Raw genomic sequence first — 58,629 nt, forward strand, 5'->3', positions numbered from 1 at the left:
CGTATTTAACTTGTCACACATACCTACATTGGCCTTATTTTGCTGTGTGTTTCTTTTCAATAAGTACCGATCCTGTTGTAATGGGCTAAAAACTCAGAAATAAAAGAACAGTGATTCTGAGAACAGAAAATTTCATCACCTTTTGTCCTGCATATGCCTTTTCCAAGATGTGTGAACTAGTCTTTTGCAGTGTCTCAAAAACAGAGGAACAAGGTTCACTTGAGTAGTTGCAATGCTGTCTTAACTTTTATCCCTTTATGAAGTTAATGTAAGAATCTGGTTTTGGATTTTTATGCTTATAAAATTTAACTCTATTTATAAGCTATTTTACCTATTTAAGATACATTCATACTTTCTTTTTTTCAGGTGATGAAGTACCATGTTCCCTTTTAATTTGTTAAAAGCAACTTACAGAAAAGAAAAAAAAGGCAATTTTAGAAAAATGTGTGTTACCTTAACTTTAGATTCAGGGTGTGTGAGATTGAGTTAAATATGGGTTTCTTGAACTATTGCATGTAGCTGTAGTATCATATCAATGTATATACAGATAGTCATTATGAACCCCATGATTGATAAATATTCAAGATCTTTCCTGATTGTTTGTAAACATATTCAAGTGAACCTTAAGCATTTCTAAAACTCATAAAGCTTTTTATATAAAGCATATAAGACAAAACTTTTGATATTTTCTATATGGTTTCTCTTTTACTGCTGAGATTAATTGCTTTTAAAAAAGAAGTGTCTAGAAAACACATCTATTGCATTGCTAAGAATTGGGGATTTTTGAGGACTGGTGGCCTAAAATAGAGTGGTTGTATACAGTATACTGCAACTCATCTTCTATTTTTAGGGCAAGCTTTACTGAAGATTCATCTTATGAGTCCTTCAATTGATACAAATGTATTCACTTTGAAAAAGTTAAAGATTCTTTTACTTATGAGCCCCAGTAATTTCAATTACTTCTAGGTGGATTTTTGATATGTATGTTTACCCCTTATGTTCCTAGTGAGGTTGGAAAACTGTTCTTGAGAAGTTAATTTCACTCACTTGGCTTTTACCTTTCATGGCTAAGTTGGAATGATTTCAATTAGTACCTTTCTTTTGAGACATTTGTGAGTAAATACATACATATTATGAGATTATGATATTGAGATAGTTTTGGTTTCTGTTGAGAACAATAAAATCTCTGATCTCATTTCAGTGAGTCAGTTTTAGATACTGAACTTAAATTCACATGTTAAAAGTATACCCTTGAGTAGTTATCTTCATAAATCTGGGGTACCTGGATAACAGTTGATGAGTAGACTTTTACAAACAGAATGTGGGCAGTTGTGGTGCAATTAGTAATTCCAATAACCAGTACAGTCATGAAAGATGGACGCTGTTCTAACAGTGATCACAGGAGTACTTTGCACCAAAGGACACGTTTTATTTTTACAACAACTTCTTTGGCATCAGTCGTTCTCCAGTAAATGCAGAGTAGCAAAGTCAAAATACTGACTTTAAGTAATAGTTTTTATTGCTGTACTGATTGTCCCACAAGAACAGTAGTTCAATACCTTATTAATTCTGTTACACTTATGTAAGGGAATGTGTTTGACAGCTGTATTGACTGGAGTGCTTTACCTTGGGGACTATTAACTCTCTTATCAACATCAAACTCTTAAACAATTTTAAAGATCTTATTGCACCAGCAATGAAAGATTAAAAGATCAACTTTATACAAGTTTGTACCAAATGTTATTACAACATGCTGTGGAACTACGTGTGTACAGTGAAAAGCAGGCAGTATTATTTTTGAGCTTTATTTAGTCTAGGAATAGAGTTTAAAAAACATTAATTTGTGACTTCAGCCTTGCACTTAAATGGTAAATGGTTTTGTACTTGAATCCAATATTTGTTCAAATGTCTGTCTTGTACTGCTTCTCCCATATTCTCTCTTGGTCCATTTTAATTTAATGCAGAATTCTTGTTTGCTATTCTCCTGTTTCACAGTCCTTCGCATGAAAATGTATACATCTTATTTCAAAAGCGCTTTAACTGATTTCAAATTATGTCTGACCTTGCTGCTTTTTTGTACCATTTCTTTTGTAAATGTCAGTATTCAAATTGACCATTTACAATGTCATTGACACTATTAGCAACAAATTTGCTTAAGTTTCAGCTACCTTGCTTCTAAGTGACTGTTCTAAAATATTACTATGGGGATACACTTTAAATTTATTTCCACAAATGTGGTGTTAGATGTTTTCTAAACTAGTGATACCCTGTTTATAAATCTTATGAAAGATGTACTGCTATTGCATAGTATTGTACCTTAGTCTTGTTACTGTGTTAATTTTTCCTTTTTTTTTAGTACTGTCTTGGCTGCTTTTGAAATGTTTTGAAGTAGTAATAAACTTTTATTTTGTGATTATTTTTTCTTGATTTTTAATATTTGAGTCCTTTTTTGCTATATAGGAAGCACATTTAGAAGTGGTTCAATGCACTGGAACAGTAATTTTACAACCCGTCTTCTACAAAGGAGTCTTTAAGAAATCAAAAATTATTAATTAAAAACCCTTGTATCAATTAAAATAATTTTCTTTAGCTTATGCATCAGATTTTATTTTTAAAAAGCAGCAGAATAGGCTCTTCTGAGCATTACGGCATGCATTCTGCTGTTTGTATCAGTTGTGCAACACGATGTAAATTTAGGAGTTATTAACGTAGTTTGCTGTAGACAAGTCAACTAGAAATGCTGTAACACACTCCCCACAGTGTGGTACATTAAAATGTCTTAAGTGCAGTTGTGATATTCAGCCAACAAGTTATGTATTTATAACACTAAATATAGTAAAGCTTTTCAAGACAGCTATAGGAAATTAAAGTATTCTCTTCATGTTGTTAATGTCCAGCAAAGAGTAAAGCAACAAGAACTTTGCTTTATAAAAATAAATGGAGGTTTATCTATTCTGACAAAATGCCCTCTCTCCAAGCAAATAACTTAATGTTTGTTACCCTCTCTTACTTTCAAATACTTGTAAGTTACTAAGTCTAGAGTGGGGCAGTGTGGCAAACTAATAAAGTAGTTGTAACAGGTTATGACACAGGTTAGAGTTACTGTGTCTGTACGATCCTAAGAGAAGTTTTAAAGATTGTACAAAAGCAGCTAGCTTGACATCCTGCCTGAATTCTAGATCTGAAACCTGACTGGAGAAGCACCTGTCATAGAAAAGCTGGAGCTGCAATTGTTCTTGCTGGAGAAGAGGAAGCTTGGGGGGGGTATTAACCATGTGTACACATACCTGGTGGAAGGAAAGTGTATGTCACAAGTAGTTTAAGTTGCTTAACGAATCACTTTCAAAGGTATTAGCAAAAGCAGGTTTAATATAAATTTGCAAATCGTGACTTTAAAAAGTTTGATGGCAAGATTCACTCTATTACTTACTAGAGAAATGAAGCATACAAAGGAAAACTGAATTAGAATCAATCTGACATTATTCACAGGGATAGAGAATGCAGAAAGGTTAGGGAGACCTTGTGCTGAGTCATCAGGTTCAAAGAGGATGCCCTTTTGTAGAAGCATAGAAGATAAGGTTTGTTGCTAATTACTCAGTGAGCAAGAGCAGGACATGGATTGAGATGCAGACGTACAAAGGTAGGGCGGCACTTTTCCAGAAACATCCTTGTTCTGGCTTCTGGACATAAAGCACAACACAGTACAGAGCAGGCACAGAAATGGGGTTGAGGTATCCCCATGACTCTATGCAGTTCAGGTACACATGTGCCCCAGGACCTGGACTTCCCATCAGCTGGATTCTCCTCTTTTCCTTTTCCTTTCTCCCGCCTTCCTTATCTCTCTTCCTTTTCACCCTTCATCCAAACTCCACTGGTGAGTCTAGGAGATCAGCGACTAACATACCAACTTCTACGCTAAGTATGGAATTTTGAAGATCCTCTGACTTTTATCATCCTGTTCAACCACAAGCACTTGAATTTTGGATGCTTCCTTCTCCCTGCAGATGGGATGCCACAGCTTTCCAAACTGATGATAGAGCATGATTGAGTACAGTCTTAGTTCTGGACTTCATCAGTGATTTATCTGTAAAGGACTTGGCAACGCTCAATCATTGTCTAGTTTATTATTTATGAAGAGATTCAATAGGATTTACTCAACAATGTAACAATTATAGATCTGAGATGGGAATGCTTATACTGTACTTGCTACAGCGTGTTTAAATCAACTCACAGATATGTGTGTGCATGCGCATATGTACAAAGATGAAGATACCTACTAAAGTTCCCCTTAAGTTCAGTGAAATACTCATATTGAATGCCTTTGCATTTCTGAAGGAGTGAGGGTTGAGCCTTAAGCAATAAGGGGTGCTATCAGTTCATCATTAGCTTTTGGCATGGATCCTCTGAGTTTTGCAAACTCTTGAGTTGGTGAGCTGAGGAAAGTGCTCCAGAGGAGCCCCCTGTGACCCAGGAGGGTTAAAAGGGCCTCACATAGGATCATTGGTTATAGGAATGCAAGTTGATTGACTTAAGACATCAATTAATCATCATCCTGGTTGTAAATAACTACTGGAATTCTTCAAAAGTCCAGTAATAAGAATAGCATTCCCCTGGCTATGGTTCAGGTAAGTAATGTTCGAAAATGGGAGATCATCTCCTGTGCCCTCCCTTGCTTAGGCATCAGAAGTTCCTGTTTATGGAGTGTTTCTGGTAAGCTCAAGGGAGATTTAACTGTGCAGGAATCATTAATGAAGGCAAAAACCTAAGAGATCTGGAGAGAAGTCAGAAGCCATATATCACTGCAGGATATAAAGATGGATTAAGACTCAGTGGTGCCCAACTGGGGAAAAACTGGAATATAGGAAATTCTATTTAAGCAAAAACTAGTTTAAACTAGAAGTGGTCAAATGCTGGATCAGGTTGCTCAGAGAGGTGGTGGAATCTCCCCACCTGGATATACTCATATCTGCTGTAAGTGACTATTGTCTGTATAAACTGGAGGAAATTTATTAGGGTTTGACTGCAAATTTGTGCTAAAAACTTTGGCTGGAAGTGAAGTGCTAATTAAGAGGAAGAATATAAAGTGGTGAGTGTGGATATTTACAGTGATAAAATATTTCTGTTTACCACTAAATGCATTTGGAAGATTAACAATTCAGTTGCAACATTGCTCAAAGCTTCCAATTTAGAAGTAGCCTTTGATTTTTTTATTTCAAGAATGCAAGCTAAATATATATGGATCAGCTAAAGCTTGTGACCTTTAGCTTCTCTTCAGTATTTCTTAAAGCCACTAAAATTGTTACAAATAGTGGTAGTATCAAGACTGTCAGACCATTTTCAATGTTCACATCTTTAAGGCCTTTTAAATGCGTATGTTTTAACTTGTGAAATTGTTCTCTTGCTTGAAACTAAGGTGCTACACTCTCCTAGATTCATTCATTCAATTAACTCCATTCATTCCAGTCGTGGAAACAAGAGGAGAGAGGCATGTGGTAAGGGGGCAGTGGAGAGTAGCTGCACTTCTTGTTATCTTTCACGCTGCTCTGTGGTAGTGCATACCCTGCTCCTTTTCCAGGCAGTGCTGTGATCTGACAATGCTCAGCCATGACTGAACAGCGCCAGGCCTCGGCTCTTCTAGGGCTCATGAGAAACACTACCTGCTCCCAGAAACAGCTGATAACAGGCTCCTGTTTTCATAACGAACCTTGGAAACTGTTTCTCTTGGCTGACATCTGTGATCCAACAGGTTCAAATAAAGTGGCTGACGCAAACAATGGCCGGGATGAAACAGTGTTATGACTGAAGCCCACTCTCTCGGGCCCATAAACTGAGGTAAAAAGTAAGACCAGCTGAGCTCTCCTGAGGCAGCTAACCCTTGTTTGTTGTACACAAAGGACTGCTGAACAATGATACCCTCACTCCTCGAGGCCCAACCCTCCAGCTGCTGAGGGAGAAAAGCATCCGGAGTGAGCATTTCACTACCTTTGAGGGGAATGTTTCCCCTCAAAAGTACCTTGCACTAATTCTTTGTGTGCATGCATGTGCACATATGCTACAGAAAATCTAGGAGAAATTCTGCTTTCTTAGACTTTTAAGTATCTTAGGTGTCTAAGTTAGGCCTGTAAGGTAAAGACATAAGCTAAGTTAAATGTTGTCAAGTGTTGCTCTTGCTAAGTTAAGTTAGAAGTTAAGTCCTATTAAATGTTATTCCTCTGTTAAATTGTTAAGGCTAAGTTATGAGTTAAGTTATGAGTGAAGTTTAAGGTATAAATTAAGCATGGTTACGTTTGAGTGCTGCTGGGCTTTTAGGCTGTTTTCTTTTTTATCCTTGCCCTATCCTTTTGTAACACACACTTACACACACACACACACAGACACATGCCCCCCTTGATAGTTCTTGGTTCATTTCTGTTTTGATTTACTGGATTTTGTTTTTTGGTTTGTTGCATCACTTTTTCCTTAGTGTACCTTAACTGCCTCATAGAAGTAGAGCAAATCTTGCCAATGAACTTGGTTGTGCTGTTGCTTAATATTAAATCTGTTTCCTTCTGGTGCCCTTGCCAGTGATTTTTTAAGCAATCTCACTCATTCATAACACACACCCCCATTACTGCTCACATGTTCCCAAGCCCATGATTCTGCAGGGGCAAGTATCAAACTTGGTGCTTAGTTTCTAATGTCAGTCTGCAGTAAGATTCCAGCTGCAGTCTCTCAGGTCTTCTGCTTTCCCAGAAGTCAAATACAAATCAGCACGCTCTTCTGTATTTTTAGTTGTAATAGCAGGACATTGTCTGAGACAGTGGCTGTATTTCCCATATGGGAAATTTCCCCTATGGGAGTATGACCTGAATTAGGAGCAACATACCTAAGCAAGGAAACTGCTTTTGTAAAAACACCAAGGTTTAGATCAAATCCATATCACATCAGCAAATAAAAATTAAATCTCTTTATTTGGACAATGTTCAGCTGAGCAAACATAAACATAAAAATGTGATCAGTTGTTTCTGGCTGAAGTTCCTCATTGGCTTGTGGAGTCACTCTTCTGGAATGGCTGAAGGTTCCAAAGATTTTCTAAATTTGGGTAAAGTCCACTTATTTTGTAGGTGCCCACATCCAATGCTTGGTATCCAATTTAAACAAGTAGAATTGCATTAATACAGCCATCATTTTCTGGATTGTTAGTTACTTGGGCGTATTTCCCTAGAGAGAAAAGGGAATTACATGTGTAATTTTACATTTTGAAATCTAAAACTACCTTCTACAGAGCTGTAAACCTAAGTTCTCAAAGCATTATATTAAAGCTTTTTTAAATAAATGGATAATTTAGAGTTCTGAGAAGATTAAAAAAAAATCTTAGGTTTCCTACTGTTTAAGTGAACTCGTCTGTTAAATTAAGTCAGTCTGATCCTATGAAGATCACAGAATCACAGAATATGCTAAGTTGGAAGGGATCCATCAGGATCATTGAGTCCAACTTCTGGCCGTGCACAGGACACCCCCCAAAGAATTACATTTCAATAATAGCAATTTCATGTGCCTGAAAGCATTATTCAAATGCCTCCTGAAATCTCTCAGGCTTGGTGCTGTGATCACTTCCCTGGGGAGCCTGTTCCACTGCTCAGCCACAGCTAAGGTGAAGAAACTTTTCCCTGATACCAACATAAATGTCCCTTGACTCAGCTTTGTGCTGTTACCTCAAGTCCTGTCACTGGTCATGAGAGTGAAGAGATCAGGACCTGCCCCTCAACTTCCCCTTGTGAGGACGGTGAAGACCACAGTGACATCTCCCCTCAGTCTCCTCTGCTCCAGGCTGAACAAACCAAATGATCTCAGCCTCTCCTCAAACAGCTTCCCCTCCAGACCCTGCACCATCTTTGTGGCACTCCTTTGGACACTCTCCAATAGTTTTGTGTCTTATACTGTGGCACTCAGAACTGCCCCCAGCACTTGAGGTGAGGCCGTCCCAGTGCAGAGCAGAGCAGAGCAGGACAATCCCCTGCCTTGCCTGGCTGTTGATGCTGTCCCTGATGCCCCCAAGACACTGCTGGCCCTGCTGACTGCCAGGGCACTGCTGACCATGTTCAACTTGCCATCAACGAGGCCTCCAGGTTCCTTTCCAGGGCACTGCTTTGCAGCCTTACTGTTCCCCAGTCCATACATACAACCATGGCTGCCCCATCCCCGGTGCAGAACCTGCTAATGAGGCTCCTACATAGGTCCTGCAAATTTAATTCATTTGTCGTGGTTCACATGGTTACAGATTTGTGGCGTTGCTCAATATGACACACAAGCAAGCAAGCTTAGTCTTTGTTCTGAACTTTATCTAATTTGATTTTGCAAGTGTGAATGGAAAGCCTAAGATTAACACTTAAAGCTTGTATTTTTAGAGTTGCTATTAGTTGCTTCTGCTACAGCCCAAACCTAACTTTTAACAATGAATCAATTATGACTAGACAAGGTGGTCTTGACAATACACAATGCAATGAAGATGAAAAACTTTAAGAAGTAGTTCTGCAGTATAACTAGTTAAATTTACTTACCCCAGATAACTTTGCCCCCTTGTGTCACAAGGCCAAGTTCACTCACATTCACCTCAATGACAGTACCCTTAGTAATTACTCCCAGCTGTGTATACAAAGGAGATGACGGATTCTTTTTTACACCAAGGATAGGTAGGCAAAAAGTAGCTTTAAGTTCAGGGTGTGTCACATGTGCCTTCTTGAAACGTAAGCCCTGTTGCATAAAAAGCATTAGAATGAGTTAATATTTGCTTTAAACTCTCACAACTGATCTAGTTGAACACTTTGGGAATTATGTCCTCATCTTTATATGCTGAGAGAGACTAGGAAGAATGAAACAACCTAGAATACAGAATGCTATCTGCCTTGACAGACTTATTTTAAAATCTGTTAATGAAAAGATAAAGCTTTCCATGTATGTTTTCAGGATGTAAATTACTATGTAAACTACTATTGTTGTAGTAGCCCAACAATAATACTTGTTACCTTGGACAATTTCTATTCCACGAAGAAGTATGGCAAAGTATGAAATACCCATCTCCTACTTTTTATCTAGTGACCTGCACTTCATAGAGGTACTTTTGATAAAGATTTTCCCATGATAATTCAAAAGCTCGTAGCTTTAACTTACTGGCATCATCTGAGTTATAGGAATAAAAGCAGGAATTTCAACATACACTGGGACTGTAGAGGCATTTCCCCACCCCTGTGCTATTATATTTTGAGAAGGAAGGGAAAAGGAATGTTCTACATGAGTAATGATCAAGCTCATAATCATACAAGAAAATTTCTTTAACACAGATAATCAAAGCAGTAAATCAAAATAATTATTACTTAAATGTTCTTTAAGGCTCTAAAACATTACCATTGGTCGAATGAATCGCTCGTACTTAGGAGGCTTCCTAGTAAAGCCATCTCCAACAAAACAAACTTTTGTAACCATCCTCTTCCATGCCTTCTTCTTTCTCTTTCCTGTACGAATCACCTTTAAAACTTCTGTTTCTCCTTGTGCACGAACCTTCGGCACAGGAACCTCCCACTTTCCCTGGAAGGAGGGTAAAACAAAACAAAACAAAAAAGTCAATAATCTTACCTGTCACATATTTAAACGGAAGGGGAAAAACCAAAGAATAAAATCAAATTTCTGGAAAGCAAATGGGTAGACCATAGTTGTTATGCAACTCATAGCCACTTATTTTAATTAGCACTTGAAAGTTCCAAAAATCAAGATACTGCATATGCTCACATTGTCCTAAGTTACTCAAGGTTTCATGTTTTAAATAGTCTTTGCTTGAAGGCTGTAACCTTAGCATCAGCAATATAAAGTGGTCATTGTTACATGTAATTTTATGTATCTGAACTTTGATACATTTACTTACAGCTTTTTCTTTTCTTTTTTGTTTGATCATGTTAGAGAGGACCTTAGCCCGGGACTGGCCCTCTCTGTCCAGCAGGTATGCTGGTACAGCTCCTTTGGGTGTTTTTTCATCACTCTTCTGTTTTGTATTTCTCTTCTCATGCATTTTAATGCTGCAAAGAAAGAAAACCAATATTAACAGCACAAGAAAAAAGACTTATTTTTAGATATATAATTTTAACTTAGCCTGTGCCTGCACAAATTTTTCTTGAAGAGGTATTTGTAGAGTACTATGTATTTATATTTAAGGAATTAGTACTAAATAATTTTCAAGGTAAACTACTAATTTCACTTAATCCTGTCACTTTCTACCAGGACAGGAACACAAGAAAGACATGCACCTCATTAAGGAATTTCTGTGTGACCCAAAGCAAACAGCCAAGCACTTTGAGAGAAGGTAGCCTTCCTCTCTGCTGACAAAAAAACCCCATTCTATTCCTCTTCTGAGATTTGATGGCAATGCTTATGTATATGAGGAATGTGTGTTTGTAAGAGGAGCAAAGTTTTGTTAATTTTGAGGTTGTTTACTGGGGGGAAGAAAAGACCCATAAACTAGTAACGGGTTAATAAACCCATTATCTTTAAAAGTAGCAGAGGAAAACAGCTATCTACACTTTGAAACCAGCAAAAACTACATGGTGGATAGGTATGAAGTTCATTAGCAACTAATGAGACTCTTAATGATGCCTAGGCAACAAGATAATGCTTGAACTATGCAAAAAGCTGGAGCTACGCAGAAAGAAGTAGTTACTTTGTAAGAGGGTATGTGAATGATGCACATTTTAATAACCTACAAATTTAGCAGAACAAGCTAACTGCAAAAAGCTAACCACTGGCTACTAGAGCAGACAATCTTGCAGAGCATCTGCAGGAACCAGGGGTGAAAAGTTCAGGCCTGAGGAAGACTTACGAGCCTTCATCAGAAAAAACCACCAGGAGGATGATGACCACCTCGTGTGGAAACCATGCATGTGCTACAAGAGCTAACATAATCACGTAATTAAAAAATATGTTGCAACATTAAGGCTAGGAAAATATAACGTGCAATTAAGTAAGAAAAGTAAAAAAGCTAGTGCTGTGGAAAGAACGGACAAATGAGTTTGTGGTGCAGCTATCCCACTCACTCCCAGCATTGAATAAACAAATACCTGCTCTATAGGTCTTATGCTATGGAGTACTGTGTTCTTGCCCAGTTTTCAGGCATCATTAACAGCTTTGATTTCAAGTTCTTGATAACAGAAAATATTTACAGAAAAATTATTTTATTGTCTCTGCTTGACACTGCTGTTTATCCTTGAAGACAGCCTCACCTTCTGCTTAAATACTTTGTATGCTACTGTATATTTCCTATTAACCATTAAAAAATACTGCCTCTTGCTACACTAACACAGCAGCTGACATAAAAGCTCCAAAGAACTGCATTCACTTTTTTGTCACGATTACATTAGTCACGGTTACTGCTCATCAACACTTGTCTGAGGAAGTACTTCTAGCAGCAGAATTGTTAACATTCATTTAAAAGAGAGGGACTCTGAAATGTGTTTGCTGTGGCAAAGCCCCCTTCCTTCTACAGCCTGATCGCTATTTAAGACCATAACATGTGGCTCAAGCAACAGTGAGCTTTTTGCAACAATATCAACTCCTCATCTCATCTTTCAAGCGTCAAGATGACGGGATGGTATCAGAGAGGAGGCGGACACTCACGTCTTTTTCATCTGTATCTTCTCGGCATGCCGCTGCTTATGGTACAGCTTTGCCTTCAGCCCGATCATCTTCTTGGCCTTGCGGGACCGCTCGTGCGCCTCCCGGCCCTCCTTCTTCCTCCGCTTCTCGTGGTAGTCCAGCCGGTAGCCATAGCGCTTGCGGTGGAGCTCGATGTGCTCGTTCTGCGGCTGTGGGCACACAGGCAGCGCGGTCAGCGAGCACGGGCGCCCACGGGCCGGTGACGGCTCCTCCGCCACACGCGGGGAGGCGGCGGCCCGACCGGCGGTACGTTCACTGCGGGGCCCACCCGGCCTCCCGCAGCCTCCCCGTCCCTCCCCTGCACAGCCGTTTGCATCCCGCCGCCCCAACCCCGCGTCCCGCGCCCCCGGCTGCCGTATCCCACAGCCCCGGCTCCCACCATGTCGGCAGCCCCGCGGCCTCCTCCGCGGCGGAAAGGGCGGGCCTTTGGAAGTGGCCCGAATGGCAACTCTGCCCCGCGCCTCTTTGGTTCCTCCCGGCGGAGAGGCAGCGGTCCGCGCCCCCGAGGGCTCCGCGCCGGGCTTGACGAGGACAGGAAGAGGGGTAGAAACGGAGCGGGAGAGGCCCAAGAGGCGCTTTTGCTGCCTGGTCTGCCAGGTTGTGGAGGGAGAGCGGAACGCGGGAGGGAGGTGAGGTAGCGGGGGAAGGGAGAAGCACGTTGCCTTCCGGCGGCAGTGCTGACAGGGGCAGGTCCCGCGCGGTCCCGGCTGGGCCGAGGGGGAGGTCCGGGAGCAGAAGGTGACCCGGAGCCGGCGCACGGAACGCCCCGGGGGTTTGGAACGCGGCGAGGAAGGCGGTGTCGCTTTGCGGAAAGCCTCCGGGGATCGGCTTCTGTCGGGACTCGGCTGTGCTCGGCTTGGGGACTCGTCACGGGCAGCGTGAAGGCGGCGCGCCCTTCCCGCTCCCCCGGTCAGCGGACTGCTCCGGCACCGCCGGGAGACGTGTGCGGCTCGCAAGATGAGGGAATGGAGGTGAGCGTGTGCCCTGAGCCGCTTACTCTTCATTGTGAAACTACTACGAAGCAGGTAGCTTCACTGGACAGTGATGTCTCCTCAAATAACCAGCAGCCATCTAGGAATGCCTTTGACGCTGCTGCACTTGGACTATTTGTTGCAATGGTTTTTACCTATGCTTAAAAGGTTATAGTACTTAATATTTTCTATTGTGTCTGACCTAAATAGGTACTTTGCCCTGCCATCCTTCGTTCTTCAGGACTAGAAAACTATTTGCACTTTGCTCACCAGTAATCGGTGCTCTGGAGCTTATCTGAGAGTGAGTGTAAACTCTAATTTTCATTATTCTGCTTTAATGTTTCGTGGAGAAATATATTATGTTTGTGGGCATGCATTTATGCTGCATTGTTAAGGCTTAATAATATTATTACAGATCTGACACTGATTTAAATTGCAAAGCAATAACCTGAAAAATATTAACCTGATTTCCCATGAAAAAGAATGAAGTTTTGTGATTGAGTTATGTCAAAAGAACATGGTTAGCCTATTTCCTGTCATAAACATTTTGTACAATGTTTACTTACCTTGCCAGGGAACAGCTTTAGAGACGAGAGGCAGAATGTTGAGAATTATGGGGACATTTTCAGTGAATGCATTGAAGTCATCAAGTTTGTGCAATAAGGTAAGCTTTCCCCCAGTTTTGATACTTCCTCTGTGAGCAAGGGAAACACTTGTGTTATTCTGAGTAAGCTTTTTTTAATTGGGGTGTTGGTTTTTGTTTGGGTTTTTTTTGTTTTTAACGTTGGCCTCTGGACAATGCATACTTTCATGTTGGAATGGGACTTCAGAATTGGGAATTGAGTTTGTAAATTTTATGTACATTTTTGACCGCCTAACTCTTGTTATTGTTAAATTATTTACACAGGTAATTAGATGTATTTAAAAGGTTTTGGCTATTGAAAAAATATTTTGATGCTGCCATAAATTTTTACTGAATACTCCAAATATTATTTGGATCAACTTTGGTTTAAACCTCAATGTGAACATCAGCTTCAAGCATCTGCTTTTAAATAGTTGGTGTTTTGACCTTATATAAATATGTAGCAACAATATCTGTTCCTGTAGATTTTTTTTTTGTTTATTTTTCTGCAGCGGCCAAAAATGTGGCTGCAAAGTAGGTAGTGATAACAATAAACATTCTATATGATTCTTTTTTTTTTTTCCAAGTACATGTATTTCAGAAATACAAAAATGAGAGTCACAGGTGTGACACAGCAAAACTGCAGTCTGAGAAACTACAGTTCTCCACCAGGTATAAGTTTATAGTGTATTCTTTATAGTAAGGATTAATTTAAAAGTGAATGAAAATAAAACATTCTTTCTATTTCTGTACACTTTCTGTTTTATTGTATTCTTTTGGTCATTCTTTGTCAAATTCAATGCATGAAACATACATAGAGCACTTAGATGGCTCAAGGACTGAAGAGTTTTGTGTTGCTGCTCTTTTCTCAGTAGATTCACAGTATAAAGCCTTTAGAAAACAATAGTAAGCAAAGGTACGTGTTATAAGAAGTCAGGTCCAGTGAAGTGTGCTGGAACCCCTCATTAAGGGTTCCTGTAAGATGCTGCTTCAATGTGTCTCTGATGAGACAGATGGTCTGTAGGTGGTGAAGGAATGTTAGCTTAAATATTTTTGAATTCTGTGTGGCCTATCAAAGATGAACTATACTACTTTTTTCCTGAAACACAACTTCATAGCTTAAATAACTGAATTTGGGTTAGTTTCGTAAAAAATTACCTTGACAACTTATTTTCTAGCTAAGCTGTGTGAGAAAGAATGTATATTGCAAGAAAATAGCTTTTAAAACTTCCCAGTCCCATATTTTCTCAACACAGGTCAGCTTGCTTTTATCCCTGAGAATTATGCTGTACAGCTTTAAGTCTTAAAGAAGAAATAACTTTTCAAATTGATTATCCAATCACCAGTTCAGATGAATGTCCTTATTACAGTTGTCTTGAACTGAGGTATGCTTCTGCAGAGTAAGATGGTGATACGTTCCTATGTTGCCTTTTTTCTGTTCTTTCTGAATTACAGCTGTTTTCTCAAGCATTTCTCTTTTTTTTTTTTTTTGAGGTGGGGAGAGATTTATTTATCACTAAATTAATATCTTTGAAAATTTAAATCTGAGGTGGTAGAGATTACAGATTGTCATGACTTGTGGCTCTAAATCTTTTTTTTTAAATAAGGTTTTTATAATTCTTAAATATATTTCTGCATTGGGTTCTCTCTGAAAAGTTGTTTTATTTATTTTTCTTTTTTTTTTTTGTTTCCAGGAGATGTTAAGTCTCTGCATTCTGTCATTAATCCTCATATATCCAGGTATATCAAGCTAGTTTATTGTTGGGATGTAACTTCAGTCAGAGCAGTTGATGTGATAAAGAAATTGTAGGTTGTTGCCATGCCTGTCTGATGTGCATGTTTAATATAAAGTTAGTGCTTGCTTACCTTTACCCTTGTGACATTTCAATAGAGAATGCTTGCTGGTGGCACAGAGGTCTTGTGTTGTCCCTTGCTTGCACCATCATAACCAAACCCAGGCTGTTAGGGAAGCTCCAAATCCGTGGTATTGCTGGAAGGTGAAGAAGCGGGAAGGATGTCTTGGCAACTAAACTGCTGCGGTGGGCAGGGCTGTGTGCTTTGTTTTCATGGCACGTTTGATGAGGGCAAGGTAATTAGGGGCTAAGCTGCCAAAGAAGTGCCTTAGGGCTGAAGTTCCCTTGGAAGGGTAGTGTGTACCTGGGGGTGAGGTCAAGCCAGCACTAATGGTGAACGTGGGGGCTGATCACAAGCCTGTGCTGTGCAAAGCAAGCAAAGCAGTTCTGGAAGCTACTGGTGAGGTACTTCAGGAATGAAGACGCTGAACTGGATCAAGGATAGCTTCATAGGAACTTGGGTGTGCTGTATTTGGGGTATAAAGGGTGTGTGTTTATGCAGTAGGTTGTTTAGAGCATCAGGTGTCCGGGATTGGGATGGGCAAGAGAGGGGAGGGGCTGTTTCTGTTTGTTGGGAGGACAGATGGGTGAGCATGAGCCCAAGAAGGGGCCTTCCATGAAGTGGAGCTTGGAAATCTGTTGCAACACTGTTCAGTACTATTGATTTGAAGAAAATCATGTCAATACTGACATTTTTCAGTGTTTTCAGAAACATTGCTATTAATCTGGTGTGCTGTTCTTGGGGAATATTAACTATGCAAATAAGAATTATCACAGGCTTAAAAAAATTACTGCACTAACTGCAATGTTTTCGCTTTATGCAGAATCCGAAACATTGGCATTATGGCCCACATTGATGCAGGCAAAACTACAACAACAGAGAGAATGCTGTATTATTCTGGATATATAAGAACACTTGGAGGTTAGAAATGCTTTTTGTATTTCAGTAGGTTTAAGAGATTTAATAGTGTACAATTACATGCAGTACAGTTGCTGGTGGAATACCTCATGTAGGAGGTAGTTGTTCCAAAGTTGTGCTGCAGTTTAATTGAATTTTAATGCATGATCTTTATTGCACTAAGGCAGTTTTGCTTTCAGATATCATAGGTTGATATTTTTCTTTTACTTTCAGCATGTTATGTTTTGTTTAACATTTAATTGGAGAATGTCCTTATTTTGCTGGTTGCTAATTAGCCATTCTGGTAAAGTAGTTTGTTGAGTTCTCTTTTGACCTGTGAAGAGGGCAGAGTAAGAAAAAATAAAAATTTTTTTGAAAGCCATGACACAGAACAACTTCTTTGCTACAGCAAGTTTAATAGAATTCTTCAAGATTGAAATGGTCACAGCAGCCTCTGTGTTTCATTGTGATATTTTAAGTTTTATACCTTGTTCTCAACTGTATATGACTGATAGAAGATGTTCGGCTTGCGAAGCAATTGAACTTGGGATCCTGCTAATTTAAAAATGTGAACTGCTTCTCTTGTTATTAAAAAGTAAGCCAAGCCCAACCTCTTACTTGGTGGTTTGTTTGCTTATACTTTACTTTTGATTTAATTACCTTTTGATTACCAAATTTCAAAATGTCAGTCACATTCCATACAATGAGTGCAGCCAGGTTTTTTGAAGTTGTAGATTGTTCATGATTTTGGACTTTGTTTAGTTTTTGAGATGCTCATGGTGTTACTGGGATTAAGAACAGCAAAAAGCTTGTTGGAATTGCTTGTCTTTCACTTGTAGGACATTTATTCCTAGGAAATAACCTGGCATTGTAATGTTTTCAAAAAGGCTAATTTTCATAGCTTACACATATGTATGTAAAAGGGGCTATTTCCAACTCTCTCTTGACATCTGTATTCAAAGACAATTTCAGATTTTGAATTGATTACCTACCCAATCCTGGCTTCTGTTTGCAGATGTTGATGATGGAGACACGGTGACAGATTTTATGGCACAAGAGCGAGAACGTGGTATTACCATTCAGTCTGCTGCTGTTACATTTGATTGGAAAGACTACAGAATCAATCTGATTGACACCCCAGGTACTGTTCTTTAGTTGCACTCATATTATTAAGGGAGAGAGGGTGAAATGGAGTGTCTCAGATTATCTTTGTCTTAAATGCGGTGCAAAATTTAATTGGTTTAATTGCATCAATAAAAATGCCTACACTAAGCTCTGTTCAGCTTTGGATAATTATTGCTTGATGATTCCAAATCTAGCTTATATAAAGTGACCTCATGTTTCCACATTAAATTGTTCTCAGTTCTAGGATTGCATTATAATAATCTTGTTTATTTCAAAGACTGATAGGTTTATTTCCCTGCAAGTAAAGAAAAAGTTGTTTTGACTTTATTTGAAAGAAAAGAAAATTGTTTAAATGTGTAATGACCTATTGATGGTGCCTGTTTGAATTATGATGGTATAAAAGGAAGATGGTTTTTTAGGCCATGTGGACTTTACAGTGGAAGTTGAGCGTTGTTTGAGGGTCCTGGATGGAGCAGTAGCGGTATTTGATGCTTCAGCTGGTGTTGAGGTAAAATCAACTTAGATTTTTTTTGTGTGTGTGTGTGTGTGTGTGCAATCTGTCGTGGTAAAGGGCAGAGATTTTCTCAAACCCTTTGTGTTTGATTAATCTTTCAGTTCCCCAGGAAAGATGAAATCCTTGTGCCCAGTTCACTCTGTCAGTGTTCCATTATGGGGACCCAGGGACCCTTCACCAACAGTCCACTGGATCAGAGCGTGGTTCAACTACCTTGTTTAGGGTCATATGCAAACCGAAAGAGACCCTCCTAAGGGGTCCTTAATTGATCTGTTGGTGCCTCAGGAAAGATCCAGAGAGACATGCCAACACGTTAAGAGAGACCCTGGGCCTTCACAGTGCAGTATGTTACCTGCTGCTAGCAACTGTTACAGCCTTAAAGGACTCAGACTTAACAGTTTATGGAATAGCACTTCTCATTAATGTAATTGAAAACTATGACAGGTTAAGGTTTAAAGACTTTTGGTGATAGCATTTGTCTGCAAAGCAATATGCTAACCAGCTCTAATCCCTAACCAAAGCTAGCCTGAGGCAGTCATTCAGCATGGATAGAGTACAGTTCTTACCCAGTAGATGTCGCTGTGGGAGTGAAGGGAAGTTCAGCCTGTGGTCTGATCCCAGAACTTCCCAGGCGTCTAACTTCTCCCCGTTTTTGATTTACTTCAGTGCTATTTTTGTGTTTAGGTGGAGCTTCAGTGACTGTAGTCATGCATCATGTTCAGTGGGGGTGGTTGTACCTTCTAGCTGGGTAATATCAGTTTTACATCTAAGGTCGCCTTTAAGATGGAGGTATATGTCTGTGATCTTGCTATGGTTCCTGGTTCAACAGCAAGAAATCTTGTTTTTTCTCCCTTAGTTGACAGCTGCTATGTGGCTTACCAGCTACAAGGTACCACTGAGTTCCCCCTCTTGCAAGGATTTAAACAAAACCTAGACGCTGCAGTGTCTTCACTCTGCTCAGCACATATTGTGTGTGGGAAATTGGGCATGCTGACCACATCCTATTTGGAGAATAGCAACTGCATCTCACCCTGTAGTTAAAAATCCTGCTAGAGGTTGATTGTGCCTTCCCAGTTTTCTCTGATTTTACCTCCAGTCACTCAGTTATTTTCCCACAGTGTTTAATCACTTTAATCAGGCTGAAATAATGTACAGAGATTTTTCTCTGTATTCTCTCTCTCAGTGCTTTTATAAAAATTCAGCTTCAGGAAGCTGAGCATTTAATTTTAAATCCTGTAGTGCACTGGAATTTCCATGGTAATAAGCAGCAAGTTAGTGTGATTACCATTATAAGTTTGGGGTGGTTTTGTTGTTTTTTTGCTGTCTTTTACAAATGTTGATTGAGGTGAATGCTTCTGACTAGCTCGACAAATTGAATGAAACTAATATAGGTCAATTTCTCATTTTCACATAGAAAATAGATAATTTTCAGGCAGGTTTTCTCCTTTTCCAGTGGCCTTTTTAACAGAGTGCATAAAAGGTGGAGGCAAGCTAGAATTGGACTTTTTATAGCATGAGATGTTTCAGTAGTTCAATCCTGTAGAAAAGTTACATGTGAAATCCCTCTTGCATGGAACATATGTTTTTCCTGGGTGAGGGATGAGTGACTTCTTAATCACTGTAAGTCACATTATTTAACTTGCTGGAAACTTACTGGAAAATATTTAGGTGCTATTAAATATGAACCTGAACTGAGTAATAGCCTCCACCCTCAAAAACAAAACAACTAGATCTGTGTGTTTTTTCCTAAAACTCTGTAGCAAATTCTTGCATTATTCCATGTAGTGGTAAGAGGCTATTACTGAATCTGAACTGATTTTTCTATATACTTGCTTTAATTTTCAAATAAAAATACATACGATAAATGGCTCAGCAGTGCACACGTTGCTGTTAAAACCACAGTAGTTTTTACTGTTGTATGTGTAGCCACAGAAATGCTTGTCTGTGTGTGCCTAAGTAATTTGGCAATAAACCATAAAGTCACTACCTTACAGTTTTCCCCATATATGCCCCCCATAATGCTTAGTTTCTCTTCACATTTCCTTGCCACTATGCCTGCATGCCCTTAGTGCAGGAAAGGAAAAGACAACAGCTGAGAGACAAGATAAGACAAAGCTGCTTGTAGAGTTCATCTGTGATGCTAGATATGGGTTTGTCACAATAAACAGCACAGTTCCCTTCTGTACTCTGAACTCAGACCTTCTGTGGTGTTGGGGAGCAGCTCAGCTGTTGACACTAATCTTTCCATTTTGTGTCTTGCTTTAGGCACAAACTCTGACAGTCTGGAGACAAGCAGACAAACATCAGATACCACGAATTTGCTTTTTAAACAAGATGGACAAGAACAGGGCAAGGTATTCAGGCAGTTATTTTAACCATTGTTAAGAAGCTTATAAGAGAATGTCTAGCATTTTCCGTTAAGCAGAGAGCAACCCAATTATGTTAATACATATGTTAATAATATATACTTCTTTGGTTATGGAAATGCATATTTTTTGTATAATTCTAGGAGTAATTTTTGCAGTAAATAGGGAGTTGTGAGCCTATCATACTAATATAACGTTTTGTTTAACTTAGTATCTTTTCTTTTTCTGTAGTTTTACATATGCTGTTGAGAGCATCAAACAAAAGTTGAAGACAAAACCTTTACTGTTACAGGTAAGCTTAGAAATTAAATGCTTGTTTCATTTCTTTTGAATGGAACTGCTTTCTTAGTTTTTTTGCATCTGTCTAAAGTCTCTGCTTGATTTGCAGTTGCCTATTGGGGAAGCCAAGACTTTCAGAGGACTGGTTGATGTTGTGACTAAGGAGCAAATAATTTGGAAACCCACTTCTGATATGGATGATGGAAAAAATTTTGAGCGAAAGCTGCTGCTAGAGACTGATGATCCAAACCTGTTCCAAGAAGTCCAGGATGCAAGAAATACCTTAATAGAACAAGTAAAGTTCTAAAGTAAATACATAATATATTTAAAACCATTACTCAGAGCAGTAGGAAAAATAGGCTGAAAGGCCTGTGGAGGTGTCTGGTTAAATGATCTGCTTAAAGCATTAGGTTGACTTGTTCAGGCTTGTTCATTTGAGTTTTCAAGTCAAAGGATGATGATTCTGTGTAGGCAGCCTGTCCCAGTGCTTGACCATAATATCCTTATGTCCAGTGGGATTTTACTGTGGTGCAAGCTGAGACCGCCATGCTGGTGCTTTCCTTGTGTACCTCTGAGGAGAATCTGGTTCTGTTTTCCCTGAAGCAGAGCCACTACCACTAGTTCAAATAGCAAGAGACAGTATTTGCATCCTGCTTTAGCTTCTCCAAGCCAGACAAACCCATCTCTCTGGGTCTCCAGCCATGCTGCAGCCCCATTAGTGGTTTTCCAATGGAGTTCCTGCAATTTGTCAGTCTCTTTTGTGCTGGGGAAGCTAAAAGCAGACAGTGTTTATACTGTCTTAGATGCCAAAATATATTTGGTACATTCACATGAAGCATGACAGATGTGACTTGAAACCTGCAGAGTATCCATACTTTTCTGATGTGACAGCTAAAAGCTGAGTGGGATGTTGCAGCCTGTTCAAAATGCTGTGTCAGAAGCAGCTCAATCCAATAATAAACTGATCCTTTTTGTTGGAAGGGCTGCCTTCCAGCTTTGAATGACATAGTGCAAGTGCATAAACAGATGATGGTAGCTCTCAATTTCCTTTGAAATTGGAGAGATCTATTTTATAATGCTCTAAGTTCAGTAGAATACATACACAATCTGGTTTTCAAACTTAGTAGGTTTTAAAATGGCAGTGTTAATACCCAGCCTTTTTTCTTAAGAATATGTTGTCAGATAGAAAGGTTTGTAAGAACAGTGTTGGTTTTTTCCCCTTTGTTTTCTGGGCCCTTCCTGAAGGAGGAAGGGGTGGACCAGTATTATGATAATTGAGATAACCTTGTGTTTGTAAAATATTTTTCAAAATGCTTTCTGTGCTGTTAATATTCCTTATCAAAACCCTGTAAAATGTAGCATTTTGAATACTGGCCATTTTGCACATGTTACTTTCATTTAATTAAATGAACTATTTCCTTTATCTCTCATGTTTTAACTATTAACTTGATAAGACTTCTAATTGCTTATCAAGGGTTTATTTCAGAATTTGGCCAATTGGCCAATAAAGAGGGCAAAGTGCTTTCTTGTGCTTGGGTGTCCTGAGTCTGTGACAGTGCAGGGATTTATGTTAGATGTTTAAGGAGTTAAGTTATATGTCAACTAACAATGGAAAACAAATGTTTTCCCTGCTTCAGGGAAAACAGAACCAGATTCTCCTCAGAGGTACACAAGGAAAGCACCAGCATGGCGGTCACGGCTTTCTGGTACAATTTTGAAAACAGAGACATGCTCTTGGACCTACAAACCTACATGAAGAAGGCCAAAATGCCACGATGCTTATCTGTTTTTCCCAGCTCAGTATCTGTTGGCTTGTAAAGGTTGCTTGCTGCTTACTTCAGGCTTCCCTGTGTTTGCAGGACTGAAGTACATCAGTTAAACCCTTCGTGGCTGTTGCTGTATGGCTGAAGGTTTTTTCCCATTTCATGGAGAAGTACAAGCATTCTCTCTCCCATTGATTTGCTTGACAGCAGCTTTTTAAGTGGGTTTTCCCCCCCATCCTTTCTTGAAGCCTTAATTTCCCTAATTTTATATGATCTGAATTTATAATTGCTGATGTCTTTAAAGGCTTTGTTTCTGCTCTGTTTAGCTATATATTCTAAGTAAGTAAGATATGTAGCTTTTCTGTGAAACTGCTGTATGCCAAATAATAAGGAACTATTCTGTTGAAGGTTGCAGATCTGGATGATGAATTTGCTGAACTGGTTCTAGGAGAAAATAGTGAAAATTTTGACTTAATACCAGCTGACAAGGTATTTTTTACATTTACAAGTGTTTACTAGCTCTTATTGCAAGGGTTTGGGTTATTCTTCCTTTGACACATGCAAATTATTATTTTGCAGATTTTTCAGTAAAATGAGTAAAAATCAGTAAAATTCAGTAAAATTATTATTTTGCAGATTTTTCATCATCTTATGCAGTAAATTAACAGTAGTGGGAATTTAGAACAATATATTCAGAGTTAGTAGGAATTTTATAAAGATATGCTATGATTCTTACCCATGATAGGCATTGTTTTAAAAGTTGGGTACATTTATTCAGGAAGGTGGGGTTTTCTTTTTTTTTTTTTTTTTAAGTTAGACTGCTACAAAAGAGTTTAGGGAAAGCGGAATGGAACTTTCAGGTAGACTCAGTGCAGTTTGTGACTGAGCTGCTGATTCTCACTAACAAAAATAGCATCTCAGCTACTTTGAAATGGTTGGATCTTTAGACACTGCATGTTGAAAGCAGTGAGTTACAACATACTGAATTCAAAGGACTGTTATAACAAGAACAGCAGCAGATTTGTGTGAAATGTTTAGAAATCTTAAAACCAGTGCCTTCTGTCTGTTTTAGCATCTAAATGTTTGGGTTTATGTTTTGGAGCTTGCTAAAAGCAGTGAAAGGATTTTGGATGAGTGATGTTGTATTTACAAACATACTTCTTAGCTTTTTGGAGATTAGTTAGCAGTATCTAAGAGCTGGAGTGCAACTAAATTGTAGATCATGTATTAACAGAAAATAATTCTTTTGCAGTTGCAGTCTGCTATCCGCAGAATCACGCTAGCTCAGAAGGCTGTCCCTGTCCTCTGTGGCAGTGCGCTGAAGAACAAAGGGGTGCAGCCATTACTGGATGCTATTACTCTGTACTTGCCTGCACCTAATGAGCGTTCATATGAGTTTCTGTAAGTACAGGTAGAAAAAGAGATTCAGAAAAAATGAAGGAAAAATAAGCAGGAAAACACAAAAGGAGAAAATGAAACATATTAACAAAGCATTCATATTTTTAAAAAATATTTACCCTCTTTAGGTATAAAATAACAGTGGAGATGTGTGGACAGAAAAATACATTTGAGTACTGAACCTGCTTTGGTCAGTTCTGCTGGAACTGGATGCATTTATCTCCAACTGTCAGACTTGCACTTTGGAGTTCTTAAGTCTTTTTTTAATCTGAGGACATTTTCATTTTACAAAAATGTGACCTAGGAATCCTGTTTGGTATTGTCTGAATCACATAACATCTTACATAACATGTTCTCTTGGAGGTGGAACTGTTTAGATTGCTGTTTTTCAGTACAAATGACGGTTTTTGAAAATCTGCCTCCATTAATATTGCGGTAAGAAGCATATCACCTCTTAAATGAGTGAAAATTTAGGTAAATTGAGTATGAGTAGATTAATCCTACAAGTATGCTTTTTGTTGTGCTTTCTATTTTGCAGACAGTGGTACAAGGATGACCTGTGTGCCCTGGCATTCAAAGTTCTTCATGATAAATGTCGTGGACCACTAGTTTTTGTTCGTGTTTACTCAGGTTCATTGAAACCTCAGTCAGCTGTATATAATATTAACAAAAGTTGCACGTGAGTAAGATAGAGGTGTGGTTCAATGTAGTATTGGAATGCCTGTTAAAGTCCTGAGTAACAGAGAATTTAATTTTCAGGGAGAGAATGAGCCGGCTGCTCCTGCCTTTTGCTGATCAGCAAATTGAAATACCATCACTAATGCCTGGCAACATTGCTCTGACTGTTGGGTTAAAACAGGTAATGAAAAATGTGGATACTGTAAAGGAGCTTGTTTCACTAGTGTGCTTTCTATTTCTATGATACTGTATCTCTGATGTTCTTGATTATGTTGACATATGTAAACTTTCTTTATTTGAAGTACATTTAGACATACTTCCTCCTAAAATTAAATACCACGGTCTACAAATATCAGTAATTGACCTGGAAACTGGAGTGCTGATTGGACAGGACTGAAAGCTGAAGTATTTTGTTAGGGTTGGGCTCATATTAATACCATAACTCTTGAAATACACTGTAATGTCATGAAGAGACCTGTGGGGAAGGGGGAATGATGGTCCGAATCAGTTACCCAAAAGCAACAGTTTCAAGTTCTAATAAATGTGTTTTGTGCTTGCTTCTATTAGTTTAATAATTTCTTACTGTCTGTATAGGCTGCATGAATATAATTTACACAGATTTTCTAAAATGTAACCAGCTTTGGCATACACTTTGAGTTTGGGGTTGGTTTTTTTTCACGTCACTTCCTGTGTTGATCTGTAGAGTGCCACTGGAGATACCATAGTGTCATCAAAGGCTTCAGCTGTTGCTGCAGCACGCCGAGCTGGAAGGGATGCTGGGGAAAAGAAGAGGTCTGTGAGTGGTGTAGACAATCTTCTGCTGGCAGGTGTTGAGATCCCTGAGCCTGTTTTCTTCTGTACCATTGAACCACCTTCAATGGCCAGACAGCAAGGTACAATGCAGCCACCTAATTGGATGAGTGAGTTGAACAAACTTAACAGACAGTGATCCAGTACAGTTATTTCTGGTGGTTTTTTTTATATTGAGGGTATACTTCAGATCATGATTGTCCATATTCTTTGCTATTAACTGTGTCAAGCAGTAGTGGTACTACTACTTTTCTAGTTTTTGTGTCTAGAAAAGTGTTAGTTCTTCAGTTAGAAATAGAAGGGTGGAGGTGCTTACTCTGAGTTTTGCTGCCGTTACAGTGGTGGGTTGTACATAGTGTCCCAAGTACAAATAACCTTGAAATGTGGGGTTTTTTTCAGCTGGCACTCAGTTTTGCTCTATGAAGTCTTTATATACCAAGAATTCTCTGTGTCTAGTTAGGGTTCATCCTTGCATCATTACAGTCCTGTAATCTTACTGTCTTTCCCAACAGTACCTGTACCAGACAGCTTGGTAATATGACTCTTTTTGGAAATGCCCTTTAAATTCTGCATCTTTGTTCTAACAAAGCTGAGCTTGTTTAGGGGTGAAGAGGAGGATAAGTACCAGTGTACTGTGACAGAATAGAGTAAGGTAGAAAACAGATTTGGAGCAATAAGTCTGCAGGCTGAGCCACTGGCTTATAAGGTGTTATTGATTTTGTGGTGTTTGGATGTTTTAGTTTGCTTTTGTTTGTTTGCTTTTGTTTTTTTTTTTTTTCCCCAAAGACTGTAAGGTATGATGAATGCAGTCTTGGCTCTTGGTTCATCATTCTGCTGCTTTCCTCAGCAGTTAAGATAATGGGGAATCAGAAAAAAACTCCAAAACCCTGTAAAAAAAAAAGATGTACATTTTTGTTTGGACAATTTCATGTCAAACTCATCTTGAAGTAATTAAGTAAACCATGTAAAAGTTGACATTTTTCTTATCAGTTATTTACTGGCTTCATGAATAATTTGTAGGTTCCAGTCTGTCTTCATGGAAACACAAAATATCACTCTGAAAATAGTATGTATAATAATTAAATTCAAGCACTCTGTCGCACAGTTAATTGCAGGATAAAATCAGAAGTTGCAGGTTATTTGTAATTTGACCTGATTTTTTTGCCAAAATCTATGCTCCTCTAGGATTCTTTTGCTTGTTTTGAAGAAAGTGATATTTAGTCATTTACTCTGATCTTCAAATTACTGAATTCGCTTCAGATAAAATGTTTGATATTTCTGTACAGACTTGGATAATGCATTGAGCTGCCTTCAGCGTGAAGATCCAAGTTTAAAAGTGAAGCCAGATCCTGACACAGGACAAGTAAGATGAACCTTCTCTTGCTTATAACATTATTTTAGAACATTAAGACCACACTTTAGTTAGTTCATTTGCATATTGAGTTTTTACTTGATTAAAAAGGACTATTATTTTAGAATTAGGACCACACTTGAGTTAGTTCATTTGCATACTGAGATTTTCTTGATTAAAAAGGACTCTGAATGTTCCTATGATATGCATAGAAAACTAAAATGGAGCCTTGGGTACTTGTGCTTTACAGAACAGAGGAAGTCACCCCATGCTCTGCATGTTTTTGACAATTCTGTATTTAAAAAGGTTTGAATAATGTAGTCTTTAAGGTTAGGTAAGATTATCTTTTTTATAATGAGCACAGTACTGTTAACAACACTTTCACTTAAATGGTGTTTATATTAGATGACTTAGAGCAATGTCTAGCGTCCTTAGAATTTGAAGTATTGCGGCCATTAGAATTAGAAGCATTTTTAAGAGACAATTTGAAGCATGCAAGTCATTGCTTAAAGATTTTGTATTAAAACCTAAATTTTGCATGTTTTTCCACTTTTCTCTTAATTCTCTTCTCAACAGACTATCCTCTGTGGCATGGGAGAACTACACATAGAAATTATTCATGACCGAATCAAACGTGAATATGGAATTGAGACTTATTTGGGACCTCTTCAAATAGCATACCGAGAAACCATCTTAAATGCTGCCCAAGCTACAGGTAAAATGAGTGAATGCAAGGAACATCTTGTTTCTGGTTTTGTCGCTTGATTTACTTTAAACGATGCATGACTAGCTTTCAGATGAATTTTAGGTACTATTTTTTCCCTCCCCCTGCAGATATATTAGACAAAACAGTAGGTGATAAACGACACTGTGTAACTGCAGAGATAGAGGTGAGGCCCACGTCAGGAGAAGGAGCAACAACAAAACCCATCATCAGCTATGCTGAGAATGTCAGTGAAGTACTGCCCAAAGAACTCCAAGGAGCTATAGAAAATGGAATCACAAATTCATGCATTCAAGGTAAAGGAAATGTTATGTCAGCTGTACTGGTCTAATATTTTTGTAAGGAGCAATTTTCTGGAAAGAAAAACTGCTTGGTAGCTTGAAAAAAAGATAGTACATATACGTACGACTAATGTATACGTAAGGTACAAAGGAAAATTACAAAAACTACAAAAATTCCTATTACAAAAATTGCCAAGCATCTTTTTCTCCATGCCTGGAAAGGAAGTCAGCATGCCTTTGCATGGTTTGCTTTTAAGGTTGTTCTCTTCTCAGTTACTCAACAATGAGCTTAGAGTTCTTTTGGTGTATTTTTTAGTGTGGTATAAGAGATAAGGCATTTACTTCATGACATCATGTAAACCATAGTGATGTAACAGAAATGGTTTCATAGGCCAGTATGTATTACACTTCTATTACTGTCACTAATGCTTTTTTTTTTTTTGGTTTTCAAATATGCTAAATCCATGGGTTTTCAGTAAAAGCTTTACCGAATTGGAAAGTCTGTGTTTTCTAAAGGACTAAAGTGACCTTGAATACATTAAAAGTGTCCTTGACTTTTAATTAAAAATAGAAGTCTTAAGAAACTTGTGGGCAAAAACCTGCCTTACAATAAAATCAGTAGGTTGTGGATTAACAAAGGTGAATTTAAGAACCAGCATGAAGTGATTTTTCAAATTTGTTCTGTGGAATTTGAAAGTATCTCCCATCTTTGGCTGTGGAATGTCTTAACCATGTGCTTTCTTTATGCTTCTTGAAGAAACTTTAGAACTGTGCTGTCTCCAGCCTAAAATTGATGCCATTATGTGCTTTAAAAAAAATAAAAATACCTGGCCATGTTCTCCATTAAAAACAAAGTTATGTTTCTTTTCTTAGATGTGGTTCAGGCCTCATATCTAGTCTAACACAGTTTGGTCTAGTTGACAGTTCTGGGTTGGAGGTAATCTGCCTAGGACACTATCCTTTATGGAACTGAATTACTCCTGGAGTTTTGGTTATGTGTTAGTATCAGGCATTGCTGTGATTATATTGTGTTCAAAAGGAAAATACAGAAAATATTCTGTCTTGTGGTTAAACAAAAATTTTCCCTACTTTTTCCAAATCATGTCTTGTTCAAGCAACTCATTTTAGATAATATAATGTATTTAAAATAACTTTTTGGGAATGTTTGTCTGGATGAGTATATTCAGGAGCTTCTTGTTCTGAAAATTGTTTGTGTTTTTTATAAAGACAGTAAGAAAGTAGGAGTCTGCATTCCTTTGTCTCTTTTGGTAAAGTTAGGTAATGACAAAACCTTTAAGTGAGGAACATTACCAGTAGCCACACCCCTGGGGAGAGGAAAGGAAAGAGCAAAGAGGAAAATGAGAAACTTCAAGCTAATTCTGAAAAATTTTTGCATGTGTCTTAATACTCTGGAAACAAATGAGCTTGTGTTTTTGTTTTTTTTTTTTTTTTTTTAATCTCTTCTTCATGGCCCTACCCAGGACCTCTGCTTGGATTTCCAGTTCAAGATATAGATGTGACAGTGCAATCACTGACAGTGCACCCAGACACCTCGCACGCAATGGTATCAGCCTGTGTCTCCCGTTGCTTGCAAAAGGTACAGTGAAACCTGCTGTAAACACAGTAGCATGATCTTCTGCTGGGAAAATACACGTGCATCAATATCTCATCATTGTTCCTCTTTGCATGCCCTCATAATGCCCTTGCTGGGGAATTTACAGTATTTCCAAGTACAGAGTTTGAGTCAACTTCAGTGATACAAGTACTTATGTCAATTTTATTTCAAAAAGCCCATAGGGGAGTACCTCAGTGTAACTTCCTTCCTTTCCATGTAGGCTTTGAAAAAAGCTGGTATACAAATACTGGAGCCCCTGATGAACCTAGAAATCACAGTAAGTGAAGATCATCTCAGTGCAGCACTTGCTGATCTTGCACAGCGGAGAGGTAATATTCAGGAAATCCAGTCGCGTCAAGATAACAGAGTTGTGGTCGCTGCTGTTCCACTAGCAGAAATGATGGTATGTGATTACCTTACCAATGATAAAAGGGATCTTTTTTATATGCTTTAAGATATTTGGCTTCAGTTTCCTTTTTCTTAGTTATGGATAAGTAAATTTAGATTGGATTTTTAAAATTGTATTTCAGTTATTGAAGGTCAGAAGTGTCCACAAATTGAGCAGCTTTTTCATGCCAAGATTGCTAAACAAGCATGTATTCAGCTGTAAGGTAGAGAACTAGTAAATTCTACTAAAATAGGTTTTGTGGAGAACAGTTTTTAAAAAATACTGACTCATGCATGTGTTGCAATTCTGATACAGTAATAATGGAAAGTTAACTTACTAGTACACTGCAGTATACTTCTGACACTCTTTTTTTCTGTCTCTGTGGTCCAAACAGCTTCCTATGCTAACTTACCTTCCCCTTATCCTAACTTGAATGATGTATATTCTCCATTTTGTCCAGGGCTACTCAACAGTTTTGCGTTCTCTAACATCGGGCTCAGCAACCTTCACATTGGAGCTTGCCAGTTATCAAGCCCTGAGCAGTCAAGAGCAAAGTGCACTTCTTCAGAGGAGGATGGGGTTGGTGTGATCTTTACTCTCTAGTGTTTTCTGTCCTCCTGTTAAATATTTTCGTATGTACGCCAGTGTGTTCGTCTGGGACCAACTGGTGATGGCAAATAATGAGTCAGCAGCTTATGAACAGACTGCTTTCAACTGGCCAGGGAGGAAGGTTCAAGAGACTCTCCTCTGCTAGCATAACTTCATTGCAAAGCAGGGATGCAACAACAAATTGTGCTTTGCAAATTCTTATCCTGAGGACATTTGTAATGAGAAGTGATGCAAATTGTCTTCACAGAAATGAGCACTAAGTCCACCTTAATGTGCCACTGGGACTGTTTTCCTAATCTAGTAAATAAAGTTTGTGGAAGTTTTATTTATCACTGAAATAACTTTGCAGTTTTGGCACTCTGTATCTTGATTTATTTTCAGCTGTACAAAAGGATATGGTTAATAAGCACTTTACATTGTACAACTTACAGGTATTGCTTCTACTGGTAGAAACCAGTTATGAACCAGAGTTCAGGACTGGGTGTAATTTCTACCTGAGTTTAGCAAGTAAGTGAAATGGATACTTCTGCAAATCAAGTAAGATCTGTGCAAACAAAATACAAGAAAGGCAGTTTTTCCAGGACGTAATTCCTACCTACCCTGTGGTATGTTGAGAACGGAGTTGTTTGAATGTTTACCTTTTGGAATTAGTGAATTAAGCTGTAATGGTTCTGATTTGCTATGGGTTGCAATTATCTGGTTACTTAGAAAAGGGGCAACTGATACTCTGAAATAAAAAAGATAAGTTTGTTCTGAGTTTAAATAATGTCTTAGCTTTATTTTCTTCAGCCTTAGAGTGTATGGAATTAGTAACTCTATGGTATCAAGTTTCACGATTTCACAGTGAAGAATCTCTGCTTTTGAAAGATTAAAAATGATAATTTTTACTCCAACAAGGCTGTCAAATAATTTTATTTTAAAAGTGAAAATTTCAAGTCTTGATTCAGATACGAAACCACACGTACGTATTCATATCCCCGAGGCACTTCAGGCTGTTGACAAGAAGTCTTTGCAGCAGTTATGGCCCTCTTGCTTCATGGGCACAGTATCCAACAAACACTGGTTCGGCCGCTATGCCACGGCTGTTAAAATAAAGTGGAATGGGTATGACTATAATCAAACAACTGGCTGCTTGTATAGGCAGGAAGAGAGATACTGGCAATCTATTTTAATAACTATATAAACAAAACTACTCCCAAGAAACAACAGATGGCCTATTTAGGTAGTGAAAAAGGGCCCTATTCTACTTTGATTGTACTTTTGATTGAACCTCTGTTTCAATCAGAGGCACCAGGCTATTAGCAGACACGTTGAAAAGCTTAAATTCAGGGGTTAGTTCTTTTGATGTTCCGCAAAATCTATTGCTTTTATTGAAAAGAAGTCCTAAGAAAGGCAAATATAAATCAACTGACATTTACACATTCTTCCCTCTCCCAGCCTCACTGTTTCCTTCATATGCAGCTCTATTTCCATAATTTTCATTATTTTGGGGGAAGGAGTCAGTTTCTTTCAGCTTACACGATCATAAATTATTTTGTGCTCATGTGACATTAGAAACAAACCAACTCCTGTGGATTATGATAGTGCAGTAAGATAGTACAAAAGACATGTTTCAGAATTAAAATAGTTGTAAACAATATTCTATTTCTCAAATGTTTAAAATATAGCTGCTATTGCTACTAATGTTTAGTGGTGCAGTGGAAGAAACTGAGTAATAGCTCAGCTTAAGGACTGCTGCCCCTAAGCAAGACATACTATCTTAGCAAAGACAAGGCTTGGTGTCTGGGTCTCTGGAATATATGCCCATCTTCTTGTTTCCTTCCTCCCATCACCATTTTCTGCAATCTGGGTTGCTGTATCCTAGAAGAAGCTGAGTTTGGATCTGCATAGTACCTACTGCATTCACAGTACTATTTCAAGAGCAGTGGCCTCGATCTTCAATAGAGTTCTTCCAGTGACCAGGATCTAGCTGTTACAATGTGCTACCTACCCCCTCCCCTTGCTCCCTGGTAACCAGCTGCAGAGCAAGCCAGAGATTTTTGTTCACTTGGAAAAGGCCCATCCTCCTACAACTGCCACAGTCTGTGCATATGCAATGAATAAAAACATTAGCAGGAGCATAGTCCTTGTGTACATGCTAAGACTACAACAGCCTGATACTAAACTCTTTGAGGAAGGCTATTGTGTAGTTCATATACATGAAACACAACAGCTGCAGCCCCATGGAATTTTCATTTCATCAGTGGAAAGGGAATGGTTTCTCTAGTGTTTTTCTCGTTCAGAGCCTGTATAAAGAAGAGTCATTTTCAGAACAATGTATAATTTTATTAAGGTAGTTACTTTCTAACAGGAATTGTTCATCCTAAGTCAGCAAAACAGTTTGTCCTTTGACTACTCTCTGTTGCTAAATTTGTGCAACAAGTACAGGGAGTAGTCCTTAGTCTGCCCCTGCATTCTGCATCTCTCATGCCAGCATTACCAGAGCAGCTGCTGTTACCTGGACCAGCTCCCTGTACAGCAATACAAGTACCAGTGTTAAGTGAGAAGATGCAGCTGCAGCAGTGGAGTCAACAAGGTCCAGGAACAGCATAGCTTAGTTCACTGTAAAACCCTAATCCTAGTGTTACAGCCACTGTACACTTAACTGCTCAGTTGTAGCAGTGTTTTCCTGAGCCACACCAAGAGATGCACCACCCTGCTAAGTAACAGGACATGTTTTGAAATCACTTTAATATTGTTTTTAACATGTATTTATCAACTCACTCTTAATGTATGTTTTTCTCATGACAGAAGGAGATAGCACAACTTACATACAGCTATTTTCCTACATGATTATTTGAAGCCAGCTTTAAGTAACTCAGCCAAGTCAAAACTTTTCAGTCCTTCAGTCACTCTTGATTAAAGAGTGACAGTAAGCTAAACATACACTATATACTCTAAACTAAAGTGATTCCAACAGATAATCATGCTAAGACATCTTCATGAACATGAGCAGAGAGCTTGAGTTTCAAGTGCTGACTATAACTGCTGTTGTATCCTGTTCTTTCAAAATTTGATTTGTATCTGCCTTGAACTACTACCACAGAGTTGAAGTTTTCAATGAGTTGTCATAAACTTCTGTAGAGAAATAAAATGTTATGTTTCATGCTTGCTGTAGTTCAACTATTTACCTCTCTGACTGTATACTTCAAAAGTGAAGTCAAACTTGGACTTTTTTTTTTGTCTGAAATAAGTCAATCATGGTGTTCATTTTTGCTTTACAGGAAAGAGAAACACTGCAGAGTCCTAGTATTTCACTGAAAAAAGTGAGTTCTGAAAATTTTAGTTGCAAAACTGTCCAGAGCTCCTGTCTTAATGCATCTGTCTTCCTCCTCTGTGGATACAAAATCAAATGGGATTGTATTTACAGTCAGGTTAAACTGCTAGCTCTCTTCCTTTCATCTCCAGGCCAGCAGTCCATGCCTGTACCTTTATTCCACTAGTTACAAAACTGAAAACCAAGGTACACTGTAGCTACTAGATCTTACCGGAGCATACGGCATCGATGATTAGTTAGCCTTTTGTAGGCATCCTGCAAGTTGGTCACATTGCTGCTGCTCCAGAGTCTTTCCCCAACAGCACTTGCTCGAGGCCTATAAAGGTATACTAAGTTTTAGAGTAGGTACGGTCTATAACCAGCAATGGATCTTTTTTTTTTTAATACCAGGTCTAATATAATACTTCAATACCCAGAAGCATTACTTTTCGTAGCTGCTTAGGTTCAGCACAATAGCATAGTCCTGTGGGAATAATTAATGCTTTTAAAAATCTAATCATAAAGCAGTCCATACCATAATCTTGGTGTCAGGTTAGTTGCATCCACGAACTCCCCCCACAAGCAAGCTTCTCCACCTATTAAAAGTTTCTTCTGTTCGTCAGATCCTGAATTCAAACCAGAAAGTCAGCATTCTTCTCTGTCCAGAAGATGGGCATAGATCAACAATTATATAGGACTGATGTTCAGTTGTTTTCATATAAAATACCTGAGCTATCCTGAGCATTAACTTACATTTTGGTAGTCTTGTTACTAAATGGGAGACCCACCAAGCCATTTGCCCAGAGAAGTAATTTCTCTGCTCTGTCAGAAAGGATTTTACCTTTTATGCTCTGAATAGATTCCTCAGCTTTTTGACATTCCTTTGAGATTTAAAATCTCATGGAAACTGTTCATTCTATCACATGCAGAACATTCCTTGAAAAAATTACTTAGTCAGGTATTCTTAATGAGCTCTGAGAGTCTGAGAGGTCCCTCACACAAAATGAAAGCCCCATGGAAAGCACAAGATGTTTGTATCAACTTTAGATACAGGTAGAGAACATGTCTTTTTCTAGACTAGTTTAACAATCAAGAAGCTTGATAACATAAATTCAGCGTCTTTCTACAAACAGCCATTTTGCACAACTCTGCTCCTAAAGCATCTGCCCACCTAGTCCAGCATTCTATCTTAACACAAACATCAGTATCAGACGCTTGAGGAAGGTAAGACCTTTCCCTGTGAGAAGTGAAAAGTTCCTTTTTTTTTTTTAAAGAGTTTTTCAGAGGTCTAGCTGACCATAATTCCTTTGATGATACTATAATCACACCGATGGTATGGCCACTCTAAACAGCGCTATTCTTTCCATTTACAATGTACTACAAACCAAGGAGTTTCATGCACAGAACACACATATAAAAAAGGTAACAAACCAGGGAATTTAAGTGGTTCAACACTGTAGTATTTCTTCCAGTCTTGCCCATAACTAATGTAGTCTAGGTACCACGGTGCTGACAAGACAGCAGTGAACCCAGCTCCTGTGACCCTGCTCAGTTCACGAGCATAGTTATTTGCCATCCACACTTGAACTACGGTGTCCGGTTTCAGCTAAAAGAGGAAAAGACAAACAAACTAACCAACTTAACCCAAAACTACTAATGGCAATCCTAATTGCTGTTACCAAGGAAAAGGATAATGAACTGCAAAACTCTATTTTGTTTTGAATAGGAACATTTAGGAAACTACCTTTTGTCATCCCTCCCCTCCCCACCTCCGCAGTCTAAAGCTGATTAGCTTTTTGCTGGTTTTAAACACTCAGCTACAGTGAGGCCTAGGTTATGCTATAGACAGTTAATGCTTTAAGAAGATTCCTACATGCACCCCGTATCTTATCAGCTCTTAAGTGCTGATCATTTGGTGTTACTAGACCAGACACATAGTTAAGTAAGACCAAAAACCCCTCAGAAAACTCAGAAAATTTCCCACCCTTTAATCTGATGTTTTGAAGCTATTATATTAACTCTGTTCACCTTTAAAAAGCATTTCAATGCTGGTGTTCCTGTTTCACCTATTACATATTCAACAAATAATAATTTCAAGGGATTGAAATTACCCACAGCTGGAGAGATTTGCTAACATCAGCAGACTTTGCTTTAACTCTTAAGAGACAAAGCCAGATTTACTTAATAGTCTGCTCTGGAAGCCTCACACAATGTTATGGTGTTATGCAAGAGTACCTTACTAATTTTCCCATCTTACTTGCGCTTTGTGATCAAACACTTCTTGCCAGACCATTTGTCCTTTGTTGTAGGAGGAAACAATGTCTAAAATGCTAGAATTTAGAAATAAGATCAGGTTTGTGAACTTCAATGAGATAAAGTAGCAGTATTTTCTACCCCAAGGCATATCAGACCTTTCTCACCACTGCAGAGGGGACCAAGAAAAAGCAGGTTGATCTGGTTTCGGAACCATGCTTGCAGAGCATGTTCAACCGTGTAGAACAATGGGCACATGCATTAACACAACCCAGCAACTCATACAGGGTGACTAAGTCTGTGTTTTTTAAGGAGAGAAAGAAATGTCTGCAAAAGCTTCCTCCCCACCCTTGTGCTGACACTACTGCGGATATTAGTTTAAGATACCCAATACATTCACAGTGTGTGTAAAATTAGCTTACATATCCATGCTGTGTCCAACATTTTAAAGCCATGGACTTCAGACCTGGTATTTTAAAATAAAGTGGATAGTTCCAAATATATGGCAATTTTTCAAAATAATGTATATACTAAGTCAGCTTCCATGTCAGCACCTCAATGCCACCCTCAAAAAATGGCTGTGAAAAACTGAGCAAGAATTAAAAAATCAACATACTTCTGAACATAGTAAGATTCCAGTTTAGCATAGTCAGTGCCAAAACCTTGCTTCTTCATGAACTCTTTCACCTCAGGGTTAGATTTCCTTAAATAATAACAAGAGAAGAAGTTTAAAAAAATATTATTCTTGTCACGTTTTAAACGTAATGATTTCCCAATCATTTCTACCTATGCACAGCACACTAACTGATACCTTAGCATGCCACAGCCTGGAACACTTTGCAGAGCAGAAGCAGCAGGTTAACATGACTTAGATATTTTGAAAGAGTTTCATCCCGATTTGAAATAAAGCCAACAGACCTAATCTCTGGTAAATCTGATGGAGTCCCTGTTCTGAAGCAGTCTCTGGCAGGCTGCCTCCTAAGAGATTTGGGGTTCCTATCATCTCAGCCACTTTGTGCCAAGGTTATCAGCAGTCTGAGAACTCAACAATTTTGTGTTTCTACCACAAAAAGCAAACCAACATATCTGTGCTACAGCATTTGCCAGAAGTTCTCCCCTCTATGAAAATTAAATAATGTCCTGAGTGTTTGGATTTGATCTTTAAAGAGAATGTAGAAATACTAACAAGATCAATTTGAATACTCATCAGAATGCTCCAAATCCTCTATTATTAGTTAGTCTCTTCAGAAGAAAGACTCCAAAATATTTAACATCCACAACAGAATTAAGAGCACTATTAATACATGCTGTACTTCTAATACAAACACATATGAATCTGTTTGGTAATTCTTACTGTTACCCTATTTTCTGGTGGGCTGTAAACATCTACTTTAACACAAACCATTTAAATGTTAATTTTCTTATCTAGTACTTTTCTAACATAATAGTCCTCTGTCCTGCCAGGGTAATTTTCATAAAGAAATAATTTAGACTACCTGAACATTTATGAAACTACAAGTCAAAGCAAAATTCTGCACATCAGTTGCTTTTTGAGGATCACAAATTATCTGCCTGTAAGTTGTTACAGAGGTAGGAGTGGAGATCTTCTGGTTATGCAGTGAAAACTATCTTATACAGCTGAGTTCCATAACTGATGCAGGTGGACAGTTTTAGGAGGCACTAGGTATTTGTTCCTGGAATTATCATCATACCAACAACTGAAGTCCACTTCATCTCCTCCCAAATGAATGAATTCGTCTGGAAATACACTGCTGATCTCCTTAAAGAACTTAGTCATGAAGTCGTAAGTTGTATTCCAAACAGGATTTACAGGTCCAAAAGACCCAGTTGGCTGTCCTCCATTGTAACAAGGAGTGAGAAGATCTTTTTGACCTAATAAAAACAATTAATAGATGATACTCAGTTTCATGTTGCTATGCTAACTTTGCTAGCAGGAAGAAGCAGTTAGCCATATTAAAAAGGTAAATATTCATGACCTAACTGCTCACCTATTTTAAATATAATCAAATAGAGGCAGGATGAAATAAGATAACTTGTAAAAGGTAGAAGAACTCTTAACTGGCTATCAGGACTCTGACTTTCACATCTATGATTTAATACAATCTAACATATGTAACATGTCACAATACCTGGAAAACAGCAATTGGATAACTACTTGAACAAAAGAAGCAGCTTTAATGAGTATCAGAAGGAAGCCAGTTAGAAGAAAGGCAAACATAATGAGTATGCTTCAGACAGTTATTTTCTCTTTTTATTACTCTGGGTTTTTAACACCTAAGTCAGTGTGAGGTACATAGCTCAAGGCAGAACGATGTCTAAAGCATAATGTATCTGTACCCTTGCACAAATACCTAGCATAGAACATGTCAACAGAACATGTTTCTTCATTCATTTTATTTCCTGTAACCTGTAATGGTCATGGCATCACTTAATGCCTTTTCTTTACCTCTTATCAAGGGCCTTCCAAAGTACTTTATTGGTTAGTTCTTAAAAAATTAATTTGTTTGCTACTACTTACCACAGTTTCTTAACAATTAATACTTTCTTGAGCATACCTTTTCCCCAAGACTGCGTGTGTCCTGGTGTATCAAACTCTGGGATAACTCTGATGCCTCTTAACCGGGCATACTCAATCACCAGACGGACATCAGCAGGAGTATAGATGAGATTAGAGGAGTATGCCCCCTGTAAAATATTCACATTTAGAGACAACACGTTATACCAGCAGATCACAAAATTTGGATGGAAGTATTTTAAACTCCAGTAGACTGGAGGGCAGTTTTACAAGTTGGCTGTGGTTTAGCAACTGCACAGACATAACTTTTCACTTAACTTGTGGAGAAGAAAAAAACCCCACCAAAACAACAAACTCACAACACTGAGAGTGATCGCCTTAAGGAGACCTTCCTTTTGCCTTAGCTTGCAGTTACTGAAGAACACAGAAAAGCTAGTTTCTTTTCCTTCAGAATTTTTAAAGATATCGTTTTCAATTCTTCTGTACAGAGGCAAGTTATTTTTGCCCATTAGCTCTGAAATATAGGGCCCTTACTACATAACATACAAGACTAATGGAAAAATTCTGCCAAGTCAGAAAGAACTTCCAGCATCTCTGCTTCTCCGTTTTGTGCGTGACTAATTTAGCTAGCATCAGGACGTGCTTCTTTTGTGACACTAAATTTGAGTGTAATTCCACTCCCACACAGCCAACAAATGCGACAATGACCCAGGTTACTACAGTTTGGTGAAACAGATGCTTGCCAAAGATGTTCTTCATGATAAATAGCACCTTAAGCTTCTGCTTATCCTAAAATTGATTCCACAGCTAAGTTACTCAAAAAAGGAAACAGCAGACAAGAAGCCTTTCAAAGAGAAGTTTGTTGAGTCAAAGACAATCTCCCTCTCTCTAGCTGTCAGTGGGATATATGACAGAACTCTATTAGTTTGCTTTTACCACAAAAAATAATCTGACTACACCATGTAACATCTACAATTTTTGAATTATAAAATTCTTCACAGCATCTGCTCTAGCACTGCCAACAGAATTTTCATGAGGATCAGATTCTAGCAAGCATTTTAAAACAGAATCACAAATCTTTTACTTAGGCTTAGTCTACTTAACTATTCTTTACTACATTTGATTTGGCTCCTACTGTACTGAGCAAGAACCTCATGGTGGCTTTCACTAATGTAACAAAGCCTACTATGTGTCTGAAATAAAGAGACACATTCCACTGTATTTGCTTCAGTAAACAACCTTGCACTTTTGGATCTCTTACAGACATGGTGTGTTTTGTAAGGATAATATTACTATTGCAGAGGTGCTAAAAGCTGGCAGGAAAATCTCTTACATTTGTTTGAGTGGCAGAAGTCAACCAGTTAAAGAAACCCATCAACAGAAACCCAAGCAGTGTTCACTACTTATCTGCATACCATTAGTGTTTGAAGGCCTGTAAACACTGAGGATCATTCAGAAAGGTTGCACTGAAGAGTAAAGGTGATCATTTACCATGATGTATCCAAAAGAAGACGTAAAAATGGTCCGCATAGGAACTCACGCAGGATCCTAAATATGGACTTGCTGATTACTGGTCCCATGGTACTGTTTTCACAATCAGCCAAAAGTCCTCAACTATTGGTTAACTCTGCATGTTATTTTCATTAAATATGTGCCAGATTTCTGCCCTTCTACCCTGTTCCAATGATATTCACTCACCTTATCACTCAATTCAGGGAAATAAATGCTCTGGTAAGGGAAGGACTGATCATCTACTATATGCCAGTGGAGAACATTGAACTTATTAAAAGCCATGGCATCCTGTAACAAAGAATGCAATAAAGTCTAGTTAAACACTTCATTCTCATAGAAAATCTGTGCAAAAAAGTGGTCTTGTCCCAGCATATCCCAGATGCCTAGAGCAACAACTAAAAAAGAAAAAAACTTCAACCAAACCACTCAAAAAACCAGCCAAAACCCACCAACCCCCCGCAACAAACCAAAAAAGCATTCTATCTTTCACTAAATCCTAGAAGCACACACACCTACTGCTCCACGCCTCTGCAATCTATTTTCACCACTGCTGTTAACAAACTCTTCATTTGACCCCCACTCTACCAGCCTGTGTAATATGAACTGCTATGAACACTTATTAATTTCTTCCACTTCACAACACATACCCTGAGATTAGCTCAAGTGCTACTAACACCAACGTTGCAGGCTTGACCCCCCATATGGACCATTAATTTAAAAGTTGGGCTTGATGATCCTTCTGGGTCCCTTCCAACACAGATGGTTCTGTGGGTAATTCTCTATGCACCACCAACTATTTCCAGCTTACAGAAAAGCCTACACTTTTATAACTAAATACCTTGGACTTGAAAACAGAACAGCATGAGAGTTTCCTACTACATAGTACATCCCTCCTCACTAGTGACTTCTGCAGAATCCATTTCAAATGCATGCAAGATAAACTGTTTTCCCTGCAAAAGACAGTTTCTTTTATGTTTTCATTGATAACAGTGTCAGTACTTCCCTTTTTTTCATCTTGAAGATGAGCAAGATCAATATTAACACACTTATTTTAGAATTTTGACTCCAGTAGGACAGTTGCACACATACCTTGAGTTATGCTGGTTCGTTAGTCGCTAGAAGGGTGTGCTGTGAGCAGACCAAGTAAGTGTTTACATCATTTATGACTGACAGCAACACAGCTGCTCCCAATCCCTTGCCACAATACAATTGTTTTTCCCACCCATTCCTCCCATTATCTTTTCACCTAGGTTTATTTAAAGAGGTGATAAAATCTCTTCAGGAACTCCCACCAAATACAAAGGAAGGTTTATATCTTGTCCATTTCCTAGATTTATTTCATCTGTTTCATTACACTGCAGAAGTTTTAACTGCCATGTCTTCATGCACTTCTAACTAATGCCATCCTTCAACATAGGAAATTACATCTCTGGACCTTCAATTCACCTACTCCTTCCTCAAGAACAATGCTGTTCCTGGAAATACAGCACAGTAGTTGAACACAAACTGTGCTGTATTTCCAGGATAAATCTACCTGAACTGCTGCCCTAAGTATCTAATCGCCACACGTCAGAGAAGAGATTACAGTTGCTTTTTATTAGTTGGGATTCAAGAAGGCACAGAGGTGGGAAAAAAAGCACACTTATTCTTAAACCAGCAGACATCATGAAATGTAGCTCTACATGATAATGTATTAGAGACAGACATGCAATTTAAGGAAAGAATGCAGAATAGCAGCAGTTACAGAAACACAAAGATAGTTAGAAATGCAAGTCGCTTTGGACATCTCTTTTAGACAAGACAAAAAATATTGACACAAGTTGAGTCATATGAGGCTTTGAAGCACCCTCTGTCGCAAATGTAACACTACACAAGCATTACTTGCTGAACAAGCATTGACCTTGAATGCCAAAACAAGTGGTAAATACCTAAAGGACAAGTTCTGAGCACAGTTCAAGGATGACCTCAGAAATTAAAGACTGTTTATCTGCACTCTTTCTACCTATCCTATACCTATTTTTCAAAGTTCCACAATAAGGAGGGGCAATTTCGGGTATTATTTCACCTTGGAGAAGCAAGACAGAGACAAGATGGGAAACTGCCTGTTCCTCCACTTCAACAAACTAAATAATCCCTTCTACAAGGACTTCAACAAAACAAACAAACAAACAAAAAAAAAAAAAAAAGGGGGGGGTGCAAAACAGTAAAAACCCCATCTTTGGCTGCTAAGCTTATACAAATACATCACCTTTCCATCAGGGCTGGAGCACATTAATACTTAATGTGCCTGCTTACACTTTTTGGAGGAAGTTTTGTTTGCTTTTATTGGTTAGTCTGGGCTTATTATTCAGTAGCTTCCCATTAACATTTTGAATTTCCTCCCTTGCTCTGTAATACTTAATTACTGGCTTGCACTTAGCAGCCTAACGAAGAACTACCTAAGCCTGCTGCTGGACTACCAAAGTCTGCTCCAAAAGACTGGAGTTCTCCTGAAATCACTAGCACTGAAGCTAGAATTTGCAAGGTATCCCTTGTATTGCTTGACGACAGTCAGATGTCTCAAAACATGCTTCCAAGAAATAATGCATGAGCTGATTTAGGCATCAGAAAATACAGAGAAACCAAGGTACCACAAACACCACTCCCCTTTGGAGATTCAATAATCACTGTGTCTGCCCACTTGACTCCTCTCCAGTCTACGTTCAGACCTTTGCTTAGCAAAGCTCACTCCGACCTTTTAAAGTCAGACAGAGGAGACGGGTTCTTCTTTCATACCATCTCCAGTTGCTACCTGCTTCAGGAGCCAAAACACAACAAAAAGCCTTCATTATTAATGATATTAAACTGCCTACTTACCAGGTTTGTAAGAATAGATTTCAATGGTAAATAATGCCTTGAAGTATCTAATAAGACTCCTCTATGAGCAAATCTTGGGAAGTCACTGATTTCAGATTCATTGACAAGAAACTATGAGAACAAAATTTAAAAATCAGAATTTCATATTAATTTCATATTCATAATTTTAAACAGGAAGTACTTTTTCTTTTTCAGAAAATTATTCTTGGAAATATGTAACAAACTGAAATGTTGCTGAATGAAACTGGTAGATCTGCCCTGTCTAGAGAAGCACCCAGTTACCAATACAGTGGATTTAACTAACAGCCATACTTACACTTCCATAGTCATCTTCATGAACCAACTGGCTGAAGGTTTCCAAACCTGGAAAAATATCCAAGAAAGGGATCTCAATTACAGCCCAGTACTTGCCCTTAAAATTTTAGTTATGAACAGCACCACAACTATTTACAGACATTTGTGTAGCTAGAAAGAAATTCAGCTATAAAGCATTCTTTCTCATTAGCACAGTTCCCTTAATTGCTCAAACATCACCATTTAAAAAATTCTGGAGAGAACCATCCAAATTCTCTATTATGCACAGATACTGAATACCTGTGCTACTGCTCGGCTGTAGCAAATTAATCCCCAAACAGTAAGAAAGTCACTGAGAGTAACGTGGGAATCTCTGGTCTTGTTGTACATCTATTCCTGTAATTTCTGGAACTGCGAAGTTTCTAATTCAGCATGAAAAATCTGTTGATTTATAGGTAACTAACATATAAACTTAACATTCAGTAAGAACAGCAGACTGAAACATCAGGATTATTATTCTTTGTGATGCGTTCAGCATGTCCACTTCCTAGGTGCAGTCAGAAAATAATCTGTTCACACTGCAGTTTAGAAAGCTTTTTGCTTGGCCTGGCTTATTTCAGGCATAGCAAGCATGTACTCAGGGTGTGCCACTGGATCTGAGATGCTGAGCATCTGGACCAAGGATCTAACTGATCTGTGTATCCTTATGGCCCGACTAAGCTTACTTCCAATGAAGTACAGAATGAGGGCAAGGCTCTGTGGTTAGCTGGTTCTTCGTCTGCCATGAAGTTTGTATAAGCCTTAAAAAAATGGCTCAATGTGAAAAGCATCAGCTTACCTCTTAAAGCACCCCATACCTCAGAAGCTTTCAGTACAGCCAAAGGTTCAGTTATAGTTAAATGGTCTAAAGAAAAAAAAAGAAAATGCTTACTCTTTAAAAAAGTATGAATTGCAAGAACATGCCAAAAGGTATTCTTCAAGTGTCACATCTCCTTTTGAGCATTAAATTCCAACCAATCCTGCTTTTAATGGTGATAGTATGTAATTATTTTCGATCTTGTTTTCCTATATAAAGCAAACAACTGTCTGGAGAGTCAACAGCTCATCAGAAAGAAGATAAAAGAAGTAAGGTGCTTAGTAAGGGCAATGCTAAAATATTGTACATGAGCCAAAATTCCAGCAAAGTTTAACCCAACTGACTCAAAACGTAACACACTATATTTTTGCATTTAAGACATATGTGATAAAGGTTGGGTGGCTAAGCCAAACTTTTCATGATTATGAAAAGTTTACTTCTCCTTTTACCTTCCTTTTATATGTTTACGGTTATGGTTACATTTATTTTTTTTTAAAGATGTAAGTTGTCATATAATATTGTCAGGTGCTTACTATTAAGGTCTTATTAAAAAAAAATTACTAATCAAAATACAGATTCACAGAATACGCTGAGTTGGAAGGGATACATAAGGATCATCAAGTCCAACTTCTGGCTGTGCACAGGACACCCTCAGGAACCACAACATGTGCCTAAATGCATTGCTCAAATGCCTCCTAAAATCTCTCAGGCTTGGTGCTGTGATCACTTCCCTAGGGAGCCTGTTCCAGTGTCCAGCCACAGCTAAGGTGAAGAAACTTTTTCCTGATATCCAGCCTAAACCTCCTCTACTCAGCTTTGTGCTGTTACCTCAAGTCCTGTCACTGGTCATGAGAGTGAAGAGGTCAGGACCTGCCCCTCAACCTCCCCTTGTGAGGACCTCAGTGAGTGGTCCCTCAGTCTCCTCCAGGCTGAACAGATCAAGTGACCTCAGCTGCTCCTCAAAGGGATTCCTCTCAAGGCCACTCACATTCTTTGTGGCGCTCCTTTGGACACTCTCCAATAGTTTTGTATCTCACTTACACTGTGGCACCCAGAGCTGCCCCCAGCACCGAGGTGAGGCTGCTCCAGTGCAGAGCAGAGCAGGACAATCCCTCCCCTGCCTGGCTGGCCGTGCTGGGCCTGATGCACCTACAGGATGCCAGGTCACCCTCCTGATCTGAGCACCACTATGGGGGCAGTAAGATGAAGGATGGTAAGTAAAATGAAGAATGGTACCTGAAGGAATCCGTAACAATCATCCCTTGAGTACTGGAGTACAGTATAGTAGTAGTGAAAAAAAAAGCTAAAATAATTTTGAATTTAAGGTGATTCAGTAAATTTTAGAGAACAAACAAATATATTTTAAGTATTTTTTTAAAATCACATACATATATATGCATAAAAATATACAACAACTGTAGATTTATATTATTTTTCAAACATCAAAGCTATAATTGCACATCTGAAAAAGCAGGGAAAAAAACCAAAAGGTTGAATTACTGTACAATGACTTACGTGATACGTGTCAGTATGAAAGAATGGTTGGCTACAATTTACACAGTTCAAACATTTATCTAAACTACCAGAGAAAAGCCATTTAGTGACATGAAGAAAGTACCGCAAGCGTCCATGTTAACCTAAGAACTGATTACACATACTGGGTGTTTGGAGTAAGAAAAAAAATTTAGAAGGCTACTGCAATCTCCGCAGGTAAACTGTAAGGAAAACGTGATAAACTGTCAAAGATTTATTTCCAACACAGCAGAAAGTTTATTTGGGTTTTAGATTTTTTTTTTCTGATACCTTAAATGAACTTGGACAGTTTTATAATAAGCTGCTTAAACACTTTACAAAAACAGGTAAGAAGTCAGCAGGCAGGAGGGCAGATAACCTGTACTTTGATTACATATCCAATACTCTTGCCACAGGACAGTCACTGACTGGTCCATACTATCTTTATTAACAAGCCAGACCACCCAAACAGCAAGTCACCCATAACAGCATTTTTCAGAATCTGAACCCTTAAAAACATAGCTCATTAAAAACCAGAAAATTAAAACTTGTTGAAGCCTGGAATGCTCAGCTTATTATATGAAGAAAACATGTTATTTGTAACAGAAAACTTATTTCTTAAAGCAGAAGGGAAAAACTGCCTGCTCTAAAGAATGCAACCTAAAAATCACATGGTCTGAAAGATTCCATGACATAAAACAAGAACCAGCTTTGATTAAAATCTTAAGTTCACAAATAAGCTCAAAGTTCAAATAATAATAAAGCAACACAATAACCTGACTGGCAGAACAATGTCAAGAGCATTAGCATTTTTGCTGCAATATTTCATTTCCATTGAAATGGCTTATAAGCTTATGCATAAAAACCAAATGGCTGTAAGTCCCAAAAGGACTGAGTAAATTTAATATCAGTACATTCTGTCACAAGTCAGGTGGAATTAATCCTGCTGCAGATGTATGACTCGAGATTAAAAGGATCTTTTTTCTAGGTATCTGTATCCTGGAAACTAAACAACAGAAGATTATCTCAGAACAGGTCTACACTAACTGAATATGTGGATTTTTGTGTTAGCCTGCCCAGACAGAAATATTATTGCACAGTCTTATTTCTGTTAAGGAAATTCTCTGGCAATTAGTACTTTAATACTTAGGAGTACTTCTCCACTCTGGACTTTAGTCACAGAACTAAAAAAGCATAGAAAAATAAGTCCAATACAAACATCATGTTTTTAAATCCTTTCTTGTATCTACAGATAGAAAGGAAGTAGATTTATAGGACTGCAAGATGAATAACAAGATCAACGAACACTTCCTGGTTTTCCTGGAAAAACAGGAAATACCATGTACATATCTCAGTGTAAGTAGCTTCAATTTAAATGCAGTCACTTCTTAGGAGATGGTAAGCAGCAACAGCCTTCACTCAATAAATACCCTGTACTGAAAGGGATCATCTCCTGACTATGCACAGATCTCTGGGCAAAGATAACTGGCTACTGCACACTATGGTATCTCTGATTCCTAATGCCAGCTGCTAGAAAAGATAGTAGCAGGTAAGTGAGCTGCATGACAGCTCAACTGCAAAAATCATAGGCGACACGTGATAAGCTTCATGATTCACTGTGAGCTGAGATTTATCATAGTATCAAGAGCAAGCACTATCTTCTGGTCGCCACTGTTGTGAAATGTTTTCGTGGTTTCCGAGAGCCCGTGCTCTCCAGTTCCTTAAAGAAACCACCCCAAAATCTGCTGACTTCTACACCGGGCACGTGATAGGAAACCAGGCGCGTAACGGTGCTGCCTAAGCCGGGGAAGGAGGGGCGCGGAGAGCGGCGAGCGGGTACTCACAGGCCTCGCTGGAGGCGAGGTGCGGGTGCCTGTCACAGCCAGGGTCCCCCGCCTCGATCACCACCTGCAGCTGGAACAGCTCGGGCTCCGCTCGGGCAGCCAGCGGCCTGCCCCACGTCCGCCGCCGGGAATGCCCGAACATGTACTCATAGTACCTGCCGGGGAATTAGAGAAGCCGGCGGGGCCCTGAGGCGGCTGCTCCCGTCCCGGGCCGCCGCTGCAGCACCTCGGCCCCACCGCCGCTCACCTGCGGAAGGCGTCCTGCAGCAGCCCGCAGCCCGGCCCCGCCGAGGAGCCGGCGCCATGCACCAGCTGGAAGCGGCTGGGCGCTAGCTGCAGCTGGCGAGGATACGTGCGGACCCACTGCGGCAGCGGCCACAGCGAGTCCTCGGGGACGGCGTCTGCCGCCAGCTCCCAGCCGGACGGCTCCGGCTCGGCCTCGGTCCGCGGAGTGCCGTGGCGGAGGTTGGTGCTCACCAGCACGGCGGGGACTACGACGAGCCCCAGCAGGAGCCCAGCCAGCCCCATGGCTCTGCCCATACTGGGGCAGCTGCCTCAGCCCGCCTGTTCCACTGGCAGGGCAGCCAGACTCCGCCTCCGGCGCCACGGGACGGTCGGGGCGGGCTCGGGAGTCCCAGTGCCCGCCCGCGGCACCGCCCGCCCGGCGGCCTCCAGGCGGGAGTGCGGCCCCGGAAGGGGCCCCAGGGGTACTTTGCTGGAGCAAGTACGTAGTTCATGCTCCTCTGAGGGGTTTTCTCACATAAAAAAAACATTAACTATTAGCGTCCAAAGGAGAGCCACGAGGATGGTGAAGGGTCTGGGTGAGAAGATGTATGAAGACCGGCTGAGGTCACTTGGTCAGTTCAATCTGTGGGAGACTGAGGGGAGACCTCATTGTGGTTTTCAGCACCCTCGTGAGGGGAAACAGGGGGGCAGGTGACAGGATTTGAGGTAACAGTATGCAGCTGACTTACAAGACGTTCACGTTATTATCAGGAAAAGGTTCTTTGCACAGGGGTGGCTGGGCACTGGAACAGGCTCCCCAGGGAAGTGGTCACAGCACCAGCCTGACAGAGTTCAAGAGGCATTTGAACAATGCTTTCAGGCACATGGTGTGATTCATGGGACTATCCTGTTCAGAGCTATGAGTTGGACTTCAATGATCCTGATGGGTCCCTTCCAGCTCAGCATATTCCATGACTTTCCATCAGCCAGCACCATGATGTCCTGCACATGGCACTGCTCTGCAGAATAAGAGAGTGTGGCAGGGTCAGCTTAATTTCTGTATGAAAAGGGTGTGATGCAGGCCACACTTTTACAAAGCAAAGATTCTGCATCTCTTGTACTGCTACAAAACAATTTCAGTCTCAGTAGAAACTACTTTTTCACAGGCTTTCTACAGAATGTATTACAAGATATATGGTGAACAAGCAAGAGATTGAGTTGCTGTGAAGTGTTTTAGCTTTTAAACAAACAAACCCAGTGTTTTGACCAATCTCAGTGCAAACTTGGGGAAGTTGTTCTGAAGTGTTTGTGAGGAAGGCAAATCAAACATTTCAAGACTTGAAGTCACAGTGGGGAGGAATTCAGGCTTCACGCCACTTCTAATTGAACTGAAGTGCCATCCTTGTTGCTTTGGCTGAGGCACCAGTTAAACCCACAGCAATGAGCTGACACTTGCAGTCTGCTATTGAAGAATAACTGAGGAGCTGGTCAGCCAGCCTCAAGGGGATGGATCACAAAACATGGTAGTTTTGCCATTTGCTGCCCCAACCATGCAAGTAGAGTGGAAAGGCTTAGTGGAAAGTGTTTGATGCAGGCTATCCATAGCAGAATGTTATTTGTAATGCTATGAGTAAAAGGAATTATTTATTTGGTGATTTCAAAGAGGCACAACAGGACATGACACCTGCAAGCCTACCCTCCTGCTCCTGCATGTCAGAAGATGAAAATGGAAATGACAGTGCTGTCTTTTCTGGTGCTCTCAAAGGCAATTGTAACACTACTCTTCAAGTAGTGGCAGGGGTTTCCAGCTGCCTGTTAAATATACCCTATATATCTTTCCTTTGCCTGGTGTGCCTGGTCTCCTCAACTGTGTTGATTCAACTGTTCCTGCTGTCTACCTCTGTTCATCTTTTTAGACATACTTAGAAATTATGGGTTGTTTCATAGTTTCCTTTGACATATCTTGGTCAGTAAGCTCTCAGGGAAGGAAGGGTTAAGGATAATTAACTGCAGTGAAGGGGGCCTGTAAGATACTGAACTAAATCTTCTGTTTAGTTTACTGGAAAGTGTTAACCAGCCTGGCCACTGCTAAGGTAATCCTCAGACACACTGAGAATTTTTTCTCTCAGTTATTTTCAGTGGCTGTTATCTGCTGTAGAGCAAGTCTGTTTTATACCAATGAAGTGCACCTATTCATTAGTCATCTAATAAATATTCACCTAAGAATTTGTTATAATCACACTTTAAAATACTTATTCTGTGCACAAAATAAGAATTAAATGAAGTTTGCTTTTTTATCTTCTCTGGGTAGATTTTCTGATGCTGAATAAAGAGATCAGGTAGTCTTTCCTTGTGTAAGTCCATGAATATAGTTTCTTTCTTTTACCTATCACACCCACTAGTATACTGCACAAAATTGTAAAAACTTGGTATCTTGGCCTCTGGGATTTAACAATTACTGGGTGGAGTACTCAGACATAAACATGCTATTCTCATTTTCTGAGGAAACCTTGCTGTCGAGTCTTTGGTTACCACAAACAATCTAAGTCTGCCTTGGCATTTTCAGACACTTAGGTTTGAAGTATTATGATGTAACGAAGTTTTATGTTGCATCTTAGGACTGGTTCTAAGCTCACGGTAGAGGTTAAGCAGGACGCAAAGAATTGAAGAGTATTGGACGCAGGCTGTAGTTGTTCTCTTCAGGGACCAGAGGGATTTCCACCGAAAACAGAATGATGAAACTGCAGAGCTAGGACTGTAATTGTTTCCAGGATTATGCACAATCAGAGAAGACATCAGTGTGCTTCATGCTCTTAAAAAAAAAAAAAAAAAAAAAAAAAAAAAAAAAAAAAAAAAAGAGAGAGAGAGAGAGCTCCAGTATCAACTCAAAATCTTTAAGTTGAAAATCCACCATACTTTATTCTTAGCCTGTTCTGTAAGTTTGATGTGCTTTTGAGAGGAATAGATTTTGATCTTTCTTTATTGTTGATGTTTGCCTATATTGTAAACTGTGTTAGACTGGAAATGTACTCTTATCTAGGCTAGTAAAGACTTACATGGTTTTATAGGTTATATATACCCATTGAATGAGTACTAAAGTACTATTTTGCATTTTTGTGGAAAAATTGAAAAGTGCAGTCATGAGTTATTCCGATCATGAGCTTTAACCCCATAGTTCCACCAGAGATGTGTTTTCCATTCCCCAAGGTAAAAGTTATGTGTCATTTAGTTGCAGACTAATCCTTTCTGAAAAGCGGAAGAAAATTGCTACAGTAAAAAAAAATGGTAAATGTAGCTGAGCTTGACTCCTACAACAGAATTGATTGTACAGATTCCTTCAGACACATTCCTGTGTTAAGTAGGAATTAAAAAAAAAAAAAAAAAAAAAAAAAAGGCAGTTTTGGACATTAGGAATCTCAAAAGTTCACCTTGCTAAACAAAATGGTGGAATTGGGCTGCACACCAGTAACTTTTACAGAATGAAGGTCTTCCATTTATGTAGCTCAGTTCTTGCAGTTATTCTGTGGCTATAGCAATCACTTCAAAGTGGTAGGACATCTCTCAGCAGTGTTTCCTGTTGTACCAAGAAATGTTCCATATAGTTTCTGCTGTTGACTCCGCTGAAGAAATGTACCATACAGTCTCTGCTGTTGATTTCTTATTTGAGAAATAACAAGGCGGCATAGAGGAAACAGTGACTTACCACCACTGAGTAATATTTTGTGGCCACTGTAGTCTGGTCAACATATGGGAATGTTACTACCCAGTAGACTAGGGTGTGAATTGAGACCTGACTGGGAATTGCACGTCAGTGTCTCACGAAGACATTTTTGGAGTATGTTACAGGTTCATCTATTACATTTTAAAAGACATTCACACTGATAGTGAAAAGTATGACACCCATTTCTTGGAAACCAGGTGATATTTTATTTGCTGCTTTGCCAAGATAATCTAAATTCTTGAGTTACCTAAAACTGACAGATCACAAGTAAGTGCTTTTTTACTATGATTGTAGTAAGTTCTGCTGTTCCACTATCTGAATAGTGGAACATATGAGTAGTACGTATCTTTTGCAGATGGGACTGAATCTTTCCATGCAGTTGATTACTTGCTAGATACATAACATAGGGTACCTCAGATGAAGGTCTTGCCTACAAGTGGGTGTTGTGACTGAATAAAGCAGGATGATAATTTCATATTACGTATAGCTGCTGACAATAATTTTGTATAGGGAAAGATTGTAAAGATTCTGCAGTTTGGAAATGAAATAAACTTCTGTTGGGGGCTGCAGTTTGGAAATGTAATAAACTTCTAGAAGGGAGTCACTTGCAGCACTGTAAGTTCCTAATCTAGCTTGCACACAGTTTTCTGTATGGTTATTGTATGTCCACATTTTCCCAAATATATGTTCTTTTTTATCCTGGCCACTTTGTATAGATATCTTTTCATGGACGTCTTTTATATTATCAGGAGTATCCAGGCAATAATTACATCTAGAAGGCTGGAAACCCTGACAGCCTAGAGATCCTGTGTGTGACCAATGAGTGCTTGAAAGATGGGTTTAGAACTGTCTGACTTCAAGTATGTGTGTTGGCTGAAGAGAATTTCCAAATGGAAGATAATACATGGGCTGTCTGTGAGCTACATGCTGGGAATGTTGGTATTGATGTTGACATACATAATTAGGGACAAGAACTAATGAAAACAGGATGTTTAAATGATGTAACTTCAAGGAAACTCACAGGCTGAAAATATTTCAAACAAGAGCAAGGACAGTTTGTGAATGGATGCACATTGCAGATGCATGATTAGTGTAAGTAGGTGAACCAGCTAGAAAGCAAACTGTGGGCACACATATATGATACACACACATTTTTTTGTAAAGGGAGTTGTGGTTTAAGCTGCCAGCCTCATTGTGTGCTACTGTCTGACTACTTGTAGTCTTTGTTATATTGTTCGGACAGAAAGAAAACTGAATGATTCTAGTACTGGATCAGGTCTGTGGCTTCAATGCCTAAGCACCAAGAAAGTGTGAAAAACATGATGGGAGAAAGTGCTAACTTATGCCAGGTACAGAAAGTTCTAGGCTACTGGGTGGCTATAAAACTCCTCATGGTCTCTTGTTGATTTTTTTTTTTTTTTTGTTTCACAGCTGTCTGGGAATTCTGTGAAAGTGAGGTCTATAGCAGTGCTGCCTCTGGACTTGGGGACTTCAGACTCATAGAGCCTCCTCTTCTGATAGAGATATACTGCTTGCAAATAGATTGCTCTGGGGTCTTTGGTTTCATCAGCACTGTTTCTTTGGTCTGCATCAATTGCAATGAGATATCAGAGGGAGAAGAAGGCTGAGTAAAGCCTTTTGTACAGTCTTTTTTGAGTAATGATTTGTGGCTGTTCATTAACTGCTGATTTCTCAAAGTGCTTTGGTCGTCACTGCAGTTTGTGAAGTCGGACATAATAGAGCTGTTCTGGATTAGAAGTGTGTGGAAAAATTCACAACACCAGAGATTTATGTCCAGAAAGGAAACAGAGGACTTCAGTTACTTTATTCACTTTGTAGAACTTTATGTAAAGGGAGAGGCCATGGGGCATTCCCCTGGGATCTCTGAAATTGTTAGGGGACACAGTCCCCTATTTATGCTGAGTTCCTGGCCACATCACTCTCTTCATTTCCCCATTGGCTGAGGTGCTTGGAAGATACAGGCTACCTGAAATCTACTTTATGCCCCTCTCTAATACAGACTCAGCGGGTTTTTTTTGTGGGTTTTTTTTTTTTTTTTTGGTTTATTTTTTCTTCTTTTTTTTGATAATGGAACACTAGGAGTGTCCAAAAAATATCTGAGGAGCAGAGCCCTTGCAAGTTTTATATGTTAGAAATTTCTTTGATAATCAAAGAGGACAAAGTCTATACAGAGAGGTTTGATTGATTGATTTATATCTAACTAATATGGGGAAAAATGACGAAATCTTTTCCTCCCTTCTGAAGCCAGGTGTTCTCCAGCAGGTGGTGCTATGCTCTCACTGCACCAGTGTCTCATTCTTGGGGCCTTCACCCTGAAAGTGTAACTGCAGGCGTGATGGCAACAACAGTTACTCTCGTCCCTATGTCTTGTTGGCTGATTACAAACCGTCCCAGGATTCCACGCACATAGTTTTTTTCTGAGTTTCTCCACGCTGTGCTTATACGGCAAAATAAATATTACTGCATTTTGTCACTGAAGAAATCCATGCAAATCAGATGCCTACTTAATGACTATTTGTATTCTGTGTATTTAACATTCAAATATAGCAATTACAGATTACAGGAAAATAGGAACCCCAGTGTACAGGGGAAAGTCTGTCCCCTCTTTAGGGACACTAGGAGAACTTTCCATTGGCAAAAAAAAGTGAAATCAGCTATGTTTAGAGATACAAGCAATAAAGTTATTATTTCTCAGGACCTGAGCAGATCTTGTTTTGTTTATGCCTCCTTCTTTGCTGTCATTGAAAATGTTAAACTTAGGATGAATTAAATTGTTGTGGCTTTGGAAAGTTTTCATCTTTTTCTCCTAATTTTACTTGGAAAACTAAGTCCCCACTGAACAAAATCAGACAGTGTTTTCAAGTGGAGACCCATTGGTCTGCTGTGGTGAAATATCCAACTTATGGACAGTGCAATTTAGTCAGAAAGGGTGACATGCCCGCAGGAACAACTTCAGAGAGACTTTAAGAAACTTAAAGATTGGATTAATAGAAAACTGATTAACTTGAGTGCCCTGCACATCAGAACAGGCTGGTTGGTAACTTCTTCAGTGCAGCACTGAAACAAGCTCTCTGGAGAGGCTGTGGAGTTTCATCCATAGGACGTTTGAGCTTGGCCAGGTAAGGCTGAAGCTGACCTCATCTGGTGTCACTGTTAATTCATTTTGTGCAAAGTCCTTTCCTGCTAGTACCCCTTCAACTTTGGCTTAGTGCCAGCTGCAGTAGATCAATGTTACACACTATACTTAAATTAAGAATATTCACTGATTAATGTGGGAAATTGTATGACATAAAAGTTTCTAGGAACAGTAACCTAGATATTGTCTTCTGTTCACCTTGGATACCCTAAGTGAGGTCCATCTGCTCTATGTCACCTGGTCATGCTGTGTCATTCTCTGCTGCAGCTGAACAGAGGGACCCTACATCTTCACTGTTGTGTGCTGGGGTAGGTAGGGTTTATTAAAGCTGATCTGGACATGGAATGAAGCTATGGCTGCAGTTATGTTGTCCTGGAAGAGAAGTAAGTTTTGTAGGAGAGCAAAAGAGAAGAACAAAAGAGAGTGTATGTGTCACTCAGTGCTCCAGTGTTTCTATTGAGATAAAGTCCCATACATCAAGTTCTTGCTCTAGGGCAGTAAGATCACCTAGCAAGAAAAGGGTTAGTAAAAGAAAGAGGTGCTCCAAAAATGAGGTGCTTATGTATCTCTTTCTGTTGTAAAGGACTCTCTCCAGCATGACCTTTGCCTCTAAACTGGGGAGACATGGATTGGATGGGTCGGTCACTTGGTGGATAAAGAATTGGCTGGATGGTCAGACTCAAAGGGTTGCAGCCTATGGTTCAATGTCCAAGTGCAGACCAGTGATATGTGGAATTCCTCAGGGGTTAGTATTGTGACTCTCCCTGTTTAAAATATTGGTGACACAGACAGTGGGATTGAGTGCAATCTCAGCAAGGCTGCCAACAACGCCAAGCTGTGTGGTGCAGTTGATGTATTGCAGGGCAGGGATGCCATCCAGAGAGACCTCGTTAGTCTTAGACCTTGTTAGACCTTGGAGCTGGGTCCATTTAAATCTTACAAAGTTCAACAAGGTCAAATACAAGGTCCTACATCTCGTAATCCCAAGCACAAATTACCAGGGGGTGGGGGTGCAGAATGGTAGACAATGTAGAGAATGGATTGATAATAGATTTGAGTCAAAAGACTTGGGGGTGCTGGTGGCTGAGAGGCTGGACCTGACCCAGCCATGGGCACTGCCAGCCCAGAGAGCCACACATGTCCTGGGCTGCATCCAGAGCAGTGTGGGCAGCAGGGCCAGGGAGGGGATTCTGCCCCTCTGCTCTGCTCTGCTGTGCTCTGGTGAGACCCCACCTGCAGCACTGGGACCTACAGCATAAGAAAGGCATGGCCTTGTTGGAGTTAGTCCAGATGAGGGCCATGGAGGCAGGAACACCTCTCCTATGAAGACAAACTGAGAGAGTTGAGGTTGTTCAGCCTGGAAAAAAGAAGGCTCTTGGGAAACCTTCCTCGTTAGTCTTAGACCTTGTTAGACCTTGGAGCTGGGTCCATTTAAATCTTACAAAGTTCAACAAGGTCAAATACAAGGTCCTACATCTCGTAATCCCAAGCACAAATTACCAGGGGGTGGGGGTGCAGAATGGTAGACAATGTAGAGAATGGATTGATAATAGATTTGAGTCAAAAGACTTGGGGGTGCTGGTGGCTGAGAGGCTGGACCTGACCCAGCCATGGGCACTGCCAGCCCAGAGAGCCACACATGTCCTGGGCTGCATCCAGAGCAGTGTGGGCAGCAGGGCCAGGGAGGGGATTCTGCCCCTCTGCTCTGCTCTGCTGTGCTCTGGTGAGACCCCACCTGCAGCACTGGGACCTACAGCATAAGAAAGGCATGGCCTTGTTGGAGTTAGTCCAGATGAGGGCCATGGAGGCAGGAACACCTCTCCTATGAAGACAAACTGAGAGAGTTGAGGTTGTTCAGCCTGGAAAAAAGAAGGCTCTTGGGAAACCTTAGAACACCATCCAGTACATAAAGGGGGCCAACAAGAGATGTAGAGAGGGCCGTTTTGTGAGGGCATGTAGTGATAGGACAAGAAGGAATAGCTGTAAGATGACAGAGGCTAGGTTTAGATTAGACATTACAGATAAATCCTTCAATATAAGGGTGCTGAGACACTGGAACAGGTTGCCTGGACAAATTGTAGGTGCCCCATCCCTGGAAGTGTTCAAGGCCAGATTGGATGCAGCTCTGGGTCAGCCTGGTCTAGTTGTAGGTGTCCCTGCCTGTGGCAGTGGGGGTGGAACTAGATGGTCTTTGAGGCCCCTTCCAGCCCAAACTATTCTATGATCCTGTGGTTTGGGATCTTTACTTCCAAAAGGTCAGATACTGTTGCTGATCAGTAGTGTGTTCTAGTATATTGCTAAACTAGATCTGGTGCATTGTTCACTGCTGGCAACTTGTTACTATTTTGCTGGGGCTTTGTTTTGGTTTTTTTTTGGGTTTTTTTGGGTTTTTTTTTACTATTTTCTTGCAGCATTATGGTCCCCAAGAGCAGCAAGCTGCATGCAGTTTGCTAAGAAGAAAATAATCCAACCCTTTTTTTTTTTTTTTTTTTTTTTTTTTTTTTTTTTTTTTTTTTTTTTTTTTGCAGTGTCAAATACAGTATTCTTGGTGCAGATGGTATGGCTGGGGGAATATGGAGGAAGGATATATAAATTATCCTCCTTAGGCTTATTTAATTTTTAACATGAATTTGATTACAGAAGAGTAATGCTTTATGGAGCAGTAAAGAAGCCAGTGCATACAAACTCTTCCACTGGTCCTTATAAAATGAAACAAGAACATGTGTTAGGATTACAGCATGTATGCAAATAGGACCCAGAGTATGTACAAGGCAGATACGTTTTCTAGACCAGAAAATCAAAGATATATGTATATCCTTTTTTTCTAGGACTTCATGAGAACTGTGAAAGGAATACCCTATGTTTTAGACAGTAATATAGGTAACAGTATATTAAAAAAATCTCCAGAGAGGAATACTTTGAGGATACTGGTTTGTTTTTAACAACACTTGTTTTTCTCCTGGACAATAGTGTTGCAGTGAGAGCTTGCAGATGCTTTCAATAAAAACTGATAGTAGAAAACAGGTGAATGCATTACTCTAAAAGGTGAGGATGAGGCAGTTCTACCTGCCATATAATTTGCATCTGTTCTAATTTATCTTGTGATTGTTCTGTCTAACTTGGTTAGTGTGGTTTTGGCTAGCATGGTACATTTAGAAAGCGGTGTCTCCTTTGCAAATTATTTGGAGACCTCCTAACATAGATAGTAACAGTAGTATTTATTATCTTTGTATTATCTATTAGCTTTGGAGAGAAAAATAATTTGAGCATAAATATGTAAATCTTGTGATGTGTGTGACAAGCTACTTGTTTTGAAATTTTTTTGGTGTTTATACTGCTGTAATCAGTCAATTTTAATTTCATTCTGTTGGATACATTATAGACATATTCTAAGTGACAGTTTTATCTCTGTCAGGATATTTAGCAGTGCAGATAGTCTGAGTAGTTTTTATTTTCAATAGCGAGAGTTATGCAGAGCCTCAAGATTGATTTAACCAGGACTTCTTTGTAGGATCCAAAAAGGAATAATTAATTTATGTTTCCAGCTCAGAAACATTACCGGGAATGTACAGGTTATTTTCCTTTCAGCATTGCACAAGTGCATGGTTTCTCTCTTCTTGCTGGTGTTTGTACACAGAATATTTCTGTGTACTCTGTCCTCCTTCAGCAATCTATTGAACAAGCAATATCAGGTATGCTCTTGGTCCAGACTGCTTTCTGTTTACAATAAAGGAACAAAGAGTTTCTAAGAGAAATGCAATGGCAATTAGGCTAATACATACAGTGAGAAATATTAATTACCTCCTTAGTTTTGTTACCGCTATCTCAATCATTATACACAAACCTTTAGACATGGGATATAAGGAGTCTTCTGGCTTTGGTCTGAAACCACATTGAAAACCCATTCAGCTGGCTATTCACAGCAAGGCAAGTAAATAGCCAGCTTTGTGTTTATCAAGGATAATCTGATGTGCTATGCTACTCAAACTGTAACTCTTAATGTCCTTGTTTTGTAGTTGGCAGTACACTAAGCCCCATTTTCTGACTGGTTTAGATGGCCTGCTGAAATGCTAACCAATCAGAAAGTCATTGGAGCTGTCTTTAGAAAAGAGAACTGATGGCTCCAGCAGGACAGGCTTTAACTTGAGAAGTAGGGGAAATTATTGATCATCATCTTAGCTCAACTTCTGAGGAATTACCATCATCATTACCCTCAGTGATGGTGGATCAACCATCCTATTTTTCATGGGCAGAATGATGAATGTTTTCCCATCTTTTGAGTATTGTCTAAAACCTTGGGATATTTTTGTAGTCTTTGCTGGGTTTCAGGAAAATACAAGTTACAGGGTCAGGGTATTCATAGGACTGAAATTAATTATACCCTTCCAGCCCTTATGTATTTCAAAAAACTAGGGTTTTTTTATGTTTTTAGTGGATATGGTATAACCCTGTTTTAAGTATTGGTGTTTAGTAAATTTGAAAAGAGGTAAACAAATTAATCGTTAATGATGAAGTCAGCCCTAGGCTGTAGCCTCCAGGTTTCTCTGAGACCCTATTAGGTCTGCCTCCCTTCACCTGAAATGCCTGAATTTTTTTTTAATGGCTGTGCTCCTGCTTAGGACTTTAAAAAAAAAAAAAAAAAAA

General features: G+C 39.3%; 3 protein-coding genes across 4 annotated transcripts; 1 reads left to right on the forward strand and 2 right to left on the reverse strand.

Moving 5' to 3' along the window:
• Positions 1–6,931: 6,931 nt before the first annotated feature.
• Positions 6,932–12,144, reverse strand: NSA2 (NSA2 ribosome biogenesis factor). The gene is made up of 6 exons (XM_041486057.1): positions 12,059–12,144; positions 11,641–11,828; positions 9,899–10,049; positions 9,385–9,564; positions 8,541–8,733; positions 6,932–7,200 (listed from the first exon to the last, which is right to left on the reverse strand). Exons 1-6 carry the CDS (start codon positions 12,059–12,061, stop codon positions 7,133–7,135), a joined length of 783 nt encoding a protein of 260 aa, XP_041341991.1. The 5' UTR covers positions 12,062–12,144; the 3' UTR covers positions 6,932–7,132.
• A 196-nt stretch (positions 12,145–12,340) lies between these two features.
• Positions 12,341–30,817, forward strand: GFM2 (GTP dependent ribosome recycling factor mitochondrial 2). Of its 2 annotated transcripts, none has more exons than XM_041486055.1 (22): positions 12,341–12,650; positions 12,861–12,951; positions 13,213–13,314; positions 13,860–13,944; positions 14,967–15,012; positions 15,950–16,047; positions 17,039–17,164; positions 17,568–17,656; positions 19,928–20,016; positions 20,260–20,320; positions 20,417–20,602; positions 22,479–22,559; positions 23,323–23,471; positions 24,007–24,147; positions 24,228–24,327; positions 24,850–25,039; positions 26,243–26,319; positions 26,884–27,022; positions 27,142–27,327; positions 28,794–28,909; positions 29,148–29,330; positions 29,776–30,817. In XM_041486055.1, the coding sequence occupies exons 3-22, from the start codon at positions 13,252–13,254 to the stop codon at positions 29,902–29,904; spliced, it is 2,334 nt and encodes a 777-aa protein (XP_041341989.1). In that variant the 5' UTR covers positions 12,341–12,650; positions 12,861–12,951; positions 13,213–13,251; the 3' UTR covers positions 29,905–30,817. The 2 variants fall into 2 exon arrangements, with proteins under 2 accessions (XP_041341989.1, XP_041341987.1); XM_041486053.1 differs by having other exon boundaries at positions 13,225–13,314.
• A 5-nt stretch (positions 30,818–30,822) lies between these two features.
• Positions 30,823–47,469, reverse strand: HEXB (hexosaminidase subunit beta). Its single transcript, XM_041486056.1, has 14 exons — positions 47,130–47,469; positions 46,883–47,037; positions 43,509–43,574; positions 42,693–42,739; positions 42,377–42,487; positions 39,707–39,808; positions 38,049–38,178; positions 37,185–37,365; positions 36,089–36,175; positions 35,477–35,549; positions 34,651–34,825; positions 33,755–33,845; positions 33,452–33,556; positions 30,823–31,006 (listed from the first exon to the last, which is right to left on the reverse strand). The coding sequence occupies exons 1-14, from the start codon at positions 47,420–47,422 to the stop codon at positions 30,943–30,945; spliced, it is 1,680 nt and encodes a 559-aa protein (XP_041341990.1). The 5' UTR covers positions 47,423–47,469; the 3' UTR covers positions 30,823–30,942.
• Between the last annotated feature and the right edge of the window lie 11,160 nt (positions 47,470–58,629).

This window comes from Pyrgilauda ruficollis, unplaced genomic scaffold (genome assembly GCF_017590135.1).
Source record: "Pyrgilauda ruficollis isolate IOZ18807 unplaced genomic scaffold, ASM1759013v1 scaffold74, whole genome shotgun sequence".
In the NCBI taxonomy this organism is placed as follows: domain Eukaryota; kingdom Metazoa; phylum Chordata; class Aves; order Passeriformes; family Passeridae; genus Pyrgilauda; species Pyrgilauda ruficollis.

Bases quoted from the DNA above. Each gene is read 5' to 3' on its own strand.
- NSA2 (XM_041486057.1), bottom strand. The intron at 9,565-9,898 runs GTAAGTAAATGT...CCCTCCTTCCAG, and splicing joins AAAAAAGAAAAGAAAAAGCT to GGAAAGTGGGAGGTTCCTGT. The intron at 8,734-9,384 runs GTAATGTTTTAG...TTTATGCAACAG, and splicing joins AGCGATTCATTCGACCAATG to GGCTTACGTTTCAAGAAGGC.
- GFM2 (XM_041486055.1), top strand. From the start codon at position 13,252: ATGTTGAGAATTATGGGGACATTTTCAGTGAATGCATTGAAGTCATCA. The intron at 20,017-20,259 runs GTATTCAGGCAG...CTTTTTCTGTAG, and splicing joins ATGGACAAGAACAGGGCAAG to TTTTACATATGCTGTTGAGA. The intron at 28,910-29,147 runs GTACAGTGAAAC...CTTTCCATGTAG, and splicing joins TCTCCCGTTGCTTGCAAAAG to GCTTTGAAAAAAGCTGGTAT.
- HEXB (XM_041486056.1), bottom strand. From the start codon at position 47,422: ATGGGCAGAGCCATGGGGCTGGCTGGGCTCCTGCTGGGGCTCGTCGTA. The intron at 42,488-42,692 runs GTAAGTATGGCT...TTGTTCTCATAG, and splicing joins ATGAAGATGACTATGGAAGT to TTTCTTGTCAATGAATCTGA. The intron at 38,179-39,706 runs GTGAGTGAATAT...AATATTTTACAG, and splicing joins TCCCTGAATTGAGTGATAAG to GGGGCATACTCCTCTAATCT.